This window comes from Fundulus heteroclitus, chromosome 17 (genome assembly GCF_011125445.2).
Source record: "Fundulus heteroclitus isolate FHET01 chromosome 17, MU-UCD_Fhet_4.1, whole genome shotgun sequence".
Taxonomy (NCBI): domain Eukaryota; kingdom Metazoa; phylum Chordata; class Actinopteri; order Cyprinodontiformes; family Fundulidae; genus Fundulus; species Fundulus heteroclitus.
This window is the reverse complement of record NC_046377.1, coordinates 7,911,808-7,983,896: the sequence shown is the minus strand read 5'-3', so window position 1 is coordinate 7,983,896 and position 72,089 is coordinate 7,911,808. Positions and strand designations below refer to the sequence as shown.

The 72,089-nt window shown below is 39.9% G+C and overlaps 1 protein-coding gene across 1 annotated transcript; it reads right to left on the bottom strand.

Annotated features, from left to right (window-relative positions):
• Positions 1-23,190: 23,190 nt before the first annotated feature.
• Positions 23,191-52,466, bottom strand: LOC105933848 (leucine-rich repeat neuronal protein 3). Its single transcript, XM_012873565.3, has 2 exons — positions 52,083-52,466; positions 23,191-26,904 (listed from the first exon to the last, which is right to left on the bottom strand). The coding sequence occupies exon 2, from the start codon at positions 26,513-26,515 to the stop codon at positions 24,386-24,388; it is 2,130 nt and encodes a 709-aa protein (XP_012729019.2). The 5' UTR covers positions 26,516-26,904; positions 52,083-52,466; the 3' UTR covers positions 23,191-24,385.
• Between the last annotated feature and the right edge of the window lie 19,623 nt (positions 52,467-72,089).

Here is a 72,089-nt window from a genome sequence, read left to right as displayed (position 1 = left end):
TACATGTGTCTGCAACTAAAAGCCCCAAACAAACCAGGATTACCTAATAAAGTCACCAGCTATAGTCTATTGTTCATTATTCCATCCACAGTCATAACCTAGAAGATCACCTGGACTAGTTTTCCTCTGCATACGTGTATGCCAAACTAAAGCAACGCCATTCATGGATTGGGAGGCTGCTTCTTCGTGGATCACACTTTTTCATTAACTGACAGATGCAGATGTTATAATGCCCTAATGGCAATATAGAAAACAACTTGTCTGACTTAAGTAAAGCAAGTAACTTGCATAACCTCAGAGCATTTTTGGTGCATCAGTGAGAAAAAGTGTCAGACGTTCTTAGTTTAAATTTAGCCTGACAATGATTCAGTGTTTCGGGGCTTTGTGCTCGTTCAGTCACAATTTCTGCTTCCGCGATGAGAGGCTGCAAGTGCTGCACTGGATGAAAAGGAGAAGGAAAAAAAAAAACTTCTTGCATTTGCACTATTCTGTTTTGACAAGCAGGCTAATTTCTGCCCAGGGTCATCAATATTTCTGACACTTCAGTGGCGGGAATAAATATAGAATGAATGTCCCTTTGTTGTGCCGCGAGGAGCCGCGTGTCTCGGAGCATCAACAGAAAGTCACTTGGAACTGTTTGTTAGCTCATTCACTCAGTTGTCGAGACTGTCACAATTCCCTGCAGAGTCTGCCAGCTTTCAATATCGCGCATCATAAACAATATCCAATTTGGACGATTGAAGTTTGGAAATATGCTGCAGCTGTGGGGGGTGGGAGATGACAACAAATCAACCAGTCTGTATGAGGCACCAGTAGAAGCACTAGTCTGAGGTAAATTTCTAAGAATATTTGTTGTTTTTCTTATTTTGAGATTCTTTAGAAGTTGGTTTGGTGTGGAACTAAAATATCTAGAAAAATGTTCAACCCGTTTTCCAGGCTTTTCCCTCCCGGTTCTTTTACAAAGAAAATATGGTCACTATAATTAGGCCTTTCTGATAAGAATATGCAACAAAAAAGCCACTATATGAATGGCATCAGTATCATAGTAAGCAAAATGGAAGTCGTCTGTGAACAGCTGATGCATTTCAGAGGTTGTAACCATTAAAAATACCCGCGTCAGGGAGGCACAGGGGTTCCCTTGTTTAACAATGGTCCTGCTACAACCGCAACATGAATACAAAAAGAGCTCACCGAACAACTAAGAGAAATGATCACTTACAAGTATATGTCAGCAGATGGCTACAAGTAGAAATCCTATAAATAGATGTTGAATCCATCATAAATAAATGGAAGGTCTGTGACATTTGTCTGAATCTACTGAGATCATGCTGTCCTTACAAATTGATGGAGCATGATCAAGTCTGGGAGGAGGCTACCAAGACTCCTACAATGCTATGCAGAAGAGTGTGCCCACGTCGAGATTTTTTTCTTTAATTTTTTTTTTTCTGCAGTGTTTTAGATCAGCAAAAAGTTGCCTCAGTTAAATTCAGTATTTATAATTCAATGACGAGAAAGAAACTGGGCAAATATTGCAACCTTGGTAGAGTTCCTCATATTTTCCAAAGAGAAGAGAGAGAAAGAACAGCTTGAAAAATATGATCCAAAACGAATATTGAGATATCTATGCAGCACATAGACTACATTCAAATCTTCTGTATTCATAGAGACTTGAAGTACACATTTTTAAGGGCAAAAAAGAAGTGAATTTTGCATATGTCCCCATTAAAACAAATACAAATATAAATATGTGGAAGTTGGCGAGAACGATCTTGATTTGTTGTTCCAATAAACAACTTAAGTTTGCTATCTTCCAGAATGTCCAGCCATCTATTTCTGACTCAAGTGCACTTGCCTTGTGCAGCTTGACAGTTATCCAAATTACATCAACAAATCTGTAGTTTGGTCTAGTTAATGTCCAGACTTAAAGGGGCCTAGACACGTGTTTTGATATCGCTTCTGTTTTGCACTTGTGCATAAGGATATCGTGTAAATATTTTGCTTAGCCTGCCACATTCAAGTCCAAGTCAGTAAATTGTGGTGCAATGCCTTGCAGTAAAGTGACAGCTCGGCCTGGTTGAAGATCAACCCAATCTACAGGGTTAGGGTTACTTGACCTCTTTTTGATCCGCCGCTGGATGTTTCTGACTCACATGGCTTTGTTATATGATGGTAAATATACACAAGAGGCAAAGCAAAGTGTAAAACACAGAAACATAGGTCAAAAGGGCAGAATAATTAATCAGAAACCCTTTGTATGCAACCAGAGTGAGCTACTGGCGTTGAGCATTGTAAAGTCATAGTATGTGACCAGGCCCCTTTAAATGCAATCAAGATGTTTGAGGTTAGCTATTACCTCCAATGGAGGTCCATTACCAGTTATTAGGATTATGGTGCATTTACTTTTTCATATAGGACCAACTTGTTTTGTTTTTTCTTAAGTAAAATAATTGATTTAAAATAGCATTTTTTATTAATTCAGGATATTTCAGTCTGATGTTGGAAGTTGTTTAATTGTGTGAAACATGTAAGTGTGGAAATAACCACTTTGACAGAGTTAAAAGCTTCAGTGATTCAGATGGAAGAGAGTTTACAGTATATACGACTGTTTGCTGGGTCCTTCACCAGTAACGAGAAACCTGTTGCTTGTGTGAAAAGTTCAAACGTACATGAAATCTTACCTGGAATTGACTTAAGGACTCATATGAAACTCCACGTTCGTCTAGAGACAAAAATTTAGCTTTTTGGCAATCAGACTAGACACTATGTCGTTATACATTGCACACTTTACACATGCCGTCTCCACCTTGAACTATGACAGCGTTACCATCATCATGAGGGGATTTTTCTCAGCAGTGGATGGGCTGCATAGGTTAAGAGGTCCATTAATTCAGATAAATATCCCTTGGTCCGGGAGGGTTATATGGCTCAGTCTGCAAGAAAACTACATCAGTCAACGTTTGTTTTTCCTTCAAGACAGCGAGCAAAAGCATACACCAAAAGGTATACCGAAACAGATCAAAGACCAGGGGAAAGTTCTGGAGTGGTCAGTTCAAGGGCCACATCTCAAGCCAATTTTGAATTTATGGTTTGACTTGAATAGAGCTGGTGATACCTGATCCATTACCAGCCTTAGAAATTCAGCTGTTTTGCTTGAAGAAATGAAGAAAAATGTATTGTGATGTTCCCCCAAAATGGAGACACATCCACACAGACTGATTGCAGCTAAAGGTGCATCTACAACATGCTGAATAATAATATATTTGCAGTCGGTTACCTGTGTATACTTTTAGGTTAAAATGTTGTTTTGTAAAAAAAAATAAAAATTATTTAAATATTAGAGTGCTTTTTCCAAATTGTCAAAGAAGCCTAATGACATTAAACAATCAACTTATGAAGGCAATAAAAAGGTAAAACAAGCAAGAGGAATGATTGTGTAAGTGTTGAAACTCACCGGTGAAGAAGGGTCCTCTGAAGCCCACATTAATGTGGTTTTGCTGGAGTTACATCAGAGTATCTTCATCCACCTCCTCACTTCTTTGGTCTCAACACCTCTTTGTTCTAAGATTGACGGTTCGCCTTTGATTCAATCCCTCTCATTACCTTTCCTCCTTTGTAATTCTGATCCCGCTCAATAACTCCTTTTTGTGAGGTAGTCCCATCTTGCTTATGCTTCACCGGGGGATGAAAATGATGACGTTTTCCCGATAGGACAGGACCAGCCGCCAGAGACCCAATAAAATACGAGTCAAGGCAGAATGTCTTTGCCTTCAATTTGAGATGCCGAGCGAACAATTTCCCACTGATCTTTGTTGTTGTACCTTTTTGTGAGTTTTCTCTTTGATTTGTAAAATACCACTTTGTTCAACAATTGACCTTTCTCCTTTGACTGTATCACTCTCATTAACTTTTTCTGCTGTAGAAATTGGATATGGTTCAACAATCATGTTTCACGTGCTTTTTACCACCTTGCATATCTTTCACCAGGCTCCAATAAAAGACAAAAAAGACCTCGGAGTGAGAACCACAATGAGCTGTTTTTCAGTGATGAAGAAGACTTGAGAGATTGATTAGCAGTAAATTGGTGCAAATCTTGTTACATGCTTATTTTCAACTTATAAATCACAACTCATTTAAAGATGAGTTTTTTAGTTTTCTTTGTAATAAGTTAGCTTTGGGTAGAATCACCTCAGCCATTAAGCTCTTTTGAATAGCTCATTAATGCGCTATCCTTTGACAGGGATTGCTCAGACTTGGCCACCTGTCACAATTTCCAGGTGTTCGATGGTTTGTTTTTCAAGTTGCTGCCATTTTACTTTACTCATTGTTGATTGTTTTTTTAATTCTTGTTCATTTGGTATTATTTTCTGTTAGATTTATTCCATGTTCCTCTCTTTCTTGATTAGACGTCTACGTCTCTGCCCTCGTTGTTCTCAGTTGTTGCTCATTCCTCATGATTACTTTCACCTGTGTTCTCCCTTGATTTTCTCCACACCTCCCTCTTTATTTAAACTCCCTGATTTCTTTATTCATTCCAGGTTTCTATGGATCCATGCTTTCACCATGTTTCTTTTTGTTTGCCTCCATGCTTCAAGTGATTCAGTTTCTAGGTTTCTTGCCAGATCTTATGTCTTCCCTAAACCGTAATACCACACCACCTTAGCCTCCATAAAACCTCAATATTGTCAAAACATTCCTGTCTTCGAACTGAGCTCTAAAGTGGACCCTGTGCCGATACTCTTTTGAAATCTTTGTTGCCTTACATATTTAAATATGTAAAAATATTAAAAAGTTAGCTTTCCCACTCACAAGAAAAGACTTCTTATTCCCATATCAAGTTGGTTTTGCTGGAGTTGCATCAGAATGATTGTCTCCCATCTTCTGAGGTCTTCATGCCTCTTTGTTTGATTGAATCCTTCTCGTTGCCTTTTCCTCCTCTATGAATTTGATCTAGTTCAACTGCAAGTCTTATGTGCTTTTCACTTCTTGCTTATCATCTACCAGAGAGTTGTCGATGGTGGACGGACACCGCTATCGAAGCCCCAACAAAACACCAATAAGGGCACACATTTCCTGTCTTCAAATTGAAATCTAGAGAGCACCCTTTCTCACAAATGCTTAGAGAGAATGGAGGGAGAACACCTTTTGGACAGGCTTCAGGAGTAGGTCTCATTGTACTCTTTGAAAAATGGCCAAAACATGTGACAAATCAGCTATAGTCACATATTTTAGTCACACTTGCTAATTTTTCCACCGTTTTTCTCCAATGACATTTTGCTTTAATGATCTCAGCAACAAAACAGTAAGTTCTTAGAGAATTGAAGTCTTTCATTTTCTTAAAATACAAATGCTTTAACACGCCTTCTAGAAAGAATAATTTGCTTTAGGGACATTAACTGATGTGATGGCATTGCAAAGTCAGCTGCTAATCCCCAGATTAACATAAAACAATTTAATAGGTCACTCACTTTCTTATTATTTCATTGATGAACAGTTTTCAGTCACTGCAAACATCATGCTGTATGCATACATTATGGCAAAAAGGAGATTGGCGGACCGTTATTATCCGGCTCCTCCAACAATCTAGACGGATAATTGATGTAAGGCACAATTATCGTCAATGTGAAACGGTCATCCGACATTGGCGTGAACTAATCCAAGACTGGTGGATTTGTCTTATCTGCTGATGAGAGCAAACATGCTGGAGTGCAGTGGAAAAACGGCAAATATCAGTGACAAAGGGGAGGGAGAGTAAAGGGGATTCATCAAAGCGATAATGAAGATCAAACGCGCAGCCTTGGTTATTGTTGTTCCAGTTTCCAGGGAAGCGTGTAATGAACTGAAGGAATACGGTTGTTTTCGCATAACATTACGGTGGGGCCCCGCGTGCCGCTCCACAGTGTACGGGATCACACAGAGCTGCCATCCGACGCATACCAGGGGGTTGGTGAAGATGATTGATGGTAGGCGGCAGCAGTTTGTGTATTCATTTTGGGAGCAAGTAAAAAAACAAAACAAAACAAAAAAAAAAACGCTGGTGTAAACAACCCTAGCAGGCAACAGACAGTTGTGCTGTCTCTTCCTTTCTCTTGCTTTATCAGCATTAAGACTTGAACACAGGCCTGAACTGATGAGTATTGAGTATAAATCTGCTTGCTATGCTCACACTGTGTGCAAGAATGAAGAGTAATTTGAAACATGCATGGCTGCGTGCTGGTAGAGATGCTGAAGGTGTTCCACAGCTCAGTGGAGGCTTAGGCCCCTTCCGATACGTTGCTCTGAACTTTTTTTCTTATTTAATCAGGTTAAAACCACAAACTTCAGTTGGATTTAGAGAAGTTTAAGTGACAGACATAGACAACTATTTTCATTATCATGAACGAAACCTTAAGAGCATCAATCAACTGAAAATGGGAAAAGTACAGAGAAAATGCAATCCTCCCAAGGAATGATCATCCTGAGATGACTGGGCAAGGAGAGGCTTGATTGTAGGAGCAGCCAGGAGGCTTAACTATAGTAAATCTGGAGGAGCTGCAGAGATCAACAGCTCTGGTGGAAGAATTTTATTTGACATGTTAACTCAGTCTACACTCCACAAATCTTTGTGGCATGCCGTGAAAGAGCTAATTACTGGGTAATCCTGAGAGGAAAACCTCCTAGAGGTTCACCTTCCAGCAGGACAGCCCCCCTAAAGAGACAGTCGTAGTTAACTCAAATCATGTTCCCCAGTAACACACGTGGGTGTGTATATGGTTCCAACATGGAAAAACTGAAAAGATTTAAGGGGTATGAATAATTTTGTCACATGATATAATCCACACATCAGACACGCACTCAGTGGTACACGACAAAAAAGACTGAAAAAAACACTTCCATAAAGACCTACAATTTCTTAGTCCAATGACTGATTTTTGACTCGAACAAACAGAATTTAAAGCTAAAATAAACCTAATTTTCTAATACTAACAAAGTACATTTTGTAAAACTAAGTTTATATTAGAAACACAAATAAAACTAAAATTAAGTTTTCATCTTTTAGACAAATTCAGTTATCTAGTTAATTCGACAGTTGACCTCTGCTTGGTTAGTATTTACCTTCATGACAATAGGACAGTAGTTTCTATTCCTTTTTGAAAAAAAAGCAAAGATGACAGACCTGTCTCAGATAATCAAAAATGCAATTATCCAAAACAATTTTAAAGTCCACGAGGGGGAAAAAAAACCTAAAATGATTGAAATTGAATGTGGTGTGAAAAAGCTGTTAATTAAAGAGCTTCCACGGACTTAGTGAAACCTACAGGGGTGGGTTTAGCTTTCTACCACACACTTTTCAATAAATCACAATAAAGCCCAAAGGACATATCACCACTGATAGCAAATTACAGGATGGTTTGACTGCTTTCAAAAAAGGTTCATCTTATGGACCATAGCTGTTCTACAACAAGGTTTTATATATATATTCAATTCAATTCTATTCAATTTTATTTATATAGCGCCAAATCATGAAACATGTCATCTCAAGGCACTTTACAAAGTCAAGTTCAATCATATTATACAGATTGGGCCAGATTATACAGATTGCTCAAAAATGTCCTATATAAGGAAACCAGTTGATTGCATCAAAGTCCCGACAAGCAGCATTCACTCCTGGGGAAGCGTAGAGCCACAGGAAGAGTCATCTGCATTGTACATGGCTTTGCTGCAATCCCTCATACTGAGCAAGCATGAAGCGACAGTGGGAAGAAAAACCACCCATTAACGGGAAGGAAAAACCTCCGGCAGAACCGGGCTCAGTATGAACGGTCATCTGCCTCGACCGACTGGGGTTACAGAAGACAGAACAGAGACACAACAAGAGAAACAAAAAGCACAGAAGCACACATTGATCTAGTAATCTGTTCTACATTAGATGGAAGTAGCAGGTGAGCCGTCTTCTCTGGATGATGTCACAGTTAACAGAACGCCAGACCAGGTGTACCTACTATGAAGAAAAAGAGAGAGAGCAAAAAGTTAAAAGCTGAAATGACGACAGTCATTTCAATGTAATACAATGTAAAACTGGAGAACAGTAGACTGAAGAACAGTAGAAATCAGTAGAGTGAGAAAATTAGACCCTGATGTCCTCCAGCAGCCTAGGCCTATCACAGCACAACTATAGAGATAGCTCAGGGTATGAGCCACTCTAACTATAAGCTTTGTCAAAAAGGAAAGTTTTAACATTACATATATATATATATATATTAGAGAGCAAAAGAAGGATTGCTCATAGTTTGGTTTTGAGCAGTTAAACCTCTGCCTAAATACATTGAAAAGAAGGCTTCTATTTTATCCAAAGAAATTTTAATTGTTGTTGAAAAGCTAAAAAGATTAATAGAGAATGTAGAGATGTAAAGTAGATTTTTATTTATTCAGTGGGGTGTGAAACTTACTTTTGTTCATGTCAATACATAAGTATAGAACTCAAATTGACAGTTTATCACATTCTTAAAATTACCTCCCCTTGGGCCGCCTAAAATTTATGAGATGACTGAAAGAGTCAAAGAGGTCTATGTATATTTCTGCATTAAATTCACATTTTTGCACAATCTACATGCCTCAGTCTGAATGGACAGTGACTAATGAAACAGGCCGCTTAGATGAGAGGTTATTTTGTTGCATTTAGAGTCTCTGGGACCTAGAGGTTTTACTCTAGGTTATACTGCTGAGCGATTTGTGGCCACTAGCCCCGTGTGGTACAGAATATATCCATGAATGCATAGTAGGTAGACCTGGTCTGGCGTTCTGTTAGCTGTGACATCATCCAGGGAAGACAGATCACCCGCTACTACCATCTAATGTAGAACAGATTACTGGATCAATGTGTGCTTCTTTGTCTCTCTTGTTGTGTCTCTGCTCTGTCTTCTGTAACCCCAGTCGGTCGAGGCAGATGACCGTTCATACTGAGCCCGGTTCTGCTGGAGGTTTTCCTTCCCGTTAATGGGGAGTTTTTCTTTCCACTGTCGCTTCATGCTTGCTCAGTATGAGGGATTGTTGCAAAGCCATGGACCATGCAGACGACTCTCCCTGCGGCTCTACGCTTCTTCAGGAGTGAATGCTGCTTGTCAAGACTTTGATGCAATCAACTGGGTTCCCTTAGATAAGAAGTTTTTTTGGCCAGTCTGTATAATCTGACACAATCTGTATAATCCAATTGAATATGACTTTGGAAAGTGCCTTGAGATTACATGTTTCATGAATTGGCGCTATATAAATAAAATTTAATTGAATTGAAATCTTGCAGGATGGACAACTTTAGAGTTTTGAAGGTTCTTACAATTAGTCTGTGATAAAGCAATGGAAGTTTTAAAAAATTGTGTTTCGGCGATGATCAGAAAATTTTATATGCAGCTGGTAGCAGGGACTAAGATTAGGGCATTGTGATGTTCACTTCAGAGGATGTCTAAAGATGTTGCTTTGGTATTTTCACATAATGTTCATTCATCTCCAAGAATTAGGGTCATTGTCCCCGAGTGCATTTGGAAACTGTAATCTGGCTTTTTCATGTTTCTTTTGCAGTAACTGCTTCTTCCTCACTAAGCAGCCCCTCAGAACATGTGGAAACAGCACTAAATTGACTGTGGACACTGACACACTCTTCACAGCTTCAAGAAGCGTCTTTACAAGGTCTTTTGCTTTTGTTCTGAGGTTGTTGCTAATAATTCACACCAAAACTCATTCATCTCACCGACAGCTATTTCCTTCCTGATTGAATTATTGCAGGACACTCTCATGGCTTTTATACTTGCATATAATTGGAAAAGATGGCTGCCTATGTACATTTTCGGTAATCCTAATTTAACCAACAAAGTAAAGGTTTAACCTACTTTAATCTCAGACACTACATTTGCTAAGAAACAAGATATTGGCCTTCTGTTAGCTGTTTAAAGGTTAAATTAAGCAGGTTCAACTTTTCTAAGGTTTTGGACAGTGAAAGTAAATGTATACCTTGGAGGAAAAGGGTTCTGTTGGTATACAATCACACATTCAGCTTAAGCTATTCTTTATTAAGAGGATCAAATTGCAAGGGGCTCTATAGAACTCAAGGACACAGCTATCAACACACACACGGCTTTGATCAATATAAAAATGAATCAACCATCAAGCAAATTATAAAAAGACTTTGGTAAAAGCAACAACAATGGTTTAGCAGATTACTTGCTCTTTGTTCACTTTAACTGAATTTCTCTCTTTATTTGTGTTTGTTGGTGCCAGCAGGCATTGACACCTTGCTTACTAATCAACAGGAGCCCAAAATCAGGAAAGTGGCCGTTCAGAGACAAAGCTTTTCTTTTGTTCTTACTTGTTTTTCCAAAACCACCTCACTGCATCATTGACGTTTTTTTTTGTTGTTTTTTTTCTTGTCATGTCTTTCATAGTTGTTGTGAACAAAATGTATAATTAAAGTTTTAGGCTGTCTGAATACATCCAAATTGAGACACTTTAACTGCAGAAAAAGTCTTGAAATACATGATTTTTTTTATTGGGGTTTGAAAAGGGGGTGGGGATAGACACAATGGAATTATTGGTGCATAGATTTTAGATAGATATAATTTTTTTAATTGGAGCATCCTCCTAAGTTTTACCTCATTTTGCTGTCATTACAGCTGCAAGTGCTGTAGGACATGTATGTCTACTAGGTTTGCATATCTAGAGTTTGAATTTGTGTCCATTGTTAATTGTAAAATAAATGCAGCTCAGTCAGATTGGATGAAGATTCTCTGTAACCATCTGTTGCCAATTATTTTCAGACAAACTCAACAGGATTTAAATCTGGACTTTGACTGGGCCATTCTAACACATGATCTAAATCGTTCCATCAAGCTCTGCCTGTATATTTAGGGTCACTGCCGTGGTGGAGTGTGAACCTCCACCCCAGTCTCAAGTCTTTTGCTTCCTACTGCTGATTTTTTTTTTCCATCCCTGCCTTGTATTTGCCTCCATCCCTCTTCCTGTCAACATTAAACAGCTCCCCAGTACTAGAGGAGATACTTACCCAACACCTAATGCTGCCAGCACCACGTTTTATCGTTATGACTGTAATGTAGCCTTTTACATGTAGGCAAGGATGTTCAATTTTAGTGTCATTTGACCTCTTCCCTATGTTTTTTTTGTTGTTGTTGTTTTGTGTGGTTCATTTGGCTTCCTTTCAACATTTGCTGTCTTCTTGCCGCTCTCCCAAAGGGCTAGATCTCCCACGCACATGAAAGTTAAGCTCCTTGAGGTTAAAGTTTCAGAAACCCCCATCATTTTCATTTCCCACCTTTAAACGCTTCCGTGGTTAGATGATAAATTGTGACATTTGCCGTGGATGCACTATCTATGTGGCCAGTGCGTAATTACCAGAGAGTTAATTGGCTTTTATACATGCTTTTGCAAATAGCAGCTCAGTAAGTATTCATTACCTAAATTACAAATTCATGGAAACTGGTTCGCTTTGCATCAAAGATGTGCCGTAACCAGCATGAAAAACTATTAAGCTACTCCTCTTCAGACCTTCTATCTGCCTAATGGAGAGCAGCATCTACAGGAGGTCCTTTTTACAGGTGGATCAGAGTGAAATATTACGTAAACATGCCTGCGGGGAAAAAGGCTGCTCTTTCGTGAGGCCATCACTGTAGGTGGCTCTTCCACCATTTCGCAACAGGACTTTAATGTTTGGTGGTGATTAATGAGGGCTGCCGTGAATATTGATGGCCTCTGTAGTGCTAATGAATCTAATAGGAGTGACGGCACATCTGCGCCATGAGGCATGAAATATTTTTGCAAAGCTCACCTGAGATTAAGCCATGTTCCTTCATGCCCTAAAATGATTGCTTTGTTTAACGCTTTTCCTTCTGCCTCCAACATCGGCCTTCATAGCATTGTTAAAATGACCACATGCATGTGAATATCTCATTAGTTCCTACATCGATCCGACCCAGGCACAAACAGCATGTCTGCTTCATAGAGGAAACTGTAGTGAGACAAAGGGGGGGCAGTAATCAATCAACAGCCCAGGAAACCAATCATCTATGTGAGGGGGCGGAAGGCTCTTCCAATTAGTGAAAAAGCTCTCTGTGGAGGCATACATAACATTCCAACTCAGTCTGGGTTGGATCTTTTTTTGCAACAATCTCAGCCACACCTACAGTTGCACATAAGTGAAAACATACTTAAATAAATGAATTAAATAAAAAGGTAAAAAAAAAATCAACAAAACCCCACTTTCTTTTTTAATAATAGTAAATTCAACCCAATATAAAGAGACTATTTTTATCCCAACTTCAACAGGGCACTGGTCCTACAGTTATTTAACAATATTAGTCCCTAAGCAATAAAAATATTGCTTGACTAAATGGAGCCTTGTTTAAAGGATATCTGGTAACTCTTTGGTTAATTGCTATGGTGGTAACAATACAAAAATGGACAATTTTACATATTGTAGATTAGTTTCATATCTCCAAAGGAGTGGGTGGAAAGAATGAACTTTATCCCATTCCTCCATGCATTTCCATGCCTGACATTTCTAATTGATGTAATGCATAGAATACATATTAGTACACTAAATTATACATGCAATGAGTATTTAGAAATGTGTCATTCTTATAAATCTTCGTAATTTTCGTAACAAATATGCTCCTATGTACTGTATTCAATGAAATGTATAATAGTAACTACAGTAGCAGTAATAGTTGCACCTTGTATTGTGATTAACTTATTTATGTAATACAACAACATGTCAGAGTTCAGGTTTTACCTGTCTCACCCTGGACAGTTCCAGCACTTTCCATGTCCCATGCAGGCCAGTTCCACTCCATGCCTAATCACCTACACCTGTCGTGCTCTAATCATCCCAGACTCAATCCACCTGCAAACCTCTCTATAAAAGCTCTCCTCAGTCAGCTCTTCCCCGCCGGATCGTCTTCATTCATACCTTGACCTGCCTGTGTTCACTACATCTGCCAGCCTGTGCTTCTTACGTCTGCCAACCCGTGCTTCCTTCATCTGCCTGCCTGACTGCCGGTAACTCTCTGCTGTGCTGCCGGCTCTTCCTCAACCCCAACGCTCTCCTGCCTGCTCTGAATGCTTCCTGGCTCCACAGCGGATCACCCGCCGTCCTCCAGCTCTCTCCGATCCAACTGCTCCAGCCATCACCATCCACCTGCTCCATTCCGGTACAGACTGTTGGTTTTCATCTTCCACTCCTCATCCAACCTTCAATAAACTCTTTAAAATGAAGCTCTGTGTGTGGCTGAATTCGGCTTCAAACTCCACATACCCTGACAGAACGATCCGATCAGAATGAACCTGTCGCCCACAAAGAGCCCAGAGCCCACAGCCAATCCCCTCCTGAACTCCATGGCGGAACCCATGTTCCACAATCTGAGAAGACTGTCGGACTCCATACCCACTGTTGACCCGCCCTGGGTGCGGGTGGGTACAGTGGAGGGCCTGTGGGACGTTTATAAGGACAAGACCCCACAGTTGTTCCACCTAGGGATACCCGGTCTTGCGGAGGAGATAAATTGGATTAAGCAGGCTGCCTATGCTCAGATCCTCCGCAGGCTGCCTTCACTCACCAGCCTGTCTGCCTCGTCCACTGCACCTGCCGCAACTGCTGCCCCCACCACTGCTGCAGCTCCCGTCGTAGATACCGTCGCAGATCCCACCGCAGCTTCTGCTGCCTCATCGCCAGCCGTAGCCTTTCCCTCGCCGCCTGGCGCCTCTCAACGCAGACGCCGGGCCTCCAGTCCTCCACCGCTCCACCTGAGGCTCAGCCGGGCATCACTGCTTCCTCGCTGCCGGCTAAAGCCGACGTCAACTCAATCGCCCTCTGCGACCCCAACGGCAGTCAACGGCTAGGAGAGCCAATGATGGCAGTTGTCAGGATGCAGGGAGGATAGTGTGCTGGAAGGGGCCAGGGGCGGACTTTCTGGGTTGGGCTTGGAACCCGTTCACAACTCTTTGCGATTTTTGTTCTTTGTCGTAGGTTGAACCTGTCACTTCTTTTGACCTTAACCACATGCAGATTTAAAAGGAATATAGAAGCCAATATGAAACTCTAAAAAAAAAATACGTACAGAAAATGTTCACTCTTTAGGAAGATTCTACTCACTCGGTTTCTGTCATTAACTGTTTTGTCTGAGAGCTGCGATTACCTGGGACTTGCATATTCTGCTTTCCCCAGACTCTTATGTGTATAAACAGTTATGGTTTGATTTCCTGTAAGGATGATTGAAAACATTTGTAAATGCTTATAACTATATAAGTTGAGTTAAAATAAAATACCTACTAGTTTTTTTTAGCTAAAGTAAAACCTAAAGTGTTATTATTGAAAGGGAAACTTCAGTATTAAAGGGAGATTCTGTTAAATATTATTGAGCAGTTGAATGTCACCAGCAGTGGATAACTCTCCATCTTCCTTCAGTAGTAAGCCACATCTGGTGGTTCTAAGATGTATAAAATAATGGTTACCTGGCCAGACCAAGACCAAAGTTGAATTCTACATATTATAACAGCCAAAATGATCATAGAAAAGCATCATAGCAGTTCATGCAAACACTATTTTGTGAACATTTAAACCTTTGCTGCATTTGCATTTACCGGGTATTGCAGAGAAGTTGATTATTTACACCCAAAATGAAGGCATGATATTATGTGCCACCAATAATCTTCCCGTGGGAAACATGCAAAGCATTAAATGAATCATGTAAAGCATTTCCAGTTTGAGTATCTGAGCTGGCAAAAAATAAAACAATGTTAATTTAAATATTTAGGCTTTTATGCTACTTCACTATCTGTATCATAATCATTTGATAAAATAAGTTTTACAATTAACATAATTTAGTAATTTGCAAGTCACAGCTTCATGTACTCCCTAACTGGGGAATATTTTTCTATCCTTAGAACAAGGATTTTTTCCCCCCCAGCTCATTTCTCAAAAAGGTACATTTTTCAAGTACCCAGGGTTTAAAATCTGACAGATTCAGTTTGCATGTTCTGGTGGTTTGGTTTAGCAGTAATTGCGATGCAGAAACAGGACATAAAAGCACATCAATTTCAGCAGGCTCATGCTGGGAGTGATGGTTGCAGGAAAAGGCAGACAGGAAGAGGTCTGACAGAATATGCGAGCGCAAGGAAACGGACAAATTGCTTTTGACTGCTCGCTCTTTGACAAGTCGAACTAAATCTGCCGCAACATTTCGGCTCTTACTTTCCCGGGGAATGCACAGGAAGGGCATGTTTAGAATGACAATATGCAGACGCAGAATACAAGGATGTGGGTGTGCAGATTCTCATCAGCCTCACTCTAAACACTTAACCAATAATGATCCATAAAACAATTCAGTCATTTTTATTAGATACCAATGTCCGTTTATTTTTTATTCCGATGAGAAGAGCATCAATGCTTTGCTGATGTCGTCGAAATCATCACATTGTTTCTTCAATGGCTGTTTATTTAAAGGCTTCTTGAAAGCCAGACCTGGCATTAAATATAGTGTTAGCAACAGCGACTGTAAATGCATGTTGACATTTTCACTTTTCTGTGGAACGCAGCTGCCTCTAGGTATACTGGCTGGCCTATGTGCAAGTTTGTAACTGTAATAGGCTGATAATTCAAACATATAAAAGTGCCCGCAGCGAACAGAACATTTCTGCTGCCGACACAGCCATACGTTTTATTCTATCTTAACTTAGATAAAAGGGGAAATTGGCTATTTCTCTGTCGGAAAAATTGAGGGAACAGAAAAAATGAAACTGATGTCTAAATAAATCTAGGATAAACCAGAGCCATTGAAGTTAATTATTTAAGCAGTACCATCCTGCAGTGTATACCCTTACAGTAAATTAGTCATTGTAGAAAAGCATATGGATGCTGTGAATTGCAAGTTTTTCCACATTTTGTCACTATGCTAGGTCTTATAATGCTATTTGTTCACTAATGTTCCCTAGGAAAAACCACTGAGACTGTTGCAGAATAGCTTCTTTTTTTTTTTTTTACTTTTGACTCTATTGACTTAGTTGTTACACAGGTAAAACTGGTAGAATGTAATCTTTCCATTTGGTATAACTGAGATTAAAATATGTAAACTAAACAGCTTATAAAATGTTACTTTCCAATCAATTAGTAAAATTGATCTACATTCACACTGCAGGCCTTGATGCTTAATTACGATTTTTTTTTGTGAAATCAGATTTTTTTGCGCGTCCGTTCACACTTCCAAATATATGCGACTTGTATGTAATCTCCTGTGTGAACTGAATTCATACAACTTAAGTGTCCCGCACGTGCAGTTGAGGACGCGATGATGTCACACATAGTAAGCGTGCTCATTGTTTGCGGAAGTAAACATGGATCGTAATGCTGCAGTGTATCTTGTGTTCTTTAAGTTCTTCTCCACTGACGCAATCTTTTTAAGAGGATCGAAAAGAAAGAGCCAAATTTTTGGCAATGGCGTTTTGTGGGGCAGTAACGTCCATACAGAGAAACGTGTTAGTGCGGAGTCAAAGCCAGGAATGGCGGGATAGCGATGTGAGCGGCTTTACTGATACAGACTTCATTCACAATTTTCGAATGACAAAGGCAACCTTTATGTGCGTCTGTGAACGGCTCTCTTTAGCGCTCTCACGTAAAGACACACATCTTAGGCGGGCTATAGCATTGAGTAAACGCGTTGCCGTGGGGCTGTATTGGCTTGCAACAGGTGCTTGTTACCGTGTCAATGATAAGTATCAGTGACGTACAGGTCGGATAAATGCGACCTGGCCGTACAGACACAAAAAGAAAAGATCAGATACGGGTCGCATATGGGCAAAAAAAATCGGAATTGGATCACTTCAGGCTGCAGTGTGAACGTAGCCTTAATCATTTTATATTTTCATCGTCTGGTTTGTCAAATAAGCCTTTCTCCATTGGTTTGTATGTAGCCTGATGCTACAAAGCAATGGAGACGTGATAATTGGTTTGTGATGAAAGTTAAAAGCATTAAAAGAAATACATACTTTTTTAAGTATTCTAACCAGGTCACATGCAAACCTTTTCCATGGAGGGGGACTACGGAACTAGCGGCTTGACCTGTAACTGATGGGTTGCCCGGTTTGAACCTCCACTCCGACTGGAGTTGTTATTTAAACAAGAAGCTCTGTGACATCTGTTACCTGGAACAGAGCACTACTGACCTGCCTGATAATCCATCACTATCAATGACTATGGCTGCAAAGGCTACCTGGGATAGTTCACGGACCTACAATAACACACACAATTACACTAAAACATACATGCACACCCACGCGTCTTCTGCAAGGGCATTTTATTACGATAAAACAAAAGAAGTCTAGTTAATTGTAGCTCTTAGAAAAGTTGGACAAAACTACTTTAGATCAGAAACCCCCAAGGATTTATTTAGTTTATTTCTTATTATGAATAGAAACAACTAGTAATGAAGCTTGTTCCAGTGAAACTAAAGATGTCTAGTCAAGGATTTACTTAAATGATTCTTATGACAATGAAACAAAATAAATTATTCTAGTTGTAGCTTTAGAACAGTTGGACAAAATTACTTTAGATCAGAAGCCCCCAAGGATTTACCTTCCGTATTTTTCGGACAGTATTTTTCATGACGATTTTACGGAGCATAATCAATTAACGTGTCTACGTGTGTCTTTGTCCTCATATAAGGCGCACCAGTTTTATAAATCACACTAAATATTCTTTAATATCATTCCGCCCCTTAAAAAACACAGATCCTGCTTAACTGAAGGCCACTTCAAAGTGAAGTCTGTCTTGCAAAGTGCTCACCAGTTGCTGTTTTTATGTTAGCTCGTCTGATGAAAGCTTAATCTACTATGTAGAAAGGAGTGTTTGAGCATGACACTGTGTTGTATCTGTGTTTCGATCCAAAGCGAAACTTATTATGAAGTTTAAAAGGATGTTGTGTTTGAATTGTGCACTATTGTGTTGACGGAGTCGGCTAATAATGATCTCGCACAGCTAGCCTGCAAAACTCTGATAGATAAACACTGACAAAGCTGTGCTATCTATGCTGTCTATCTGACAGCATAGATAGCGTAGCAGAGTGACTGACGGAACGACACTAACGTGAGTCTCTGCTTCGGAGTCTTTGCACTAAAATAATAGGCTAATTAAGGAGGGTTTCTATCAGGACTGCATTTGTTTAATACCTTCTCTATCACTTGTGGAGTCAGGGAAACAAACAAAGCAATATGACAATAATGCATCTAGCACCATAAGCTGCTGACGTTGCTAAAGTAAGCATTTGCTTCCCAGCTTTGTACTATTTTTAATAGAGTACTTACATTTTTTTGTCTAAACTGTGTTTTATTATCTATTGTGGAAAATCTTAAACACTTTAAGCGTTAACAGTAGGTAATGTTAAAATTTTTTGCAAGTTGGAAATTGTATACACAAGTTAATTTGCTTCATATAATTGTAGATAATTTTAATTGCTTATATTTGATATTTTTTATTGTGTGAATAAAAATGTCACTTTTATCTTTAGCTGTATCAGAGTAAAGGAATGGCACACTCAGAATGGTTGTAGAAGAGGCATTAATCCTTGTGATAATTCCTTTTGCCTTCAAAATTATGCACTTTGTCCTGGTTTGTCACATAGGGTTCCAATAATAAGTCAAGTTAGTGGTTGTAATGTGACAAAATTGGGATTTTTTTTTTAATGTATGAGAGCAAAAGAGGGCTGAATACAAATATATGTCAGTCTTTTCATTTTTACTTTTGAGAAAAAAAAGACTGTAACCCTTTTCTTCCACTTATTCTGCACGACTCTGTGTTAGTTTGTCATATAATCTAATAATAAAATGCATTTAAATTTGTCATTGTAACCTGGCAAAAATGTAAGCATTCGCATAGATATTAATAGTTTTGCAATACAAAAGTGGAAATGACAATAAAATGACACCATGAAATGGCACAAATGGAAAAATGCTGTGATATATAAGAAGGCGGAATTGAATGAAAACCTACTGGTCACTGAACTATGCCATAAACAAATACACCTTAAACCTTCTTTCTGTTAACTTGTCTGTGAAATCTCAGTCTGCCTCACAATGATCCTTGTAAAATTAAAATTAATCCACAACCAGCAGGGACGCTCCTCCTATAAACCCTCAGGGTGAGCTTCGATATCTGCCTCTAAGCAGATGGCTTCTTTTAAATAGAATAAGGTGGGTTAAATATTTGAAGATTCAGTGAGAAACATAATTTTTCCTTCCTTGCGGCGGATTAAATCATGACAGCTCCCTGGTCCTTTTCAGGCAGGGATTTAACTTTAATCCCCAAAGACTTTTTTTTTTTTTTTGCTTGCTCTAATATAAGATGGTATGAATGTAAGTATTCAAACAAAAGAAGCCAACCTATCTGTCAAAGTAAAATGGCTGTCAGTGGAGAAGGAGTATAAACAGCTGCAGGTATAAGGCGGCAGTGAGAGAAAACAAAGAGATCACGGAAATGTGTGCGAATGGGACAGACAGCGAGGGAGATGAGAAACGAGATAGCACTCAGCTTATCCAGTCATGTATGTAATCAAGTCACCAATGGTGAAGAAAATAATAAAATGAAAAATATGTCAAATAAGCGCAAGCGCCTTTAATCATAACAAACGTGGGCTGATGAAGTCCTTTTTGAGGCCTTGCTGGTTGTCATGTTGTGTTCCTCTGAGCGTGCAATGAAAGAAACTGAAGCTGCTACACTTCTATAGTCTAGCTGTTGAGGCGGTTCTATAGTTTTTCTTCTTTTCCTCTTGAGTCTCGATAAACACAAAGAAGAGCAATATTGAATATCCCCTATTTATACCCCTTTTATCGTTTATAACAGTTAATCATAGTAACAACACACTTCAATGTATTTGTTACACTTCAATGCAAAAGAGTGCGTAATTGCGTAGTTAAAGGAAAATGTGGCTTTCAAAATTTTTTATAAATACACACCAAGGTGTGCCATGTGTGCATTTATCCCATCTGAATCAATACTCAAGTTCTTTGCTGCCTCTCACAGGAGTTTCTTCCAAGATCGCCCTGTATTTAACTCATTTGATCAACTTCAACCAATTTCCCCCCTCTCTGCACTCCCACAGCATGATGGGAAGCACTCCCACAGCATGGTGCTACCACCTCCAGCTGTCGCTTTTGCAGCAGTGTAGGTGTGCTCAGGGTGATCTCCAGAGTTTTTCTCCACACATAGTGGCAATATACATGTGGGCCCAAAAGCTTGACTTTGTTCTTGTTTGCTCGGTACCCTACATAGCTTGGGTCAAATTTTAAAACAAACTTCTGATGTATTCCTGTCAACACTGGCTTTCTTCTTGCCATTTCTTCCGAAAGGTCCGAGTGCACTCCGTAGTTGTGTGCTCCCTCCTGAGTAGTGGATGTCCACAGCTCCTCCAAAGTTACCTCTATCCTCTTCCTCTGTTTCATTGAATAGCCATGTCTTTGTAAGTTTACAGTTGTTGATTCTATTTACAGATTAGATTAGATGGAAGCAATGGAAGCTTTGAAATTTATTTAGAGGTATAGAGGTATTTATTTAGAGGACAGACATAGTTTTTTACTTTTTTAACTTTCTTTTGTTATGTAAATATAATTTAATCCTGTAAAAAAAATTTATGTGATTTTAACTAGGCTCATTTCAGGTTAGAATTACCTTTTGGAAATAACAACCTTTAAGCAGGTAATATACATACTTTTCATTTAGCCCACCTAATGTTTTTCTCATTAGTCGGTTCATTAATGAGTTGAGTCACTGAAATAAATTTTCTAATATTCCAATTTTTTCAATGGGTCTGTATTATTTTTCTTCCACTTCACAAGTTTGCATTACTTTGTGATAATCTTACAATTTCCACATTACATACATGGAGGTTTTTTGTTGTTGTTGTAAGAAGGCGAAATGTGAAAAGGTTGAAACGGATGAGATTTTTGCAACGCTCAATTTTTAGCCTTATTAGACTCTGTGCATATGGGTTTGTCCCACTGTGTGCAGAACAGTCAGATTGACTGTGACCGGAGCGTTACCTGAGAACCACAGTATGTCATATTTTAACTCCGTTTGTCTTTGACAGATTGCTTGGCTCTAAAAGCTTCAAGTCTGTGGTGCTGAAGGCTGGTCTGATGTATGGGTGTTAGGTCCTGTTTGATAAATCCACAGTGTCACTCTGCCTCTGACATCCATTAATCATGCTTTGCTTTCTAATGTGAAATGTTCGGTGTGCTGGATAATTCAGCGAGACAAATAAAAAGTGAGTCCTGAAACTCAGGCTTGGCTCATTCCCCCTCTTTGTAATTTCCCGACTCTGTGTCGAAGGGACACAATGTCCCTTTCTAAATGTGAGCAGCGGCTGTAGCTGTGGCACAGACCGGCTAAAAGGAAGAACATGTTCTTAATTATGAAACTGATAGGTTCTGGTCCTCTCTCGCAGTTTTATTTCTTTTTGCTGCCAATGAAGGTCATTCAGCTGAAGTCTTTGGACCCCCAGTTGCTGGTTGTACGTTATTACCAATATTTGCTCACAGGCATGCACAGAATAGTAACCAAGTTAAGCTCTCAGAAGCAATGGGCCATTTTGGACAGTATTTGATGAACAAGTAGGCCTACAATAGCCATGTAAATGGTTCCATTTTCAAACAGTTGTCAAGTGTAGAATTGGCACAATATGTATGTGGTGGTATGACAAATGAAGTCAATATAGTGATAGAAGTCAAGAGACAAAGAAAAGTCTGAAAGTTGTTGTAGGGTCACCACTTACTGCTGCATCAGTGAACAAGAGCCTTCACCAACAACAATCTATTTTTTTCTCACTGCGGTCACAGAAACTGGGCTACAAGTAGATGTCTGTAGTAAGCACCTTTGGGACAGAGGAACAAATATCCTGCCAGTCAAACAGCCAGTAGAATGGACTAGGAAGTTAGTCTATAGGTTTTGATGGTACTAACAGGAGCAGTGTGGAGGTATTTGGCTGGTCATACAGTGTTGCTTCCTGGCATACAAAGGGAGGCTCACTGCAATTGTGGTCCAATCCCATACCATGTTTTAGGTAGGCAAGGATGCCAAGGTTCTCCCTTGGTGTGGCATTTCATGGACGGCTCAAACTTCAGGTATTGCTGTCCAATCATTCTATGAGTCATCTTCTTTGTCTAGAGAGCTGCACTAACTTTTTTTTAAGCTATCGGCATTCATTCCACTGCCTTTAACACCATTGCCCTGCTCATGATGTCCTCTAATGTCCATACTAAATTTCCCACTTCCATCCATTTTATATAATGTCTTTTATCCCTATGGGGGAGCTGGTGCCCATCTCCTAGGGCAGGGTTGTCCAAACTTTTTGACATGTGGGCCAACGTCAAGTCAAAACTATTTGCAGTCAAAATAAATTATCGAAAAAACTAAAATTCCAAAAAATGCATGTTTCATTTTGTATTAGCTCACCTATAGACTAAGCATGCAACATTTTAATAAAAAAAATGACAAATCTTTCTTTTTTTGTAGTAAAATGTTGTTTAAATAATCGTGGATTTAAAACTTGAAAAGGATTTTGCACTTATTCTTGGTTAAAAGAGGGAACATCTGTTTTTGAGTGAAAGTGACTGGATAGATGTGATCCTATTTATGGGGAAATTAAAATGAAACAAGTGTTGGTATTAAAAGACAATACTTTGTTTTATACCTAGCATGTTATCTTGTAAGACTATTTTAATTGGTCAGTAATAAAATTGCCCTGATTCAAAAAAAAAAAAAAAAAATCTCCATCTGCATAAACCACCTGTGCAAATAGGCCAAATTTGTATAATTTTTGAAATGGAGTCGGAGGGGCCAAACAAAATCAGTCCAGGGGCCTCAAACGCCCCCAAGGCCGCACTTTGGACACCCCTGTCCTACAGTGAGTAGGGGAACAACCTGGTATGCTTTAAACAGGTCATCAGTACCAGTACTCACCATTTCCTTGCAAATGAAAACATTTACATACCCATTGATCGTCTTCATATTTACCAATTTAGATATTCTTTCTGCAACCTAAACGGTTTTAAGTTACAAGAGAAAATATGACACGCTTCACACCATACCAGAGACCACTGATGGTTAGACAGTCCATACATTGTAGGTCGGAGATGAACATGAAAAGGCAACAGAGAGAAAGACGACAGTTTGTAAAAGAAACAATGACATTTATTATTTTTTTCTTAGCGCTTTTTCTCGATTAGTTTGTTGTGCCCATTGATCACATATAATACAGTTAATATAAAAATGGCTTTTTGACTTTACACCCAAAGCAATAACAAAATGCTTCCTTAAAATATGTATGCTAAAAATACTGAGAAAGTATTCCACTTAATGTACTGGGAGTATAGTTTCTGATTCAGCAATGATGACATGACCGTGTTTTGCTGCTGTTGAGCGAGTTTTCCTCTGTTCCTCTTCCTCCTTTCTTCGTGTAGTTCTTGTTGTAGGCACTTACCAGGATTTAGCAAACCTCTCCAAGAGACAACGCATCACTCACTTCAGTTTTAATCAACCTCACATATTAGTTTTAGTTGAGCGTATCTGCATTGTCTCCCAGTCATCTTTGTAATGAGAACTACAAAGCATAAACAGTCATTTGGCAAATCTCCCCACTAGACACTCATTTCATAGCAGTTTCATTAAGCTTAATGTGAAGCTGTAATCAAAAGTAGTTTAGTCCTCTCCTTAATTTAAAACCCATTTAAACTTTTCACATACAGAGGATTTGTTGTTACATCAACATAATAGAATATATAACAATATTTCCAAGAAAAAAAAAAATCAAGAATCCATCTTTAAATAGAAAAATGGGGTATAGTTCATCAAAAGGCTTACACCATAGTCACTGGTATTCGTCTACTCTACTTAATCTCCTTTCCCATAATAGACAGGTGTTATTACTGTTTCTCTAACTCGTCTATGAATGTTTGACAAAGCACAGACGGTATTGCTTGGGACCACACGGACAGTTCCACGACTCTGAACACATTTAACAGTCAATAACAAGAGAGTTGACCACCATCCTCGTCTTTGCTTCCTGTTCTCTGCCTGCATTTCTGGATAAATTGTACTCAAGTCAGTGTTTTTTTGCAGTAGAGGCCCATTCCCGTTGACGACAGCTTGGTTCCATGTAAGGTCCGCAAAGCCACCGCTTGGGGCGGGACGCCATGTAGTCTAGTTAGGTGTTTCTTCCCAGTCATGATTATAAGTTTTGCCAGTGTGTCTGAGCTGGGATTTAGCCACGGGTATGATTTTTGAAAATATGAGTCTGTTCACCCCTGCTTATGGCCTTGTCCATTATCTGCAGTTAGTCAGAGACGCTGTCCACAGCTGGACTTTTTAAAAGGCATTATCAGATACATCTATGACTGTGGCTTTAACTTCTACTCCACTTGACACACCTTTACCCGAATCCCAAAGCTTTGTAAAGAAGGAGGAATGCAGACCAGTAGCTTCCACTGGTGTGAGCAAAGCCTTGGAGTCGTATCGCCTTATATTCCCATAAAAGTAGCGGTTCCTCAGAGACGCATAAAAAAGTAGACATGCCAATGAAACCACTGCCAAGAGCACTCCAAAGACAGTGATTAGTGCTGCATCCCATTTTCTTGTGTCCTTGGCTGCCAGCTCTAATCCCTTAGTGGTGACATTGACGCATTTGGTGTCATGGTCGTAGTGGATGCTGCGGATATCCACACAAACTTTGTACTGAGTGGCAGGATGTAGATGAGAGAGGTTGTAAAGCTGGACGTCTGAGGGAACCCTGGTGGTAAAGGCTGTCGTGGGATGGTTCGCGTCAGATAGTGTGTACCATTTAATGCTGGGGGCCAAAATGCCGGGGTGCCCTTTCCAAGAAACCAGGATGAAATTTGTCCCCACTGATCGAATTACAACATTCAGGGATCCACTTTTAACTTGCGGAAAATATCCATTCACTTCTACCGAAACAGATTTGAGGTCAGCTCCGACCAGATTGTGTGCGACGCAGGTGTAAACGCCTGCTTCATTTTCGGATAAATCATGGATGTCAAATGTTCCCTCTGGGTGCATGTAGAACTTGTCAGACATGGAATTGGGCAGGATCCTTGTACCAGATGGGGTAATCCAGTAGATATCGGGCTCTGGTTCAGCAAACGCTCGACAGTGGAGTGAGACGGAGCTCCCTTTGTGTGCCTTAATGTGTCCCGGCATGCTTTCAGGGGATATTAGGGGCAGGCAAATTTCCATCATCTCCCTGAAGTGCACCTGCCGAACATGTTGGCCCTCGTACTCTGGAGGCTCTACGCAGTATAGTGAATCGGGCTCCATAAAGCGAATGTTGGTTTTATTCATGTTCATCCAGCGGACTACGCAATCACAGCGGATGGGATTGCTGTGCATGCTGACTTCTCTGAGATTAGGGAGAGACTCAACTGTTATCCTGTGGAGGGCACTAAGAGCATTGCCATTAAGCATGAGGGTCTCCAGTCGCGGTAGTTTGTAGAAAGCGTTGGGGTGGATGTAGGACAGTTTAGGATTGTTGGTGGCTTCAATTTTGGTCAGTTCAGGGAGGTTATTAAGAGCAAAGCTGTCAATGGAAATTAGCTCTGGCATGCTGTTAATTCCCAGTTCTTTCAGATGGAGCATATCAACAAAGTCTCCTCTCTGTATCCGGGAAATCGGGTTTTTATTTAGATCCAAAAACTTGAGATTTTTAACATTTTTCAAAGCTGAATGAGGAACCTCTGGAAAAACATTATCATAGAATGAAATGCTCTCCAAGTTATCAAGGCCTGTGAGTGCATTGTCAGGGAGCTGAGACAAGTTCATTCTGGTAAGAACAAGACTGCGGAGGTTCCCCAGAGGTTTGAAGTTCATATCGTAAATGGAAAGAACTGGGTTCTCGCCAATCATTAGAATCTCCAGATTAGGCATGGGGTCGAACCATTCTCTCTTAATAACCTTCAGCTTGTTAGAGTTGAGATGGAGTCGAACCAGGTTACTTAGGCCCTGGAAAGCCATGGGGGAAATGGAAGAGATGAGATTGTGATTCATGTACAGTTCCTGCAGGTTAACCAAATCGGACAGGCATTGCCCTGGTAGCTCCTCTATCCAGTTCTCTTCCAGATGAAGGGATACCAGCTGAGAAAGATTTCCCAAATGGACGTCACTGATAGAAGATAAGTTGTTTTGTGATAAGTCAATCTCTGTGATATTTGCCAAGTATTCCAAAGGCTTGTCAATCTTGGCAACATTGTTTGTTTGCAGTAATAGAACTTGTGTGCCCAGTGGTAATCTTTCTGGCAGGCGGAAAAGTCCCACATCATTACAGTCGACCGTCTGCATCTCCATATACATTGAAGTGGGAGAAAACCAGGGTCTGATTTCACACACACAAAGCTTCGGGCAATCAGGCCTCCCCACAGTGGCTACAGCAAGAGAGGCCATAGCCAACCCAATAAAGAGACAATCCGCAAATGAGATGTCCTTCATGTTGAACCGTTTCCCCCCAACCAGAAATTGGTCTTTGCAGATAAAGGATTCAGTTGTTGCCTTCACAAACAACAAATCATTTGCTACTGCTGTTGCAGAGGCGACTGGCTCACCCCCTCCCAACACACACACACCACCACCACCACTGGGATCCCTTGGGTTTTTTTATGTCTTGCTGTGTGGATGTCCTTGAATGTAATGACCAATCACTCAATGTTGCTTCCAGTTTAAGGGTTTGGAGCCAAAGTTGCAATTCTAACAAAAAAAGTTAGGAGAAGGGCATAAAAAGAAAAAAAGTGTATATCTGTATATTAGTATTACTTAAAGATTAATGTCCTCTTTGATTGTCTTCAGTAGCTTTGAGATTCCACAGCCGAGTCCATTCCTACCTGCAGAAAACAAACAAGACAGAGAGAAGAGCTTTTAGCATTGCACAACAATGGAGGTGGCCAAGGATTGTCATGAAAGAGGGATTTGGGCATATTGACATTTGTTATAGGCACACTGATGCATGTTGACATTTATACGTGCTCCCTTCAAGACATGGAACAATGGATTCATATCTGCTTGACCTTCTAGACTTCATTTTGGGGATGTACCGCGTGTGCCCTTACGATATGCCATTCGGTCTGGAAGTTAGAGGTGTGTGAGCCTAATATTAGTTAAAGAGAAAGCTTATTAAGATTCTTAAATGGCAAACATCCGAGGGCTTAAGCACCATGCCTTTAAGGGAAGCTGCACAGAAATATGCCGGTCGCTATGGCAACAAGTAAATGGGCAGCCAGTCACAAACAACATGATGAGATGGGTCGGTGGTAAAGGCAAACAGAGCTTTTGACCCAGATGCAGTTTGCACCTGCTTGATAGAGGACACATAAATAGCAGGCTTAAAAATTTAAATGCCCATGTGGTTCTCTAAATATCTATGAAAGTCATACAGTGTACTGGTGGGGGCAAAAGCTATGAAATACAAAGTGATAAAAAAATGGGGTCGGAATTTACAAACAAAATGAAACTATGAATGTTAAATGCGGACCGATTGGTGATCATATATTCAGTCAAAGTATGATTGTACTGTTCAAATTTTATTGGACTACCGGACGACTGTAATCTACATTCTACTTATTTTAGTACTGAAAATAAGCGATTGCATGAGTAGTATTAACGACGTGAGAAGCCAATGACTGATTCTTCACATCATGTTTTTGAGTGAAAAGACAAGCATCTGTTATTTTTATTTATTCATTAATTATCTTTTAATAAGCACAGGCGATGGGGTTAGGCTTTTTCTTCCTAGGAGCGAAGCCATTTTTCAACCACACTCTTGTCCATTTCAATCCAGTTGCATTATATAGAGTAGAATCAGCAAATTAGGTCTGTTGACTGGTGGAAAAATGTCTCCTTACTGTTGCGTATGCCAGTAGGGTTAATCGTATTATACATGCACAGAGCAATGAAAGTAGGAACTGCAACTCAGCTGCATTCGCATTCCTGGGAATGTTAATGTCCAACTTTTCTGGAAGGCTCTGCTCATTTAATTTATGACATAGCCGAACAGTTGTGAAATAATCATTAATATTTGATTTGCTGGTTTTATTTTCAAGCTTAATGACCATTTTGTTGTTGAGAAACAACTGTCCTTGCACTGCAACCAGAGGTTAACTGATTGTACATAAGAGGAAATAAATATATTGATGCTTAACAGAGGATGTTATATAGAGCCATATTTGCATGCTATGCCTTATCATTGATTTCTCACATCACAACTTTACCCAGCAGAGTTTTACCAAAATCGCAACAGCACTGTTTTTACATTCTAGAACACTTTAAAACTAGGCTGAACTGGACTTGAAGCCAGGCCTGGTTAAAATGTCACACAGCTTAAAAAAAAAAAAAAAAAAAAAATTCCTCCAATGGAATAATGTCACCAATATCCACAAAGTCTGCTTTAAATAATCAGAAGTTAAGTCCTTGTTGACAAGGCCAACAGTCATAATTTTTTCATAGAGCTGAGGTATTTTAGTCCAGATTCTAAAACAGCAGCTGACATGCAACTAGAAGAAAGAACCTTTTTTGGTTTGTGCTTCCTGAAAAGTGTTCCTACTATTGAAAAAAAAAAAAAAACATTCAGATGAATTACCCAAGACCTTCCCTTTGTTACAAATGTAATGCTAAATTCACAAGAATTTAACCTTGTACTTTTAGTGTTTCTTTTTTTTTTTTTTTTTTTGGTCTTAGTCAAAGCTTAGTATTCATCAGAGCAGCAGAGAAAAGCCACTTATCGTGTTTGATACACCTGAATCAAATGAATGGTTCAATACCAGGCCCCTGAAGAACATCTGAGGAGCAAATTAAGCCCTTTCAGTCAGCTGTGTGGAAGCAGGGACACATCTCAGAAATGCAAGTTACATGGGGGACTGACATTAGGTCACTGGGAACCTCATGATACAAGTCAGTGACCTGGTAAAAACCCTACACCCTGGAAGAGTGTTCTAACACTCTAAATCTGATCCAGGTATTGAAAATCATTTTTTTGCCAAGAAAACTAAAGATGAACAAATGTTTAAGGATTCTAAATGATACCACCCAACCCAATTGATCAACTCATACTGGTCCAGTCAAGATTTTAACAGACATTTTGTGTTGCAAAGAGGTCAATATGAGATTTGTGCATGTAGAAAAGTGAAAGAAAATAAATACAACTGGATTATGAAGTCCATTAGAGGTGCACCAAAAACTGCCATCATATCCAAAGCAGCGTTATAGAGAATTACAAAAGCTAAAGACGTACTTAACCTGGGCTCACACTGAATACGGTGCAGATATGGTTCCAGTTCCGCAAGGAACCCAAATTATTAAAAATCAATGTTTCCACTCACATCATACATGTGCGGTTGAGGATCTGGTTACAGAGACTGCAAAATATTCCGCAAGGGGGAAGTTTGACCGGACACCGCAGCGCGCCCCCGGACCAACTTGAGGAGTTTCAGTCAGGCTTCAGAGCTCATCATAGTACTGAAACAGCTCTGGTGAAGGTCACTAATGATATTCTCATGGCCTCAGATAATGGACTTGTGTCTATACTTGTCCTGTTAGATCTCACTGCTGCATTTGACACAGTTGATCACAATATTCTCCTACAAAGACTTGAGCATACTGTAGGGATTAAGGGGAAAGCATTAGGTTGGTTTAAATCTTATCTGTCTGACAGATTAGTTTGTTCATGTTAATAATAAATCTTCTTCAAACTCTAGGGTCACTTGTGGAGTACCACAAGGTTCAGTCCTTGGACCAATTCTCTTTACTATATATATGCTTCCGATTGGCAAAATTATCAGATATAGGAAATTTTTGACCAATCTGTATAATATGATTGAATTTGACTTTGTAAAATGCCTTGAGATGACATGTTTCATGAATTAGCGCTATATAAATAAAATTGAATTGAATTGAATTGACTCAAATTCCTGAATTTCACAAGCCAAACAGGAAACGTCAGACTCTAGACAAGATGATTTATTTTTTTTGGGAGATTTTTCGCGGCTCTAGTGGCTCGCTTTTTAACACAGTAGACTGATAGGAAGGGGGTGGAAGAGGGGGAGAGACATGCGGCAAAAGACCGCGGGTCGGAGTCGAACCCGGGTCGACCGTGTCAAGGACTAGGGCGTCCGTACATGGGTCGCGCTACCCGCTGCGTCACCAGCGAGCCCAATCTTTAGTTAATATAAAATAATTTATTATTGTGGTAAAATGAGTTGATGGGATAGTAATGGCATATAGCCTACTTAGATTATTTTTTGTAGATAAAAGCACCATTTTTACACCAAGTTGTTTATTGGCCAAATATTTTCAAAATAATGACATTTTCAGATGTATTTTGGATAATGTTTTTCTTTGCATTTTAGAGACTGGTGAGAAGAAAACAGTGTTTTGTGTTCATTATAGTAGCATTTAACATTTTGCTTTTGTGTTCTCTATGTAGAAACATTGTTTATGGGGGATTTATGTTTATTGGGATATACGAAAACAGAGAGTTAAGCGGTTTAAACAGCATAGCTTTTATTACCACATGCAATGAAGCCAAGCTATAATATAGTTTGGCAATTGACATGATCTCCATGACTATATTAGAGTCATGGAGATCATGTTAATTAGACGATTAAAAGAAAATATTTTTCAACTTATTCAGGTTGCATATCACCATGTTTGTTTTTTGCTGAGTCCTAGTTATTGTTAATCCCTCGTAAAACTGAACCAAGTGTTTTTTTTTTTTTTTTGTCTTTGAATAAACACCCTTCAACAGCCCATTTTCCCACGTCATTATTTCAGCTAATCTAGCATTTATGGCTTTAAACACATGCATTGTTTAAAACTGTTTCTATACAATTGTCACAATAAGGTTTCTGTTATATTAGCCACACCACTCTTATTCAGGATATATGTATCTTTATTCCCCTTTAAGTGACATGTTGGAAAACTTGTAGATTAGATTGCTTTCTAAACCCCTCCACACCAAAGCAATACAAGAATGGCTTTTTTTATGAACAAAACAAAGGTTCCAGTGAAGAATCGATACTGGTTTATGTATAGAAAGTCAAGTGGTCTTTTATTCACTTACTTTGGAACACGAAGCGCACTAAAATTAGTATGTTTTAGACAACACATGGTGTTTAATATGCACCAGTTTGATGCAATTCAGCTCAAACATATTTTATTATTCCCAAAGGGAAATTAAATGCTGCATTAACACAAGCTATGCAGGTGTCTTCAATGAGTGGTTGTAGATACTGATGGCTGTGGGCAGGAAGGATCTCCTGTAGCGCTCTGTCTTACACCAGGTCTGGAGAAGCCTCTTATTGAAGGCACTCTGTTGTTGTACGACAGTCTGATGAAGAGGATGTTTAGGGTTGTTCATTTATTAAAAATCCTTCTTTGCACAATCCTCTTATGAGGTTATAGAGGAGACCCCAGAACAGATCCGTTGAGCTTTTTTTTTTTTTTTTTTAATCACTGCCTCTGATGCTGCAACAGACAATGGCAGAAGAAAATCAAACTCTCCACGACAGACCTGGGCTTCCTCAGGAAGAACAGTCTGCTGTGTTCCTTCTTGTATACAGTTTCACAGTTGCATCTCAAGTCTGCTGTCCAGCTGAACACCAAGGTCTTTATACCCCTCCATCAACACCACTTCCTCTCCTACAATGGAAATAACATTTGACCAATTCCTGTTTCTCCTGAAATCTACAATCGCCTTTTTTAAATTCCCATCGAAGATGGGATAAATGCTTTCACACGATGCAACAAAACAATCCACCAGCTTCCTGTACTCAGGTTCTTGTTGACACTGCCTAAATCCCACCAGGTGCTAAAAAAAACCTTACTGGTTTTCAGTCTCATAACAGGTCAGCCTTTGACATTTGAACAATTTGTTACGGTTTTCACAATTTTTGACACACTTTTAATTTCTAAGAGAAAAAATCAGTTTGACAGTATAACGGGATAAGAGTTTGGATACTAAAGCACAGCGATATATCTCCTCCAAACGAAGCTGTCAGCGTATGACTTTGGAAAACATGCCTAAGCTTATATTATTAGCCCAGTCATGTTTGTGTGTACATAATTCATGCTCTTTTTTGAGTCTATTTTAAGTGTGAAGTGAAGTAGCTATTTAGTAATTTCCTCCTTAAACTGACAGATTTACCTCATAAAAGCATTGTACAACTACAGTGAGTTACAAAAGCAGAAAGAACGTTTATAGCACTAAATTGTTTATCTGTGTGAATATTGAAAATTGCAACAGTTGGCCGCTAATGACTTTAACATCTGCTTTGCAGCATTACATTGGTGCTAAATCAGAATCAAATTGGTGCTAACACAGAATGGTACGTTGCAGATTTGTTTCTTAAGAGTTTGGAATGAATTTCCTTTTATGGTTGAAAATCCAAAAAAATCTGCCTGAATTCACCTGAGCAAAGCTGAAGTAAATTATAATTCTCTGATTGGAGATCTATCAACCTTACACACTGTTTGTAAAAACACAAGATGTAACCTTTTGAATATAAGGACTAGTCAAAGCTGAACTGTAAAATACTGACTAACCTGTTTCTTCAAGCTTTGTGATTTGTCCAAAGTATATGGGATTTTTAGTTTTTCCTAAAAGTATTGCCTCCTCTTGTGAGCTGTGTGTTTGGTTTTATGCTTTGTTGTCCATGGCGGCATGGAGCCTCCTCGCAGGCAAGGGGAATTTCTTTTTGTGAGGCTTTACCTCTGTTTGAAACAAGTGAAAAGAGGCTTTGCATTTGACATTTGCTTCTTTGTGCTAATGCGGTGATCCATGACCATAAAACCAGGGTTTGTGCCTAACCGTGATTCATGCAGACCGTTACGCACACATTACCTGCACAATGTGTTGTGATTTTATGATCGCTTTCTACGATGATCAGCAAATGTGTTCTTTTGCAGCGAGCCACTTCAGTTCGCTGCTGGTGATATTAAATGGCATCGCAACTCACGAGCGCCTTAAAGATGATGAACATTTATGAAGTTCTGTTAAATAAGTTCAAATGTGATAGTTGAACAGGAGATTGTTTCAGGAAGAAACTAGAGCTGTAACTACTGTCCTGCAAGTTAGAGCTCCATTGTTTCCTTTTTAATGTATAGTGCCTCCATAGCTGAAGTGCACCACGCAGTTTGTCATTGGTGACTCTGAGCAGATGGTTTTGATGGTGCTTGTGATATTTTGGGTCTAAAAGCTTTAGGCATCATGTGACAAGGAGCGGTCAAAAAAAAAAAAGAGACTGGATGAAACGGAAGGAATCAAGGGGAAGAAGTGTGACGGCGGCTTTGAGAAGCGAGAACAAGAAAAGGAGAAATGATTTCATTTCATCAACGGTGCTGTTTCCACCTCAGTGGCCACGGGGGGAAGTGTGTTTGTGTGTGTTGCAGGGGTGGTGGGGGGGTTAAATAAATGAGTGAGGACTTTGACTGCAGCAGAAATGCCTCCCCGCTGCAAGAGCCGAGCCAAGGCTTTATACCTCGAACTCTATTCCAGTATTGGCTGGAGTGTGGTGTGGATGGGAGAGGAGGACATGGAGCCAGTGAAATCGGAAAGGGGGGTGTCAGTGTGGGTGGTTGTATTATTTTTCAAGAGCACCTGGCACTTTATTAAGCTTCTACACCCAGAGCATTCTGATAAACAGGGCTTAGCCTCTCTCCCTCAGCACTGGCTCCTCTGTGTAGGGTTATGCAGTCGAGCTGCACCCTGAAAGCACAGCACAGACGCTGTAATTCAGCCGGCAGTGTTCAGGTCTCACCTGTGCTCGCTTTGGCTGTTCTTCTTACTAATCACAATCGCCAGCAGCGTAATGTGGTTCAGCTTAATTGTTATTGCTTGGCTACAATCTGCATTCGCTACAGGTGGCTCTAACGGGGTGTGCTATTGTTTGCTTAACCGCCGACGTTAATTCAGGCGGGGGGGTCGGTTTATTCGGACGTCCGCAGGTCACATCACACCATCAGATTTTGGCCAGGCTTGAGGATGGATGAGCAGATGAAGTGATGGTTAGCAACGACGTTCAGACACTGCTTTAGACTGGAAAAGGGGTTTCATTTGGTTTGGCGATTGCTGTTGTCTACTTAGTGCAGACTGGTAGGCATCCATGTTTGGATTAGGAGACCTTGGAGGACATACAAGGCACCCAACATATTTAATGTTGTTTAATGAGAAGACAATTAATTGTTACCCAACATGTAATTAATTTTTCAAGTGAAAAGAACAAAAAAAACACTGCTAGTAAAACAGCTGTTACTCTAGGGCTTTTTTCTCTATAAAATAAAAAAAAATGTCTTGATTAGTACAGAAAAATCCAGAAGATATTTTTTGCATTTTCAGCTGACATTTTGAGTTGATTTTTTTATTTATTTTGTTTTTGCGTATCAGTGTAACTTAAAAAAAATCTCACTTCCTTCATGTTCTAGCGTTGTGACAAGACCCCACAGTATTAAAAGTGCACATAATTTATTGCCTGTCTCTCCAAGCTCTGCACAGTTGCTGTTGGCAGGCCTTTGTCCAATTAGTTTAAGCTAATATTTTTGGCTTAAGACATGAAATCAGGGCTTCTAAGCTTTACACCCTATATCTATGTCTTACGTATTTTCAGTGAAGAACTGAAGAACATGAAATGGTTCTGCAGTTGTCCTGTTGCGTTGACGGAGTTGACGGACAATAAAAGCATAGAGAAAACCTTAAATATATATATTTTTTGTATAGGAGTATAGTTGGTACACAATAGAAAAAAAACACAAGAGATACAAATGATAAATACAAACACCAAATAGGCTAACCATTAGCTACTAACCACACTAAAGTTATAGGATGTGCTTCAAAGCTTGCTTTAAGTGCTAAACTGAACTGCTAATTCACTTTTATCAAATGAGTTTTTCAACGACTGTGCACTGATCAAATCTAAACTGGACGCTCTACATTTAAAACCCAAAAGAAAATGAAGCAATACAAAATAAATGTATTAACGTTTTAAAAAGTTCCAACGATTAATTAAGTAATCAAACTATTCTTATAACTGCCGTTTATGAGAAAGGTTTGAACGGCTTGTACTACACTTTTATTGGTGTTTTGAGAATGTATCTTTGGTTATGAAATCCACATCTTTGCCGGATGGAAGGCCTCCGTCCCATCACCCTCATCTGTAGCTCCCTCCACAGATATTTTTTTTTTTATTACAAATCAAGTCAGACCTCTGGCTCGGCTACTCCCAAACGTTAAAATTACTCCTTGTCACAAGAAACATACCGTATAAATTTAAAAGAGGACATTCAATTTACATCTGTTAGGGCTACAGAGAATTTCAAACTCAGGCTCTAAAACACAACTTAAGTTATGAGTCACTGCATTTCACTAAGGGTAACTGCATCAAGTTCAGTGTCTATTTTGCATAAATCCATATGGAACAAGCCCAGTGGAGGCAAGATGGCCGTGAATTAACCCACTAGGAATGGGCAATGCTTAGATGATGCATGCACCATGTTAGCAGGGCCGGCCCGAGGCATAAGCGAACTAAGTGGTTGCTTGAGGTCCCCGGCCACCAGGGGGCCCCCCAATCGTTTTTTTTTTTTTGTTTGTTTGTTTGTGTTTTTACAATTAAATAACTTAAGTGATATAAATGAATGAATGAATGATGACGAAATAATTTATTTAATGTTTTGTGACAGTTTGTATTCAAAAGTTTTAATAAAAGAGTGAAGTATTTATTTAATTTGTATTAATACATAACCTCACTTTATTCGTTTATAATTTTCACTATAAAATTATAGCATGACATTTGTGTCAATAATCTTCTAGCATAGGTTATTCTGCGTGGTGGGAAGGGGGGCCCCCAAATCAAATTCTGCTTTGGGCCCCCAAGAGGCTTGGGCCGGCACTGCATGTTAGGTAAATATAACGGAAAAGTGGAACCTCCCTCAATAGGCTACCAAAACTGAGAGCTTAAAGCCACATATCCCACAATTACACCACTTATTTAGATTTTCAATAAACTACAAGTTCACATACTCAAGTCCACTTTAATCAGTTCAGCTGAAGTATCCAAATCGTCTGCAGGCATCTGAGTGCATAAATTGGTGTTGCACGACTACATTATGCAGAGCCGGGGAAGGAAGTAGTCTGTGTTCCAGAGGCCCTGCACTGTGACTGCTGTGACTGTGGACTTGTACAAACCTATTAGTGAAGGTCCAGTCACAGCCCACCCCGCTCCATGCAATGCTGCTCTATACAGCTAATTCCCACAATCCGCTGCTCGGTTGGCGGTAATTGAGGCAGAGTCAGATGGGAGGGGGAAGTGAAAAGATCTGGAGGACAAAAGGACTTGCAGGGGAGGAACTTGTCTTAGTTTAAGCGGTTGTGTAATAACCTCCGGTGGCATTTTGGAGGGCTATCGTGACAAGAAAGCACCGGAACTGCATCAAAAACCAGTCAACGCATTGGATAAAACAAGAATTTCCTGGCAGAGAAGAAAAATGCTGTGCCCCATTTATCAATAAGTGGCCTTGCAGCTGCTTGACGGAGAGAAATGTGGTTAATATGGCCGGAGAAAATTGAATTCCAAGATGGATGCTTGGTATTTGTACATAGAAAAGCTGCAGGTAATCTTCCGAGTCCACAGATACATAATCAGCACCTGGAAACGTAACGCAGACAGTTGGAGATGGGATCTCCTGTAACCTAATCTCCACCTGCACCAACACATTAAAGCTGAACTGCAGTGTTTGTTTAGGGAGCCCTTTATAGGTCAGGCTAAGCTGTTCACTCATGGAGCTAACGCCAATTCCCGGGTGTCAGAGGGAGGGAAGTGGGGGGAGCAATCATTCTAGTCATTCTAAAGCAACTCCATTACAGTAGGAGGCTCACAGCCTAGCCAATGGGCTTTTTACCGTTGGAAAGAATTAATCCTTCCTCCGAACTTCACAGCAAACAAGCCCCTTGCATCTGGTTTGTTCCGAGGAGACCTTTAACTGTAGGAAATACAGCTGGGTTTGCTCAACGCCCGCTGATTCAATCCCTGGCACTTGACCCTGCGTCCAGCCCGAAACTGTCTTTAAGTCCAACGACGGCAAAATGAAGCCGCGTTAGACAAGTGTTTCGAGCTATCAGGCAGTGCTCTGCAAACGTATCCATAAACAACAACCTTTTAAAATTTAATTTACGGTTGATCACAGTACAAAAACAGACCTGATCAACAATAAGTCGTTCATATTTATGAGGAGGAAGAAAAATGATACGCATTCGCAATTTTCTTTAAGTAATCCACCGCCGTGTTTGACAGTGACGGTGTGAAAGTTAGGAATGCGCTTGTAATGAAATCTAAGACAACCAGTTGTCTTCAAAAGTTACTTCATTAGTACATGCGGTATGTATCGATAGGTGGTTCTACACTATTCAGATTTTTATTTGAAGAATAAAAATTAAAAAATAGTGCACAATTGTCCTTTGTCTGCAATTCTACACAATGTTGTACAAAATGTAAAATCTTGATAAAAAAAGATGTAGTAAAGGTATAAAATGTGGTAATGTTCAAGGGGTATTGTTACTTTTACAAAGCACTGAACAATGACACATTTTCACAATTTTCACTTTCATTTACTTCCCCCTCCCCCCCACCCCACCCTGACTACTCAAGAAAATCAAGAATTCACTCCAACATGCACTTATCTGCCAGAACTACAAAGCCAGTCGAACACTGAGCAGGGCCCCTCATGCCGAGCAAACAGCTCTTGCCCATCCGGGCATAAGGACGGTGCCTCCGGTGGCGTCTGGCGGTGTCCGGAACTGGGAAATTGAGCTGAGAGCTGCGTGCTGGGACCACGTTCTGTGACCGCTCAATCAAATCTGGATCTAGGGAGTCTGGGAGCCGGGGCGATGCCTTGAGCTCCTCATGGCGTTGGTACGCAGTTTGTGTTGTTGCTGCGGGAGCGTCCAGATGGGGGACGGCTGCAGCTTTCAGGGAATGTCACTGCCTCACAGGGGAGGGTGGGTTAGAGGTGTTCCTCGGTTTGTATCTTTTAGTGGCTGGTATGTGTCAAAGAGACAGGCTTTCCCAGCAGAACAGTGCACTGTAACAAGATGATCGATGCTATTCACTTGAGCTGTCAGGGCATAATACTTCGGCTGATTGCTGTATTCACCAGGTAGATCTTTGTAGGACAGATGGCATACAGGAGCTTTCTTTTATGTCTTTGTATGACTCATGCAGCACTTGGACATAAGGCATTAAAATAAAGAAAAGTTGTGTATTATATATGGGATTTTTCCCCACTATGAACTAAATAAAAAAATGACAAGAGTAAAAGTGATTGTAAAGTCTGTCTGTTGCACCTCAAAACCATTGTTAGTTTTATAAATGGATCACAAATTCTTCACGGACAGGATGATTTATATATTTGTATTGAAATCAATACTTTCCAATTCAGCAAAGCATGAAACCGTTCTCTGCAGCGTTTGTACTGTGATGCATTTTTGCCAGGAGCAAAAAATAAGTGAAGCAAAATGCACTTGTCAGATCAATTCTCCAGCTAATTTCCAAGCGAAAGGTATTAAGTTTTTATAAAGACGTGGTCACTGCATCAGCTGGTTTCCGCAATACAGCACAGTTTTAAAACCACAGAGATGTAACTCTTGTGGTTTAAACTGTTTCTAGTATGAAGTCCCAGGCAGTGCAAATGGTCTTCAAGTTGTCAGTCAGCTGTGTATCATGGCTAAATGAAGGCAACAGGGAATTGGTTGGGATGAGATGGGGGGTGATAATTAAGACAACTAATGCATAAGCTGTACATTAATGAGGAGGGTATTTAGGTGGATGGAAGGATGAACTCTGTGGGTAGGTCTAAGTTTTTTGTCTTCCCGTTTTTTTTAAAGGGGAAGTGTCTGTCTTTTGTTTTTCTTCCTCGAAACTCAAAAGTTAAAAAGATATATGATCAAAAATAACATTGACACAGTTGGATGAAGAGAAAAAAAACTATTTGTCGTATGGTTACAATTTTTTAAGGCAGCGCTGTTTAAAAAACAAACTTTGACAAAGAGCTAAGACAAATGGCATGTCTGCGGGTAGAATAAACAGCCCAGTGCAGGCTCGGCAGATCCCCTGAAACACAGATTTATTTAACACAAAGCGGTAAATCTCGTAGTTTTATTTCTGTACGTATTGACGATTATGGTTTAAAGCGAATGGAAAAACTAAAATTCATTTTTTTCAGAAGATTTCAATATTACATAAAAATCCAGTTTTATTGGTTTTAATACAGGAGTACTACACACCCTCCAAAAGGAAGGTGATCCACAAAAATGTCATTGCTAAAGAAGTCGGCAGCTAGGGAGAGTACTGTATCCAAGCATTTTAATGGAAAGTTGAGTGAAAGGAAAACCTGCAGTAGAAAAAATATGCTAAAGCAGCAAAGATAACCGCCACCTTGACAAGCCAAGCCCATTCAAGAGTAAAAGGGGAGATTTCACACGTTGTGGACAGCGGCTGTAGTCGGAGCTTCATGAGCCACAATGAACAGAGTTGATGCAGTGATTCATGCAAAAAAAAAACTCTGACCAGGTGTGAATATACTGTGCAGTACATGGTTATCCTTTTTGGTAGCTTGACAGTTATTAATCAAACATCTTTAGGAATTATTCAAGTGAATTTTGGGTTATTATTTGCTGTAAGCCCTAAGTATCGAAATGAGTGAAATATACTGTGGTGTTATGAATCAATGAATGTTTAACTCTTTTACTTGAAATACTAAAACAAAAAAACTTTAAGATGGTACTTTAACTTATTGAGATGCACTTATACTTATCTGGTATTTATGCTTTTATCTTATCTTTGTGTGTAACTATTTAAAAAATACTTATTTTAAAATAACCTGCTGGCAATACGTATACAAAAAAGCACTTCCTGAATACACAAAATTAACTGATTATTACAAACACTTTTGTCACAGTCACATGTGTTCAATCATTCTCCATACGTACCCCTACAAGATTTAGGTTTACAGTAATCTTTTAAATGTATCAACACATTTGATGTGATTTGAGGTAATATTATAAGATAGATGTTTCTGAAGATTCTCAGTCAGCTTTCTCAGAATTGAGAAAGCTTCCTGGATGGGAAGCAAAATGTATTCAGCTTCAGAACAGAAGTTCTGTTGTTTTATTTTTTAACCTTTTTTGGAAACCCAGTTATCAAAGATAAAAATGTGAAAATACCAGTGGTAACATGTGAAAGTGCTGCACAGCCATTATGGTCAGGGTTTGATTACTGTAATGCTAATAGCTATAAAAATGATTTGGAATGTTACATTTTTAATCTGCAATTTTACATAAAATGTTAGTATTTCAAATCTGGCACTCTTTTTGCACTATTTTGTCTTTATAGAGATTCCAGTCTTTATCTCTAAAAAGAAAACGCTTGACTGAAAACAATTAAAAATCTAAATCTGCAAGGGGAATAAACATTGTTGGTCTTAAGTATCTGTGCTTAAAAATAATGGTATAATGGTTATAACTGGGTGAAATTAAATTTTTGCAGGAGAATTAGTACTTTCTAAGAGCAATTATATCAAGTCATGTATTTTTCTCTTATTACAGTAGCAAAGTGAACTTTTAAATTTAAACAGAATATCCGAGTCATAAAAAAGTTCCAAAATATAACTATTCACAGGCCTATCATTTCATCATTAGAAACCAGTTTAATATTTTAAGTAAACCTTGAGCTAAAATTATATTTGACATTGATTGAAAAAAAAATGTTGGGCTGTTCCCTCATCAAGGCTGACGTGTTGTTGCCCAATGCTCGTTTTGCTATTTGTTAACTGAATAGGTTCCCCTAATAACTTGCACCATATAAATCTTTAGCTTGCAGTTAATTCGCCCCCATCTGGAAAAAAAAAAGGCGGCGCAATCACTTGGCCAACGCTTCCTTTAAGAGGTTCGCCCCTGCTGTCAAGGTGAAAGGCTTTTCCATTCACATCTTGGCAACACCTTCGCTCGCATCCCCACCAGGCCACCTCCATTATGCTAACACTGGGGCTGCAGCGGACATTAATGGCACAAATACAGTTTGATTAGAGACCAGTGAGATATGACCACTTTAAATTAATGAGCGCGCTCACTAAGGGGGCAGAAAGTGATGGTCTCGGTGACTCTGCAGTGCTAACTCAGGAAAGCCTGACTTGAGTCGCATGGGCAGCCGAACAGCCGGACGTAAATGTTTGTTTTGTGCTCTTTATTGAAATGAGATATAAATTCTCTCCCTTGCTTTGCGGCGCTTGGGTGGGGGTGTACTGAAGCGTCGACGTGGAGGTGATTACTTTATTGCAGCTTGGCTACTCATCAATGCTTCGCATGGTTGCGAGTTGACCTATCGCTCAAGTAAAAAAAATAAAAAAATCGTTTATGGCACAATACACTGGATTTTTGGGATTCAACAGGCATAGATGAGAGAATGTGAGAGAAATAGCATACCTACCCAGTGGGAGTTGATTATGAAGCCTGCGCAGTTTAAGTAGTAACAAGGCAATATTGCATCTGCCGAGGCATTACAATCACTGTGGTAAAACTGGGCGGAAGACATAAAGGTCAGACATAAGTGGAAAGTAGGGCACAACAGAATTGCCTCCTACTTTCAAGAGAATAGCTTGTATATTGTAGGGATGGCTCACTGGGAATTTTGATCCACTGGTAATAAGCCTTGGAAGGCTTTTTTTTTTAAGTCACCCCCACTCCCCTCTCTCAGGCTCTTTTTCTGCCTTCTCCCTCTCTTGTTCGCCTTTTCTTATGATAATGCTTCTTTTAGAACTCTGCTCTTCTTTCCCCCTCAAGCTTTCTCACATTTGTCTCTGCTGTTTAAACCCTGACGGTTAAAAAAATTCTCCTGATGTTCACCATTAGCTCCATGACCCACACAGGCAAATGAACTATGGAGGATGCAGGCATTTCACATGGACTGCTTTCCGTATCCAGGTTTCTGTCTTGTGTTCTGCAAACTCCTGTCAGCCCAATTCCCTCGGTGGTGTTGGTTACCGCTGCCAATCGGAATGCACTCTACCAATCCCCATGCTTGCATGGTTATGTTTTCATCCCAGTCATTAATTGGTAATGTTAAATTTTGTCCATATTTTGTATGATATTGTTCTCGAAATTTATCACTGATGATATTTGGGCTGCTACAGTGGCACTCTGAGGAAATGTAGGTGTTTGTTTGACAAATAACAATGCATTGGCAACTAATACTGGATTAATGTCCCTCTGATGTCAGTACTTGGATGTGGGAATGACATCTAACCCAACATAATCATGTTATGAACTTGAAAATACTTGCAGGACTTGCTATTTGACATGCTCAGCAACCAAGCAAGCTATTAATGAATGTACAGTAATGAGCCAGAAATCATCACGAGAGCGAAAAAAAAAAAAAAAAATCTTTTTGTGAGAAACTCACTACTTTTGCACTCTGAATGTGGTGTTTGGTGACCTTTCTGTTCATTTTTTAATATTTCAGTAAAAATGAAAAGTATAATTAAGTTGCATCCAATCATGCAATGTAAATATTGCATTTGTTTTTTTTTTTTGTTTTGTTTTGTTTTTTTTGTTGGTTTTTTTTTATGCCATAACACATCCATGAATTATTGTATGGTCTATATACGGCCCTATTGATCCAATTCTGGTTCATTGTTTCCCAAAGTCCTCTTTTTCCATATTTACTGAATTCCACTTTTTGCATTCTAATCATGATTATTAAAGGACCACAGCTTAAGTTCCAGGATTTTTGCAGACGTCTGCCACCGTCTGGCCACAAGTTGAAATGACACCATTGTTGTGCACGTGCATGAGAGAAGAGGAAAAGCATCTGCCGTTGCCACTGCGCAGGTCTTTTGTTTAGAGGCGTAATATCTTCCGAGGTAAGAAAGGTATACATATTGAAGTTAGCACGTGTTCTCTTGCTAATGCATCGATTATAGTGGAGACTCAACAAAGTGGCCAGGTGAACCAGAGCATGCAGCACATCACGTGCACGCCCAAAGGATTCGGCCTGAATCACTCTCAGATGAACTGAATATCCAGCCTACAGAGGCAACTAAATGGAGGATAACTCATCTTACACTTCAGGCAATTGTGAGGACATGTATGGCAAAGAAAACAAATAATATTCAACTTCAAACCTTGCACCATGCACATTTAACTCAAGCAGTTAGTATTTATAAAGTGATTGGGGAAAAAAATATAAATGTATTTAACTTTCACTAATCTAGCAGTGCTGCGGATTAGAACGGGTGCTTTTGCAAGGTCATTTTTTTTTTCAAAGAATAAGTGTGCAAAACACACTGTCACATATTTCACATTTTATAAAATAAAGGCTTCCTTTTAAACATAATTTTACAGTTGGAATTCACCCTGAAAAATACTTCAGAAGCTATTATATAGCTTGTCCTGTTCGCTGATATCAGCAAATTGTTTTGGATTACATTTTGTTTGTTAAATTCTGCAATTCTGTCTAAATTTTCCATATCAGGGAAATCATAGGGCCGTATATAAAGTTTTTCTCTGATATTAGATTGGTTTGTGGGGTGATGAGGGAAACTCATCCTTCTATCATATGGCCCTTTCCACCTCATTTTGAGCAATCACAAGGTGTTCTTAGGCCAGAGGGGGGTATAAAGTCCCTCCAGCGGGTTTTAAGTTCACCCAGAGGGGTCACCTCAAGGTGGGAAGTTCTCTGGGGACCTCCAAAGGAATTTCTTCTGCCATGGCAACATGATAACATGCAGCACTCTCCGTTCTGCATACTGTCAGTCTGAGTCTTCTCCCAGCGAATCCGTTCGGGGAAAGGAACGACATTCAGCAGGACTTTCGGAGCTGATTGGGCGAAGTGACACCTAGTGCCCGCCTACTAAAGGTTGTGTCTTAGCCAATCAATGTATCAAATGAAAGGCAAGTGGCAGCGGCTCTTCTCAAAGTTCTCCTTGGATGATGGAGCTCCTCAACATTATCTCTAAAGGCAGAGTCCTGCAGCTCCAAAAATGGAAGCCAAGTTTAACTCCCTTTATGCCCTGGATTTTGTTCTTTTGCTGGTAATTGAACCCTAACTCATAGGTGAGGGTTGGAACAGTAAATCAAGAGCTTTGCCTTTTTGCTCGACTTTTCACACCATGACAGACCAGAGCAATGACTACATTACAGCAGTCGAGGCCCCATTCTGTCCACTTAATCTTTCGCTCCATCTTACCATCACTCATGAGCAAGACACCCAAGATAATTGAACTCCTCAACTTGAGGCAGAGAAGGAATAGCATAACAAACTGAAAAACTCCAAGTTCTTTTGTACTACGGTAAGACGGTGGTAATTGTAAAACTTTGCACAAGCCAGGATTACCTGTACTTGTTGTTGAGTTTTGAACAACAGACAATTCAGAAATACCTGTTGTGTACAAACCACTACTCTGCTCTGTCTTATAATGACGCCTGTGTTAACGATAGCTGATCGGCACTGACACAAATGCAGCACATCCATAACCTTTTGAAACTTCCAAAAACAGTACATCTAGAAAAACAAATTTCAACCAACAGTTTTCCCCTGGGCATGGCTGCTTATCCGACATTTTTAGCCAATGAATGTCCTTAATATGGTGTTGTTTTTAAAGATTCTATTCCAGATGCTCTCCCTGAGAAAATGTTTTTTCTACCTCACTTCTGTCCAGTTTGTGGCTAAAGTGAAGATAACTGCCTGGTTTAAGTTTAGAAAAAGAAACAGCACACCAAAGTGCATCTACCCCCAGACTTGGCCTGTCCTTTCTCACCTGAAACAATTATCTGTAAAAACAATTGAGGTGATGGGGGGCAATGGACATTTTTTTTCTTCTATTAGTTTCTGTCGTTTTGGTTTTGAATGTGTCTAGTGTGTGGAACTAAAGTCGATCTGTTCCAAAGAAATATAATACGACAATCTGGAACAGTTAAATTATGGAAAAATTGGTAAACACATTTATTTTAGAGAATAAAGAAATGACAGTTATTAAAAATAACTGTAGGGTTCTGAAACATAATGGATTTATTGCTTTTGAGAAACAAAATAAGAATATAGTTGTAAAGCAGTAAAAGTCTTGTAGTAATTTGAACAAAATTAGCTTTTTTTGATAATGACATTGAGTTGTGTTTGATTATATGGATGTTATTTTATTTTTATAAATGTGATTATTTTAGGGGTTCCTGGGGTTTGTTAACACAGAGTTGTAGGGAGGATATACCTGGTTGCAATGTGCCAACTTTGATTTTAATTGGAAATATGCTGTTTTGTGTTTTTCATGACATAGCTCCATACTTACCCAGATTTAAAATTCTAGATTTTCCAAAACGATGATTAAAGTAAATGTGTGATGTGAAAAATATTGTGAAAACAATGCATTTGCTAACCTTTATCCTGTAAAGAAATACAAGAATAAAAGAAAAGGTTAAGCAAGCTCTATTTCTGTTTCTGCATACTTCTCCATGGAAAATAGAAAAAAGCTAAGTCCAGACTTTTCAAGACTGCATAGGAACCCTGTTACAAAAATATAGCCAATGGAAATTTTAACTATCTAGAGGTACTTGATGTAGTTTTTGGAAACAAAAATCACATTTGCAATTATTTTAGTCAGTACTGAACTGAATTATTTACAAAAAATACTTTAGGTTTTTTTATTGCTCCACAGTAATAAGGGCAGAATTAGGAAACAGAATGAGGCTAAATGTTTGAAAAAGAAATCATTGGTTTTACTGGAATTTAAAATAATTGCCCTGCAAAGCCATTTATATAAAAAGTATTTTTCCCTTGCAGTTTTTGTTTTCTTTGTCAATTTTAAATTATCAAATTGGACAAAATTTTCAAATCACCACTTTTTTAATTTCGGAATGAAGTAAGCTGGTACATAGAAAAGACAGTCTTCAAATGATGATTTCATTTATTATTCTCGAAAGATCTTGATGATCGGCAAGACTTTTTTGGAAAATATTCTGTGGACTGACAAGAAAAAAGTGGAACCCGTGCGTGGCATAAAACTAACGCAGCATAACGAAAAATAACATGATTCCCAACACGCTGGTGGAAGTGTGATGGTCTGGTGCTGCTTTGCTTCTTCCGGACTTTGTGTGCTTCCTGTAATTGATGGAACCACTAATTATGCTCACTGGCAGATGATCCTGAGGGAGAATATCCAGCCATTAGTTGGTGACCTTAAGCTCTAGTGCACTTGGGTTATACAGCAGGATAATGATCCAAAGCACATCAGCAAGTTCACCTCTAAATTGCAAGAAAAGAAGAGAAAAAAGGGAAGGTGTTCTGGAGTGGCATAGTCCAAATCCAGAATTAAATCCAACAGAGATCCTGTGTCCTGACCTTGAAGGTTGTCAGGCTCAAAAAAACGTTTCAATGTTGCTGACTTAATCACTTCTGAAGTGACGAGTGAGCCCAAATTGTTCCATCGTGAAGTAAGAGTCGTTGCCAATCACCAAAAACAACCTTTGGATGTTGTTTATGCCATGAGTGGAACAGGCAATTCATAGGTTTAGGGGGCAAATACTTTTTTTTACTCAAGGCCACGTAGGTTTGAAATGTTAATTTCCCTTGATAAATCAAAAACGAGTTAATTACCTCAGATATCACCTTGTGTTTGAGCTGAAATCTGCGAAGGAGCAAATAAGTGGTCTTTTATGCCCGGCCTTAGATGACGTAACTAATAATTATTTTGAAATTGTTTTTCAATAATTTTCCGTAGTCTCTACTAAACAGAGGCACAGAAGGCAAGAGTTGCAACTAGATGTAAGTGTGCAAATTAAAAATCAGATTGAAGTGATGGTAAAAAAAAAATAAAAAAAAAAGACTAAAATATCTAAGAGGGCCTGAACCTGTATTGTGTGGTAAGAGTGATCAGGCTCATTATTCATCCCCAGTAAGCCCCATATTGGGTGGATGGCTTTACTGTCCCTCCTCCTGCCCTTCACCTCATTGATTTACTATTACTTTCTCAAAGGTAAGGGAGAGTCCATTAAAAGCAGCCTTCTATGTGTCGGTGCATAATGAAACTTGCAGCATGTGTCTAAGTCCGCGTGCATCCATGTGCGAGCTGATGGAAGCCTTACATCTGCACTTGTGCGGCCATGAATCAGCGGCACGTCGGCTGTTAATGTAAAATCAATGTTCCAAATTAACCACAGGAACCCCGTCTCTGATTTTTTTTTTTTTTTTTTTCCCCAGCCCCTCTCTCTGGACAAGACGTGTCCTTGGGCCGAGTGAGGGAGTAGCAGCAACACGCTGCTCGGTTCCATGTGAAACGGAAATGGCAGATGTAGAAACGTACAGCAAAAAAAAAAAAAACAACAGAGGCAGAAGTTACGCAAAAAGAAAAAAAAAAAATCACTCATTCGCCTAATGTATGCTCGGTGCTGCACACAGTGAAAGAGCACTACACAGGTCCACCAGCACATCCCCCCCCCCCCCTCTCTCCCCCCAACCACCCCGTCTAATTCGCATAGTGCTGCATCCATTAAAATTAAGCCAAGGTATCCAGCTTAAGGCTGCTGCTGATAAGGTCAAAGGCATAGCGAGCATTGCAACACTCATTTCTCCCCCAACATAATCGCACCTACTCTTGACAAAAATCTGCATAATGTTTCATGTATTGCTGCTAGCCAGAGTGAACGAGGGGAGGTGCGGAGGGGGGGGGAGGAGGGGGTGGAGCCAGCGGCATATCCCTCAAAGTCAGAGCCAAATTGAATCTGCAGGTGCAAATGTGGCATGCGTGCTGGCTCTAAGATGCACAGCTATCTATATTTATATGAATAAAATATGGCTGGTCAAGGGGGCCACGCGCCTGCAGGGAATAAGTTCCTGCGGCAGACAGAATCAATCATTATATGCCACTGAAATGCGTTTATCGCAGGCTCGGACCTCTTTATTATGATTTCATGGTGTCTGATATGGGCTTTCTCCTTCTGTTACTCTGCCTCAGCTAAAAACAGACAGAAGACGGGCCGCCTCCGAATGCGACTTGCGAGAATTCCTAACCCGGCACAGGAGCGTTCGTGTGCCCGGGCGAATGCATCCATCTCGTGTGCTTCGGTCGCTGCGGCTCCATCGATACCCGACAGCTGATCCAGCACCTATTAATTAGCACGATGACGTGCCGTATGTGTCAAAGCGAAGGGAGAACAGATGGAGAAGCACAGCGATGGACTTTTTAAACGTCCTCCTCCTCCTATGCTCGTGTTTGAAGCTGCCGTATGGGCATATGTCTTCATTATGTCCGGGCTCTGGTGTAAATTTGCTAAATCCCAGATTAATCAGCAGATAATAGCATTAGTTTAGGCTTTTGTTTTCCTCAATGCTTTAAACGGTGCGACTACTCACTTATAGCTGAATTCCTAACCTAAAAAAAAAAAAAAAAAAGCTAAGTAAATGTCAGTGGACACAAAGGAAGCATCACATCCCAATCTGACCTTTGATACAGAATAAAAGCAGCAAAATGTCATAGATGTTGCCATCAAAGCCCGTTTTGATCTGCAGCGCTTTTGCATTCCAGCTCTCTTCCCGTTCCGGATGATGATTGTAATTTAGGCCCGTGACCCTGTCGATCCACTCGATCCAAAAACAACCCATTCTTTCACCTTTAATCCTCTGCCTCTGCTGTTTACTCCATTTTACCGGGCGGCTGTGTTTGCCTGTGAAAAGGATGCTATCAGAGCGAATCACGCTTGGCTGAACAACCTGATCCCCTCCGAAACGTCTCCTGAATGTTACGCAGTTCACTCAGAGGCTCTGGTAGATCCCCGGGTATCTCGTTATGGGGATTATGGAGGAAAAAAAAAAAAAAAAGATTCATTTGAATCAGATGGTAGCACGCGGGGGCCAGTTACTAATATAAAGGTTTAAAAAAAATGTTTTTTCCAAAAAGCTAAAAATGTTCCCTTCATATCCTTCCTGCGATTTCCAAGTATTTTAGTACGCCAGACGAAGTGGTGGAGGGGCCAGCATTTACTACGGCTCCACGGAGCACAACATAATGCAGCTTCTGTGCACTGCGGGGCAGCTGGCCGAAAGGATTACAAGAGAGATGAGTTCTTCTATTTGGAGATATTTCCAACAAGGACAGTCACAGCGTGGAAACCAAAAAGGGAAAAGCTAAAATATTATGAAAGTTAAGCAAATTTGCATATTTTGTTTCTATTTTATTTTGGCTTAAATATATGCAGAAGTGTTAAAACAACATTGAATGTGCTATAATTATAACAAGGGTGGTCAATATGTTTATTTTAGAAGCTGAAGAAATGATTGTGCCCTTTCTGTTTTAAAATGTAAGCAATTAGATTGTGTAACGCATTACGTAATTTTTGTAAATACTGTTACAAATAGCTTTTAGACCAAGTTATCACACCATCAGAATCTAGCCTATACCTGATTAAAACGGAAAAAAAATCATCTTTTACACTTTTTGTATTATTTTGACACAGACGCAAGTAAAATACAAAGAATTAACACCAGCTGAATTTATTTTTAGTGTTGAAATAAACATGCTCACTGCGTAAAACATTATGAAGCATTCACTTTGTGCTCGGAAGTAGCAAGATCACCGCCTGGAGTCAGAATCTCAACTAGAAAAGCTGACAGCCACTGAACGCCTCCGATCCAAGTTATTAACCCATATGGCTGCCACTTAACAGTTGCAGACTAGAGCTATTTATTAGCACTTCTGATAGATTGTATTACATTAAACCACTGGCACACACATTGCATAGCAGAGCTGGAATGCATAAAACTGAGGTAAATACTATGTGGCTTATGTTACTAATAGTAGATAGCCCCAAAATAAATAGCGAATCCTACTGCTTTTCCAACTTGAAACAAAAACGCATCTTCCCATGTGACATTCCCAGATCAGAGCTCTTGCTTGTACGACACTTTTTAAGGAGTAACACAAGAACAGGAACTGATATTGGCTAATTAGTAGGGCTGCCTCCTGAAGTGGCCAAGTTTCAGACATGGTTTGGTGAACATCGCCTCCTTTAGTTTACACACTGGGAGTATTTCTCAACTGACAAATGTGTCTTTCTTGCAGGTGAGGGGGGAATTTTGTAGCCTGCTGCCAGCCAGCTGATCAGCAGTGTGTAGCCACAAATAGGGGAGGTGCCTAGAAGTTCTCCTATATAACCCACATCGTCAGAGGAAACGCGGGTCTTTCCATCGCTGACATCCTCTATAGTATCTAAACAAAATGACTTTTAACCATAGTTGGTAAAATGTAAAACTGGGGGAGCAATCTTTAAGCCAGCTGAGTGGCAGTGCACAGCAATGGATGGAAGAGGGGCATCAAGGCTTCACTGCATGACGCATTCAACCCGAGAAAAGTCGGGTTACTCTGGTACTGCCTGAGCATCTCAGTAAAAGTGCCTCAGATCACCTAAACGGTCTGAACAATGTTTTGCGGTTTTGAAACTGTGAAAAATGAAAATAAAAACTTCTGCCATAGGTTGAAACTGCAACAGGCGCATAAAAGGCAGAAAAAAAAGAGGGATTCAATTGGCTTGAACCATGTAAGGTTAAAGTCCTCAAACTCCACTTCCAACCAACTGTGGCGTTCAGCTGCCCACGCATACAACGCGCCCCTGTAGGGAACCTGCTGCCCTCTTGCCTATAGGAAAAAAAAATGAATATGGAACACCCACACTGTGCTGCCTGTCATGCTCCTAGATCCCCCCCCCCCCCCTCCCCAAAAGCCACTGCAGGCACAATACCTCGTCTCCTACCGCAGCTCTGTTCCCTTCACACACAGATCAATAGGCAATTCGCAAGCCCACTCACTTAAAGAGTATGACTTGTTGTGAACATGTAATATTGATTTGTTTTGAGCAAATGTGGCAAAATTAATGAAGTAAACCCGTTACTGTTTATCACTGTGGAAGGGAGGGAGGGCTGATGCAACAATTCCAATGGGTGTTTTGGGGCTCAGAGTTTCTGACCCCATTATTTTTCATGCAGCTTTAGAGAGTTCGCCTCATAAACGTTAGCTTCAGAGGATAACTAAACGTTGCGTATACGGGAAAAAAAAAAAGGTCAGGTGTCACGGGTTTCCTGACAAAAGTGGGTGCAGTGTGTGGCCTAGTGCGTGAGCCGGGTGTTACCACAGCAAAGCGTAGTTTTCATATAAAAGCAGCTGCCCTGGCTGAGTCATTTGCATCGTGCAGGCCGAAATCGATTGCATTCAAAGCTGGGAAGAAGCAAGCACCCAAATGGAGGGGGGCGATTCCTACTCTTCCTTTGCATCCACATCCCTGAAACGTTCAAGAGGAAAATGGCACGCGTCATACTCTGATGGCAGAATTAGTGGGTGTCATCCCGCTCTCTGTTTACCAACCAGATCCCTGGGTGTGTGTGGGTGTAGGACGACGAGCAGGTGATCAGGTTCGCTGGTGATGTGGTGAGTGCTTCTCAGCCGCCGGGTTAATTGCGTAAAAAAGCCAGAGATCCGGCATGTCAGCGCGGCTGTGAAGGCGATCCGGGCAGTGTTATAGAATATAAAACATCCTTCAGTAGTTTGTGTTTGTTTCAGGGTTGTTGGTTTTTTTTCTGGAGGGGAATATGTAACAGAGAAGGGTAGTGTGTGTGTGTGTGTGTGTGTGTGTGTGTGTGTGTGTGTGTTGGAAGGGGGGGGGGCAGGCACCATTGTATGGATTTTCTAAAGACGCGTCTGGTTCTCTTTTGACACATGTCTTTAGTTGGTTTGACTTGTTTGCCTCAGCGCAGTCCGAATCTGCATCACGCACAGTTGCGCAAAAAAAAAAAAAAAAAAAAACCGCTACAGCGATGGGTTCCAGGGCCAGCCGTCTGCCTAATTACTGTTCACCCCTTTCCTGAAATCTCCCAGCCTTATTCCTCACTATGTGTCTGGGCGATAATAAAACGAACGGATCCTCGTGAATTAAAGCGTTACGCGTCAACTTGGTAAAATGCGCCAAAAACGGACATGACAAGAGAAAACTTACCCGGTGCAATCATCGTCGCATTCAAAAGCGGTGCCGTCTATATTCCCATCTCCATCGACTGAGCAGGAAAAAAGCGTTTTCACGCAGCTGACGAGAAATCAGTTCTCGGCTTTCATCCGAGGAGGGGGGGGGGGGGGGGGGAACAAACGCGCGCACACGAACGCACGGGTTTCTTTCTATGAAGCAAAAAAAAAAAATGTTCCAAAAGCTGTGGGGGAGAAATAAAGGAAGAAGTGCGGATACAGCTCCCTATGTTCCCTTGTGCCCTTCCCTTGCCCGTCTTCGGAGCGGCCGATCAGGAGCTCATCTCCTCCCTCGATCAAGTGTCAGGCGGACCACATAGATGCGCCGCCGTCTCCTCGGCAGTCATTAATATGAGCACAAACCTGCACCCGACGCTCCGGCTGAAGCGGCCAATGGCGTCAGAGGAGCGGCACAGGCTCCGTGCAGCATCCCCGCTCTGATTGGCTGACCGGAGCCGTCAGTCATCTTCCCAGAAGCCCGTTCTCTCGTCTGCTGTGTCTTTCTTCTGTTGGAGGTGAAGCCCGCTGCAAAAAATATCATTTCAGGAGCCTCGGAAATGGGGTTTGAGAATAAGAACCCAAAGCAAGTGTTATTTTATTTTTATTTCATATTTGATTGATTTTATTCAGATTTTAAAAGATACTTTGACAAAAAATAATTGCATGATTTTGAAGCAGAACAGAATGGTTTCCTTCTGCAGAGATGTCGTTTTTGATGTATTATGTTTTAGTTTGTTTTGTTTGTTGTTCATTTGGACTAATAAAGTTGACAGAATGTTTAAATGATTTAAATTTTTTCAAACAGATATTTCTGAGTTGCCCAGTTTTTGCCTCTGCCCAGGGTCCCTACATGGTCACGCAAAATCAAAGAACTGTCCAGGTCCTTGCGTGCTTTATTTTTTTTCTTCCTTCTATCATTTCATCATTTTGTCCTCCATTCCTTCCATTTTTGTGTCCTTTACACTTTTTTTCATTTTGTGTCCTTTGCTCTTTTCTTTTTTCATTCTTTACTCTTTCCTTTATTCTTGTGTCCTACCTCCTTTCTTTCACTATCTCCATTTTTCCTTCTTTGTGTTCCATTTCCAGTCCATCTTTATGGTCTCCTACTTCCTTTGTGTATGTTAACACCTTCCTTTCCTTGCTTTCTTTCTGTCCTTTGTTCCTTGTGTCAACTTTATGATCCTTTATGTGTCCTCTTCATTTCTTAACTCGTTTCTTTCCTTGCTTTTTTCTCTATAGTTTCTGCTTTTTCCTGCAACCACCAGCCAACCCAAGCACTTTCTTCTCCATGTTTCTGCGTCGTCCAAATCCGAGGTCCCCAGTCACTGGCCCAGTCACACTGAAAGACACTTTATTTTGAAGAACTGGAATCGTCTGTCTACTTCTGCTGGAGCACTTGACACATAAAGATACAGATACACACAGCATGTCATGGTCACGGTTGTCACCTTAAGCCTCGTTTCTTCCCAGCCTGTAGGACAAATAAGACCCATGTAGGGCAGAAGCTACATGGGCTGAGGGAAACTTTCACGAAGGCCAGATTTGTGTGATGCACCATTAATAGTTGTTTCTCCTACCTGAGCTGGGAATCAATGCAGCTCCTCTAGAGTTAGTTATGGGCCTGTTGGTTCAGGTGGAGCGCCTTGTCTTGGATGGTTTGTAGTTGTACCATACTCAAAATTGGGGCTGAGGGCTTTTACAGAGCGTTCTAAAATGTTTTAACTTTTGGTTATTGTTTGATAACCTAACTCTGGTTTACTCACCGTGTTCACAAGATCCCCACGTTGACAAATGGTGGTGGCAGCATCATACTGCGGGTTGATGCTTTTCCGGTAAGAACTGAGGGTAACTTGGAAATAATATCCTTTTGTTTCCAGTTACCGATGGAAACCATTTCCATTTCTTATCTAGCCTATTGTAAAAATGACTTACTTTTGCAGTTTTGCTTTACTTTATTTATAATTACCATACATCTCTTTCTACCATCCATGGAACACATTGAGTTTTCTAAAACATGCTTGTCTGCAAGAAAATTAGGTCACTATAATTAGGTCACTATAATTAATATTTTGGTTTAAACAGGCAGTTTACTCTTATTTGATAAGGTTCTAAACTAACAACAATCAGTGGAAGTGGGGTGTAATATGAAGATATAACACATTAGGTTTTATAACCTTCAGTGTTTTTATTTTCACTTTTTTATCACCGCAATTCAAGAAAAATGACTTGCTATAATAATTAACTGGAACATATGATGAATACATGGGCACAACCTGTCTGTTGTCAGATATAAAAATTGAGGCATTTTGGTATAAAATGGCAATCATGGGATTCTAAATAGGGCTACATATTGGTGAAGGGGTTCATCAACCCAGAGGCTTTATTGAGCACAACTAACAGATGACACTGGGTTTCCAGTTACCAGCTGGAACACGGTTCCCTTGGTTTTGATGTCATTCTCAGAAAAATTAATAGCCTAAGTAGCCTAATAAAACAAAGTGAGTTTGAGGGGGAATCAGAATTTGTAAGCATACAAACTACACATTTCATTAAAACCAGAGGAGTTGCATTTGCTTCCTTGGAAAAGAAATTTGTTGGTCACAGTTTTATTAAATGAGTTTGGTTGTGAGTCCAAAGTCTCACTCCAGCTGTATATGGTAAGGTTTTCTTTTGATTGTACGAGGAATAAATTAGATTGGATGGAATGGGCTAAATTGAAATGTACTGAGTTGTACTGCATATAACTAGAGTTTGATGTGACTAGTTAGCCTATTTGTATTGTCCTGACATGGCTTTTAGTATGGATTGGGACAATAAAAATGGACTGAACTGAAGTAATATGGAGTTTAATTTTATTTGTCCGTTTTTATCTTTTTGTTAGCTGCATTTCTGGCAGTGTACACCCACAAACATGACATTCAATCTGTATGACAACACAGAAGCTGCTGCAGTGGAAAGCTTCATAATTATTCTGCTGGCTAATAAAGCAAAAGGAAAACTCATCAGTGTGATTAACCTTCTTGTTTAGTTCAGTTGCACAAGTCACACCCAGACCTGATTACTGCTCAACCTGCAGAACCAGGAAATCACTTAAATAGAACCTGCCAGACTACATGAAGTTGGCCAAAATGTCAAAAACATCAGCTCTTCATTTGCCAAGGAAATTAAATTCAAGAACCAATTAGAAACAAACATACAGGAGGTCAGAAAAGAACCCAGAACAAAATCTACAGTGCAGTACAGACCTTGGGGTTATGCAGCAGGACAACCATTGGAAGCACACCAGCAAGTACCCCGCCGAATGTTTAAAAAGAAAACCCAACATTTTCTGGAGTGTGTAACATGGGTTGGATTTGTAACTAATGGTTGAGAGGAAATGGCTTTAATTAGCAGGACAGTCAAAAAGTCACAACCACACTGGTATTGGGAATTTCTCAGTGCTTGTCCAACAACCTGAAGTGTCACTTTTGAGTCAGGGCGATTCAAATATAAAGTCCATCTCACAGTTCATTCAGCCAGAACTCTCCACGAAGGGTAGGGATACATGCTTGGGAAATTACTAATCGGTAACTCAAACTAGACATATCATGTTTTTAAATCCTTTTCACATTTAAATCATTCAGTTCTGGTCTATATAAAGTGGAACTTTGGACCAATGCTTTGGTCTGAAGTCCTCGTTACCCTCTGTAATTTTTCCCTCTTTTCCCCCCTGTTCTGAAGTCCATCTAAGAGCAACTCGTTTTGGTCCTGTCTCTTTAAATCTAATGGAGGCACTTCTTATTCCACCCCCCTCCAGGTCCCAGAGCGTTCCGCTCCAACACGTTCGGCCATTGATGGAGTATGATGGGGGACGGCGTAATGAGCGACTGATGACTTATCCACTTGTAGCTTCGGCATCTTTCAGCGTGGACTACAAAATCTCTGCGAGAAATAAAAATGGCGGATTCGCGAGACTGGTAAGCTGGAAGTTAATGACCTCATGGTTTAGCAGCTCCGCAGCAAACATTGTTCAAAAAACAATAAAAAACAGATAGAAAACAGATAGAAACAAAACCTAAAACGTATTGAAAGATATCTATGCTCCACCTGGAGAGACTACATTCAACTTTTCTGCACTCCTAGAGACAACAAGAACACAAAAAAATATATATTTTAAGGGCATAGGACAAATGCAAAAAGTGGATTCTGCATATGTCTTATTTAAATTGTATTAAAGAGGCATCACACAATTCTGACTTTCACGAGTGGCCTTCTCCAAAATTAGCAACGTTAACGAGCAATTATTACAAACACTTGACATCAGTTGTTGCCACCAAGGTATTGGGTCAAGGGAGTACTAACTGTTTGTCGTAAGGCTCGGTATGATTGGAGAAATCATTATTTGACTTTAAGGGGCCAAATACTTTTTCACTGCACTGCAGGTGATACCCTGCACTTGCATGAAACTAGTCAAGGAGTGTAACACACGCTTCTGTTGGCTTTCGTTTATGCCGTACAAACATGAAATCTGCTGGAGAAGAGCTAATCTTTCACCACTGATAACACATGTTGACAATTACTTGATAAAATAACAATGAACAGAAGATGCAAACTGTGACCATATGGGAGCCAAATCTCTCTATTAACACATAAAAACGATTTGGGCTCTTTGCACCGTCCAATTTGTGAACTTTCCAGCGCTTAAGCAGCTGGGCTTGAGCTATGTCGCTTTGCTGCTGCTTCTTGACAACAACGCTTCTTTGAAAACGTTTCCTGCTATCTCTGGCAGCCCTCAGCCTGCCTGCCTGCCTGAGACACGTTCGAGGCGGACATTTTTTGCAGTGCAGCAGAACGGGGAAGAGAGAGCGCAGGCAGGGAAGAAAATGGATATCTGTACCTATTAGCTCCAGAGCTCAGGTCTCGGATCCCAGGAGGATCTCTTAACACAATGTTCTACAAACTGATGTTCCTAGAGGTCAGGGGAGGTTATCTGCGCCGTCGAGGAATGAGACATACATCATCTGTCACGCAGAAGGGTTCTGATCCAAAATCTGTTGTACCCAATGCTTTTTTTTCCCCCCAACACTGTCAATAACATGGGACCCTAATACAAATTATAATGTTTTCATATCTTTTCTTATCCATCACTGTGTCTCATGGATGTCTTTATTTCCTCGGGGACATTTGAAAGGTCTTCTAGGCCTGCGCTCACACCTGGTTTCCTTCTCGATTTATTCCACAGATTATTTAAAAATCATGTAAATTGCAGCATGTTATTAATTCAAAAGTTTTCTCATTAACTAAAGATCTTTATGAATACATATAGTATAAAACATTCAGAAACGTCTCTTTAATCGAATGCAGATGAGTCTCTGATGCTATGATCAAACATGGGTTATTATGCAATGTTTTTAAATGTTTGTTCATATTTAGCATATTTTCTCCCAGTGCTGCAAGTTCTGAATTACTCATGATGATTATTAAAACCTGAGATACTTTTAAAAGTTGCTGTAAGATTGCCAGCCACTACACATCTATAATAATGCTCCTTTTTAGACATTTCAACTCAAAAACAAGTAGTCTAAGTTTAATAATAACAAATTCATTGACCATGATGCATGTTGTTTTTTTTAATATAGAACGTAGGCTATGTAATGTTAGCACGACAAGCGAATTGATTTCAAATCGGTGCCGTCTGACTAACATAATGTACAAAAGTAGTCAAACCCCGTGACGATCCTACATTTTGTCTCATTGCAACCATAATGTTTTATATACTTTATCAGGATTGTCTTGGATTGACCAACAAAGCTTTGAACCATCATCACCGAGGTGTAAGGAGATGGAGAGATGGTTTTCAAAGTTGCCCACAGCATGATGCCGCCACTATCGTCGGGATGTTGCGATCAGGGTGATATGCGGCGTTAGTCTCATACCGCACATAGCATTTTGGACTGGACGTCTTAAAACAGTTGGAGTTTTTCCTCATACAGGAAATTATTATAGAAACTTGGAAGTGATTTTATTTTGGTGCAGAAGAATATACCAGAGGTGGAACATGTTGGAGGAAGTGTTATGATTTGGGAATCTGAACATTTCTCTCCTAAATTCAAGAATACATTTAGCATGTTTCTAAGCTCTGTGAAATTGTCTGTGTTTAGTTTACGATGAATTATAATTATAAGTGGCACTTTTAGTGGATCTTTAACCGTTTAAATTATGATCCTCCTTTTTCTTGTAGTTCCCATTTTGAAAAGTAATAGAAAGGGGACCATGGTGTCACATTATATCTATACCCCAGGGAAACATGAGGACATAGATTACTAATTAAAAGTTCATAGACAGTCCAAGTAAAAGTTTAAAGCATAAGTTCAATATCCTGAATTTTTATTTATTTTAATAAAATGTTGGAAACAAAAAAGAAAATTACCTGGGCTTGTGGGGCTTTTCCTACACTGTATAACACTTTGTTGTTGTGACAGTTTATTACTGTAATACAAGATGACTCTACGTTGGACTTTTGTTATCGCCCACACTCAATCTACAACCAGAAGCTTAGGCGGCTCAGAAAAATACGAAAAACTAATTATATCTTTCAAAATAACGAAGATCGTTCGGAAAAACATCCACACTAATTCTAAGAGAGTTTTAGAACAACGTTTTAGGGGGAAAAAAGAGAAGGGTCTGGTGATTTTTTTTTTTTTTAAGGACCTACTGATCATCTAAAGTTCAATGTTCAACCAAACAAGCTACTGCTTTTGTTTCGCATTGTCTACAGTTGAACCAAAAAAAAAATCTGCTTTTATTGACAGAAACATGGAGTATGACTGCAAACCTAATGAATAAGGTCCACTTGCAGCAAAGAGGTTAACTCTTCTACATAAGAAAATCTAAACTCTTCAAAAGTTTAGTTTTAACATCGTTTAACCTCGTAAATAAAAATTCTAATGCTCGTGTATGGATTCTTCCAGTGGATAAAACTTGCTGCTCTCGCTCCCATTTTACAGTTTCTTTTCTGTCAAAGAAGGTCAGCCTGCTCTCAGGGTGAGCTGTGTACGCTTACTTCATTTTGTTCAAGTGAAGATATACCTCCTGACAGAGACATGAAAAAACTTTCACACAAGCAGCTTTTTAATCTTCTGCACTGAAGGGTCTTTTAGCTTTCCTTTTCAACGCTTGTTAAACAGGCTGAGTATAATTGCAAATTTCTGTTACAGTTTCTTAAAATGGGAGTTTGGCCGTCTTCGTGTCTATACCAGTACAATTGACGTGTAACATGATCATTATTTTTTATTTTATTTTTTTGTATTTTGTTCACAATCACAGGGGATTTAAAACGTGAATCATTAATGTTGTTAACTATTTGCTTGACATAAATGACAATGTTCTTCTAATAATAGCTTTTCTAAATTAGGTGTCTGTTTAGATCAGTTACAGACAAAATGAAATTCACCCTCTGTTCCTGTCTACATTAAACACAGCACGGTCTGTTTAGCAATTGATAAAGGCCCTTAATTACATTTATGTATTTCATTCTCTTATCACTCTTTCAAAATAAAACTCATAAGTCAGTTCTTATCTACAAATCTATTCATAACCAATTTGAATGCTAAATTATTTTTCCTAATCAAGGAAACATCATATTACATACTTATATAATAGAGCATTTTTACAATATAAATTGATACATCAGTTAAAACTGTATATTATGGTGAACGTATTCCTTTTGTAGTATCAATAATTATCGGATTATTTATCTCTTAAAGGAGCAATAAGCGAAATTTTACCTCTAAGTGGGCTGTTGAGCACTGTTAAAGTCTAAACACCAAACCAGTTATCCATTTCAATTTTACATTTTTGTCAAAAAGAAAAAGCCCTAAATGTAGGCAAAATCATGGTGGGCAGCTCACAAGCCCACAGGGCTGCTTTAAACAATAACAATGTTAGCTGGGCTACCCGCTATCCGACTCACATAACAGTAACGCCAGGCCCATTTCCGGTCAATTAATCCACATGCCACAATTTTAGCATTACACTGAATTAAATTAACATAGCAACTCAAGTCTAACAAGACTGTAACACCAACAAAAAACAAACATTTGACTTCATGCTTTTACTCATCTGTCCAGGACGAGAAAAGCTAGCTTCAAGCCAAACTGGAGCTGCTTCTGCTCTCCAAATGCTCTCCACTTTGGAAACACGAGGCCAATGTTAATCTTAATTTTATCTCTTTCTTTACCTGAAGACTTCTTTTCCAAAGACCGTTGTTTTTCTTTCGTGGTAATAACGGGTCCTGATCGTCTGCACGGGTGAACACGGCAATAGCATTTTAAGGGAAAGAGGCTGGAGAACTACACACAGAGATGGTTTATGACGTCATAACATAATCCATCTAAAAATATACCTTAAGTTCTTCACGAAACACTGTTTTAGTTCTCTCTACCTAAAATAATGAAATTTTGTTTTACTCCTTTAAGTACATAAACAGAATATAAAATTGACATACCAAAAAAAAACTAATTGGCTGCTATGAAAAAGGAAATGGGAACCAAGAATGAACATCAAGAGGATCATGGGATAATTAAAGGTGGAGCAATGAGTAATAATGCCACCTAGTGTTTCAAATTGGAACAACAGCCTCCCACCGTCATCCAGTTCTTCAATGGTCCTGCTTCTGTGAAACCTAACTGAATTTTTATTTACCCAGGATAGGTATATGATGTTGCATTTTGTTCTATTTCTGGTCTGGCTCTCTTACTGGTGTCCATGTTAGCAGCCTGCTGCTCTTTTGCCAAGGTAAAATACCAAATGTTGTGCCCTGTTTTTTGAAAGGAGAAAAACTTGATTAATACATTGTTGACGGAGAGGACCGACTGTTTATATGGCATGTTGCTTCCATACCGGGCGACAAATGAGAAAGGTTTAGGATAATTTTACAGTAAATATCTCACTTATTGCTCTTTTAAATTTATCAAATACTTTACCAGCTTCTCTCTCTGGCACTAACATTTAAATGCAAGGCTTTGAGCATAAAAGAGTTATAAATGCAGGCACTAACCTAAAGGAAGTGTTTGGAAGAGAGAAGAGGGAGAATTCACACCAGAAAACTGCCTTAGTTAAACTGATGAGAAAACGCCTTACAATTGGTCTGGGTCATGTTGACACCTGTCAATAAAGCAGACCAGAACGCTGAATCTGCTTTGCTGAACTTCCCATTTGTAGATAAGATGACTACAACAGATGTGTGAAGGCGAAAGCTAATTCGTTTTGCTGGGAATTTTAAAGAATGTTGGGCAGAAAAACAAAAGCCGTTTGTAGGATTTGGCCAAGCATTAGTAGGAGGACTCGAAGAGTTAATTTTCAACCTGGGTGCTTGATTTTATTGTATTATTTTTTTCTCCGCAGCAAGTGAAAGTGCTTTGTGCAGAGTTTGGATTATCCAGGAAAATGATTTTAGAAAAACAAAAATGTGGCGAGAAAGAAATCCAAAAAATTTCTTCTAATGGTCAACTTGAACTCATATTACAATGAAAAGAGAGCACTGGGCTCCTGGCTAGCAGCTCTAGTACTCTGTGCCTCTTGAGACTCAAACAGCACAACCATGGAATGAGAGCTTCTACTCCAGGCTTCATACTGGAAGCTCCTCCTACCCGACAAAACACCATTATTCCAGGTTCAATCACAATAGCAAAATTACAAGCACTCAAAACACAAAGAATATTTGCCAAAACCCCTGATCAACTCTGATGTAATTAAATTGTGTGCTTATACATGCATGCATTTGTTTTGTTTTGTTTTTTTTTTTTTTATAAAATGGTGTGGCACACCCAAACACCCCTAGGCAGTGCATTGCAATTGGAAAATTCCAACTTCCACCTTGTCTATTAAAGGCTTTCGAGGGCTTCCCTGGTTTGACGCTTGTCTTGGGAAAACACCTGAAGGTGAGATGAACACAACACACACTAGTCAATGCACAGTACAGCTCAAAAAGCTAAGCATTGGAAATCTTTAAGCCAGCTAGATGTAACAAAAACAATTGTGTAATTATTGGTGGTCTACACTGCGTACAAAATACTTAAAGGGATTGGTTACCCCATGACGGTTGTTAAAACCATTGCAGTCAAATCTTAGCCAGGTTGATCAGGCTTGGTAAATCAGATTGAGCTTCTTTTTGTTCTGTGTGTTCCTAAGTCTTTGCGGACTCACCAAGTCCTCCAATGGGATTTCATCAGGTGATGGTCACAGAGGAGTCTGGAAAATGGGTATTATTGGGGCAATATAATCAAGGCAGAGAAAGAATGTCCCGCATTTCAAGCCTATTCTCTGAGTTTTCAGGGAGAGACACTAGATATTACTATTTTCTGTCTGGAAACATGAGCAGGTCATGCTTAAAGTCACTTAGTTACGTGAGGAGAATATAATCATTTACTTTAGGAAAGACTTTGACATGGTCATCTATAAAAAACAGTGTCTTGTCCCAACTACTTTAGGTTCATAAACTGTATATTCTGGTGATCTCAGGCATTATGTCTGTGAGATAAATGTTGATTTTGGTTCAATTTGTCGTGGGGATCAAGTCCTCCTGAAAAGGCCTTGGACGTGGAGGGGAAAAATTTGCATCTGTGTGCTTGTGTATGCAAAAAGTCAGATTTCTTTGAGGTCAGTGCTTTCATATTTATATGGAGATTAAAAAGAACAATAAGTTGTTCCCTCGTTCCAAAAGTCAGTTTTATCTGGTTTTCTGAGTCAACTTTCCTGGGTGTTGTTAATTGAAGCCGAGTGAATGAGTTGTTTTAAACCGACAGGTGGGGCAAGGATAGCATTGATCAGAGAGGAGTCAAAAGGCCGACGGCAACTCTGGAAGAGCTGCAGCGATTCCCAGCTCAGGCGGGAGAATCCTTTTGATATGGCAACTATTAGTTGTGCACTCTCAAATCCAGATGAAATTGGAGACTAACAAGAAGACATTTTTAAAAGAATGTCAAAGTGTATTGTTTGTCAAAGGCTAACTAGGTCGCTTCCTCCAACCAATTAAAATGCAGAAAATTATCTTAGATCCCGGAGCAGGACAAAACGCAGTGAAGTTCCACACAGACCACAGAACCTTCAATGGAGATCCTTACATTTCATGAGGTCAACAGTTGGAACTCTATCGTGGTTAGGAAAGGAGCTTCGGACTGCTGTGCGGATTTCGGACAGCCTTTAAATCATCCATCGTTACACAACGGAAATGCACACCGAAAAAGAACTACAAAGTGTGCATTCTCTTTACTCTGGCCATTTTTGTTAATTTCCATGAGGTGGGCTGTGCTTCTATGTCATGTCAAGATTATGGGATTGCGTATAGCTCCTTAGTGCCAGTAAGGTACATTGTGAGCTCCCTATGCTAAAGGGGCTACGACAGGTAGCATATATGCTCCTTTTCCTGCCTCCTTCCTTCCTTACTGCACTATTCAGACAACACTTATCATGGTGACCACTGACGCACTTCCACTTAGGCTAAAGAGTGCTTACCAATTAGAAGCAGTGGGCAACAAATCCCCTTTGACTTCACTGGTATAAAAGCAATAGAAAACAACTAAAGGACATAACTCAGATAAGTCATATTTTTTATCTTGACGTCATGCTCCTGTTAGATGATCTGGCAAGACTTGAAAATGCATGTCAATAGACTCTTTCCAATCAGACAGAGGTTGAGCCATCTTGCAAAGAGGAATGGTCAAAGGTTTCTGTAGATGTGCAAAATGTCACTAAAATAATTTGGAGTATGTGGGTTTAAAGCTTTGCATGTAAAAAAAGATACAAATTTATTTTCCTGTTTCTGCTTTTTGAAAAAAAAAAAAAAATAAGGATAGATGAAGAAACCTTTGTTCCGCATTATGTATTAATGATTTTAAGCTTTTGTAATAAAATGTTGAAAACCAGAATATGTCACTATTGATATGTAACTTTGTACCTAACTGTATTGGAGTAATTCAAGATAAACATATTTGATAATAATTGTGCTTTTAAGCATGGACAATATTGGAAGAATCAAAGCAGGCCTTTGTTTGAAAGTCCTCTAAATCAGCTTGTACTTTTCTGGGTGTTCTAGATGAATGGCGGCACGGATGGTTACTGTATCCTGAGCTGAGTCTGCATTTCTGGCTTCTATTGCCTCTTATATTCTGGACCTTTTCCTGGAGCTGACCGCTTCACACCTCATGAAGCCAGTCAAGGGTACACTCGGCACATCATAAACCTCTTCCCAAAAGTGCTTGGCAGGGTTGAGGAAGACACCACCTCGCATTTATTGGAATTAAATGTTATTTTCGGGGAAGGACTCTCCTTCATTTCTGTTTTCAGTGCAGAGTTTTCAGACCTTTGTGAAGCGTCTCTTGGTGACATTTTGTGATGTGTTTTGCAGAGGGGGAGGGGGGGAAAAGAGAGAGAGAGAGAGAGAGGTCGTAGAGGGCAGAGGAATTTATTGACTGAATTTCACAGCTATAAATGGGTCTTTTACAAGTGACACAAAGAAAATGATCCGTCCTTTGCCGAAGCGGCCGAGATCTATAAACACATTCCACACACTCACACCAGTCATGGCAGCAATCACTTCAATTAAATACAATTTTACTCAGCAGTATGTGGCTTTACTTTTCATGAATACACTAATGTAGGCAAAGAAGAGGAGAAAGTGTGTAAAGCACATTAATGCTTTCTTTCACCAAATTCCTTATATTCCTCCTTCAAGCTAAGACTTAAATTCCCCCCAGGCAACGTCTGAACAATCTATATTTGCATTTTTGTATTCAGCACTATGTTCACTATCACTGCTTTTATACGTTTTGCGAAAACCTTGGATTCAATTCAGCACTGTAGAGGATCTCCTGAGAGATCCCCATTGGACCAATCATCTCCAGAGAACAGCAGTATAGAAAAAAAACGTGTCCCATATGCTCCACATTGTTCCTTGAACAATCCATATTCCTCAGAAAATCCCACGCCGAGATGCTAATGCCTTTCCTCAAGCCTGCCGCAGACTGAAAATACTGTGATACTCTTCTCTGTGGAAGGAGGAAAAGCAATTTCTTTTAGAAATTGAGTTTTTTACAACGCTACAAACTTAAAAATGTAATTAAAAAGAAGGCTTTCTTGTAAAGTGGCATGGGAGTTTAAAAAGCATATATCATGGGATGAGACATGGAGGTAAAGAATTTTATGTGACTGGTGGGGGTTTTCGTTTTTGCCATCTGCACCATTATTTTTTTGCTGCTCTCAGTCATTCTGACAGTCTAATCCGTGTGGGAAGCAGCCAAGAGGGCCTAGGTGACTCTGGAGGAGTTTCGGAGATCCTCAGCTCCTGTGGCAGACTTAGTTGTGTACTCCACATCTGCTCATAAAGGCAGAGTTGCCAATTTTCCGGAAATGTATTTAAGAAATGCCCAGGTCCCTTTTTGAATAACTACTCATGCGCAAGACCGCCTTGCCTGCTCTTTCACTCCTCAGGGGGATCACATAAAAAAAAAAATATCTCAAATCCACTCTGGTCTTATTCCTTTCTACTGAGGCCTTTTTGTTATTCTCATAAACTTTTATGTGGTTTGTGACTCTCAGCCATTTTCAAAGTATACAATGAGAGCAGTGGAGCTACATTGAACATCTTACACCGATGCTAACCAGATTTATAAATACTACTGTAGAAGTGCACATGCGCAGCCAACAAGTGGAAACTAGCAAGGAATGTGCACCACATTGGCGTTACATGAGCGAGTGAGATAAGGCGATACCTCCGGAACTCGAGGGACAGAGGGGGCCTGTGAGCAGGAGGAGATATGAAGGCATCTGATTGGTTCTTTCCATTCAGACCGAATGGAAAGATAATTATTAAAACTGGTCACTCTTTACAGGCCTGCAGCTCTCACAGAGATCTAATTTTTTAACCTCCTTTTTCTGAATACATAATGACTACTGTCAGGATGGAAGGACCATTTCACCTAGTATAATAAAAAGTTTTTCTGAACAGGATTACCAACTATAGCTTCATTGGAAAAAAAGCCATTGTTGAGGAAATGCAAAAAGAAGCCTGTTTAGTTTGCCACTGTTTAGTTTGCTGCCATCAGCAAACACATGAAAAATTATATATATATATATATATATATATATATATATATATATATATATATATATATATATATAAAAAAAACCTATATGCACACTGTGTATGGTGGAAAACTAACATGACCCATTAATGTGAATGCACTAGCCCTGTGGTGAAAGATGGTGGTGGCAGCATCATGCTGTGTGGATGCGTTTCTTCAGAGGGGAAAGGAAAGCTGGTCAGGAATAACCTGAGGATGGAAAGACCATAAATACAAAGCAATCCTGGAAGGAAAAAATAGCCAGACAGAGACATGAGACTCCTTCCAGGATTGTCCATCATTTAGTTTCGGGTGTTAGTGCACCAAATCTTTGCTGCTGTTAATTAATATGAGACCTATGTAAGGATTTAAGCAGATTTGATTTTTTATTTTTTTTCATGTCTTAAACTTACATTCTTAAATCAAGAAATCTTGTCAAGTGAAATGATCTTGCTCCATGGACAAATAATTTCACATGTTATGAGTACCTTTTCCCTCAGATTCAGCATTTTTATCTTGATTTTAGATGCCCCTTTTTTTCAGTGTGCCCAAACAACCTCAACTGGCTCCCCCCACATAACAGAGCTCCTGACCCTATAGGTGCGTTCATACCGAATGCGAACAAGCCGAAATTTTCCTGTTTTCATGTTATGTGGAAAGCTGAACAACGGCATCACCGCCCCAGGGTCCACCAGATCCTGCAAAGATAAATTGGGTCTGGAAAGTACCACCACCACCTGCTGCTTCTGGATTACGATTGCTTTCAGCACTACTTCCGTCGTTCCAGGACCCAGCTTGAAGAACTGATGCCCCACGTTGGGGGACGAATCACCATCCGTGACATGAACTACAGCCGTTTTCGGTCAGTAGATCCATCATTGCTCAATAGAAATATAGCATAATTGTGCTGTCTAAATATGTAACACATTAAAACTATTTTTGTGTTTAAATAAATGGATGAGGAGCACCCTCCTGAGCGTACCTTTACAAAGGGAGGACAAGTAAATCACTCGTTACATTTGCATTGTTCGAGTTTGGTGTGAATGTACCTAATCTCTAAGGCTAAGCCAGGGTTAGATTATTGGTTGGGATACAGCAAACGTGTTTCAAGACAAGGCAGTATTAATCAAAAACATATTAGTCTTTGAACAAAGCTGTATGTACAACATTTTCATACTTTAATCTTTATTCTTACTCCACTTGTCAAATGTCTTCTATGCTCCAACGGTCTGTAATGGTCTTGACCTTCAATCAGATGTTCAGTATTTCTAATGTTGTATGGTTGTTCTTTGATTCTCAGTTTTGAAAAAACTCAGATGTTATATGCAATTCAGTAAAGTCTTCTTGCTAGTTTTATACATAAGAGAGGTATTGTCTTACACTCCATGCAATTGTGGAGTATGACAAATTATTGGGTTAAAATTTTCTCAAAACTATGATCTTGTGATTAATTTAGAAAGAGCTAGACATATGTCTGTAATTTTGCAAATCAACTTCAAAACATTGTTAGTTGAGTTTCAAAAGTAATTTTTGGTCCCCCCCCCCCCCCCAACAAACACATTTTCAGGCCTTATTTTATCCCACTCCACCCCTGGGGAGATGCATTATATCTTCTGGACCTTAACTGTTGTGGCGGAACTGCAATAAGTGGCCTACAGGTACAACAGCAACACAAAGAAATACATTTTGCAGTAACAATTATTATTTCTGCATAGGGCAAGTATGTTACAAGCTGATTCTTTTTATTTGATCAATTCAATGGTGGTCCAACCTGTGCCTCTACGTTTCTCATTTTTCTTTCTCTCGGGGAAAAAAAAGCTGCCAGAGTAGGAAAATATAAAAGCTTCACATATTGAGTCATTTCTCTCTACTGTTATTTCAACAAGCAGTGCATAAAAAAATATCAAGGTGGTGAGAATCTGATGTAAAAATCTGTAATGGCCCATGGCAACGTTTAATATTCTCCAGTGATTAAGTCCAGGCAGGGTCACAATAGCCGCATTCCCTTGATTCCATTCTTAGCTCTGATTTCAGATCTACTTTTAGCTAATCACACCCACTACAATAGCAATGACGTCAAACATTGCCCCCTCATGGGTCCTTCTTTGAATAATACTATAGAGTTGCACAGCGGTTTCTGGGCTTGCTAAGGCCTGCTGTCAGAGGCAGGACAGGCTAGCTGTGCTTTAAAGGTACAAAAGAGGGGATGCGAGGACACTGTAAACATTAGGCCTCTAAATTAAAATCTAACTTGTTTTCCCACTGATATTTGCATTTTAAAGGTAAAAAGAATTATATATATCAGTGTTCCATTGCATGTTCCAATCTGACCATGTATTCTAAGTCTGTCCCAGCCCATTGGCATGCTTCATAATTAAGCCAAGGTTTTTGCTCTCCATAAAAAACATAGGATCCATTTCTTATCAACCTACTTATTGAGTATTTTTGCTCTTTATTAATTTAACTATGTATATTGCAACAAGGCATCTCCGTCATTACGTCATCAAGTTCAGACTGAAGTAAAATCTTCCTGGAGGAGTTTCAGCGCGAGGATTGCTTTTGGTTTATGCTTACTCAGACCACTCTTGAGCATTACTCAGTCAGGGTCACAGCTAAAGTTGAGCAAGTGTCAGAACAGTATGCAGTGTCCTGAGTGAAGCGTCAGTACTGTGGATTAGGCCTAGTGCCCTTTAAAGATGTCTGAGAGGCAAATGTGTCATCTTCCCCCGTAATTATACTCAAGTGATGGATGATTTGAGAACCTCCTCAAACGATGACCCTCGATGATTTCGAAAAGCAGCATGCTATGATATGATGCATAATTTTCTACATGCTGGAAATAATGAGAAGATATTATCCTGGTTGGAAAAAAGATGCTCAGTGAGATAATATGTTAAAATGTCTATTTTCTTTTGATGAAATGCAATCGGGATTTATAATGCATTCCATGTTTTACTTCCTTAATGTATCCTAGCATTTTCACAATTTCCACATGAAATAGTGGGAATCACAATATTGATAGGATCAAGGCTTCAAACTGGTATTGTTGGTGCAAAAGTAGATAAAAGTAAAATTTTGAGTACCGTAACTTCCAAGTTAACTGATTAAACTGGAAAATGTGAATCAAAATTCAATGGTATAAATTAGAACAGTTTGATCAGACTTAGGAATCACCTTAGGAAGAACCTTGTTTCCTCTGTAGAGGGGTGGTGGCAGTGTCATGATGTAGACCAATGGCTTCTTTGAAGTGGACATGTCAAAAGTCATTATTTAAAGCTGCTGTCTTACTTGGAGACAGAGCCTGGAGACTGAAAAACTGGCACGGAGCAACTGGCAAAATTACTAGTTTGCTGTAATGGAGATGGGGAAATATAGAGAAAAACAATCCTTCAGTTCCAACTCAATATTTCCACTGGCAGTATTTTCACTGGTTCAGTTAATTATCACATTTTGGTTCTGCACCCAGTGCTAGTCAGTGAAGTTAAGCTTGCTAAAGGGCTACTGTGTTCTCCCATACGAGTGGTGGCCGGCAAGTTTAGCAGTGTGATTAGACTCTAGAACTGTTGATCTATGGAAAACAAGCTGCTTCAAGTCAGGTTACACATATTAGAAGCAGTTCTGCTGAACCCCTAAATGTTTTATTACGATCATAGCATTCACTGCGATGACTACTAAAGGAGATCTTCATCAGACCATCTGGCTACACATGCCATTTAGACTCTGGGTTTAGTTTTGTCTGAGTTCTCTGCTTTTCATTCCCATCAACAGAATTGTATGTGTACTTTATTCAGTAATTTCCCTTGTGGGTTCCACTTGTAGTAAAATCTAGCTATTCTGTGCCTCAGCCCATACTCCCCCACAGCTGCTCCACATTTTAGTTAATTACACTCACCTGATCATTGCTCCACTCATCACCCTATCTTTGCTCTTCAGGGTTTTTCAATCATTCCGAGATCGTGTTGTTGTCATTCCTCGTTTCCTCTGGATACTTGTGTTTTTTTTCTTTCTTTTTTTACATTTCCTGTCTGGAAGTGTAGCAATAACAAGTCGCTGTCTTAATGCCAAAGAGAGTCCGACAGAATTTACCTTCACTAGTGGAGCATTAGTGCTCCGCTTGATTTATATATGCATAAAGCTTTATTAGAGTGTAATCTGGGACTATTTCATGTTCCATGGACAAAAAAACGAAAAGGTAGAAGAGAACAAAAGAAGAGAAATAGATGAGACCAAATGCTAAAAGTGAGAAAAGGTGGAAAAACTCAGAGGAGCAGAAAAGGAGAGAACAAGATAATATGCTCAGTCTGTTTCTACAATCGGAAAGAGAAGCAAAACAAACCGATAAAGTATTACAGGTACAAACAACCAACGCCTTGATAACATCACTAAAAAATACACAGTATTATTTATTACAAGATGCATAAAGTGATGGCTAAACTCATAATAGGGGTTTTCTGTATAAAAGTGAGTCAGCACCTGAATCCAAGCACCTGTAGATGTTTGCGAGTGCACTTGTGTATCTAAGGTTTATCTATGAAAAATGCTTAAACGTAGTTGTGAGGACCCAAAGATCTGCCCCCCAGAGCGCAGAGACAGACTCCAGACAAACCAGAACCCCAGATGCCTGACAGAGCCCCCCGGAGCAAAGATGCCCAAGGGAGACAAACACAGGGATAGCTGCCTCCCCCACCCCAGGGAAGAGCAGAGAGAAGCCCCATGAAACCTCCAACAGCCACAGTGCTGAAGCCTCCGGGAGCTGCAGCGGCGAGCCTGCTGTCTCCACCACCAGCCAGCTATGCTGGAGCGGATCCAGCAATGGGCCCAGAGACCCAAGGCCCAGAGGCGCCAGCCAACGGAGGGGAGCAGGGCAGGGGGGATGGGCTCCACACTCAGTGGAGACCTGAGATGTCACAGGAGAGGGGCAGTCCAAACCCAACCTGACAAAAAGACAAGCAGAAAACCAGGTACACAGTCACATTCACACATTCCCACCTTAGTGCCCCCACATGCATACACTCTTACCCAAAAAAAAATTTAATAAAGGGACACAATACACACACTCGCACTCATCACACACATCCTATACTCCCTGGTCCAGGTACCGGCACCCCAGAGGGGTATCCAGACCCGGGAGGTCAACCCCATCAAACCCTGACCTACCCGGTCCATGCTCTGGCCCTAGTGCCCCACCACAATCCAAACCCAGATGACCCACGGGCCCATCCACCCGGAGATTGGGCCAACACGAACCGAACGGGCCGGGCAATCAGAGCCCACCCCACGAACCCTGAGATGCTGCCTCCCCTGCATGCTGCCCTCCATAATCCAGGGTAGAACGAAGTGACAGCTCCATCCGACCCCCAGGACCCAACACCCATCTCCAGCTCCAAGCCCGAGCAGGTGGCCCGCTCCTCCTCCAGGCCACAAGCTCCAGATGGCAATAGGAGAATTGTGGGGTTAATTCTGTGCTTTTGCAAGTCAGATCACCTTTTTTGTGCCTGCTTCCTGTCAGCCTTTGAGTCCAACTCAGGGCCAAAATATGACTACATTAATTGCATTCAGTCAGAGAGTCAGCTAGAATGCTGGACAGAACTACAGTTACTTTTACAATGAATTCTAAAATAGAATAGAAATGGAATTAAATCTGAATTTAGATCACACCACAATTTTCAGAGTATTACAGATCAGAATGTATCCAGGTGACTGTTTATCATGACAGACTATTGCCCATACATACAACCAAAACAGGAATGGAGAAACTATTCAAAACGTTGTTGAAAGTGGGAAAAACTATTAGCAGAGCCAAAAGATTACTGATTATGTCCCTGTAAGTACCGGCCAGGTCAGAACATTTGTCAATAAACCCCCAGAGTTTTCAAATCGTCTTG

What these genes read in the sequence shown, in the direction of transcription:
- LOC105933848 (XM_012873565.3), bottom strand. Translation starts at nt 26,515, where the DNA reads ATGAAGGACATCTCATTTGCGGATTGTCTCTTTATTGGGTTGGCTATG.